The sequence below is a fragment of the Anabrus simplex genome, chromosome 1 (genome assembly GCF_040414725.1).
Source record: "Anabrus simplex isolate iqAnaSimp1 chromosome 1, ASM4041472v1, whole genome shotgun sequence".
In the NCBI taxonomy this organism is placed as follows: domain Eukaryota; kingdom Metazoa; phylum Arthropoda; class Insecta; order Orthoptera; family Tettigoniidae; genus Anabrus; species Anabrus simplex.
In genome coordinates, this window is record NC_090265.1 from 1,274,082,601 (window position 1) to 1,274,154,689 (window position 72,089).

The window sequence follows — 72,089 nt, forward strand, 5'->3', positions numbered from 1 at the left end:
TAACAATTTTCTTGAATATAAAAACTAATATAACGTGGGCAACATTAAATTGTGTACAGAAATTTCCGGTTATAACAGATGCTAGATGACTGTCAGTAAGTTCAGTTTATAAAATAATCTGGTATGATATTAAACAATTGAACATCAACCTTTTTAGAATTCCAGGGGGGGAAAGTGCCCCCTCCTTGCCCCCCCCCCCCTGCCACTCCCCTTGCGGATGCCCGTGTAAATGCGGCCGAGCGAGCGGCTGCGCGGATTGGGTCACATATCTGTTAGGGCACGTTTATGCTGCAGCTTCGCTGCTGGCACATCGCCAAACCTCGCTGCTCGATGCTAGGCGATGATGAAACAAACCAATGGATCTCAAAAAATACTTTAATATGACAATACCGGACAGCTTGCCGTTTTTAGCGAGAAAGTCGATAGTGCTGCTACCTACACAGTTTGGTCTGACCAACTTTTCAATAAAATACTGCCATCTGTATGATTCTTGGTGCACTGCCGTGTTGTTTATAATATATAAGTGTTTGTCACTAAATGATATTGCATTGCAGTTATATTCCAAGATAAGTGTTATGCGCTAAGCAAATTACCCAGCAAGATAATGGGGATGGGAACTGATAAAGACGCAAGTATTTAAAAAAAAAGTAATGACCTCGCATCTGTGTGAAGGTTACATTCTATCCCCTTTATATTAGGAAAATCAATCAAATACCCTGCTGAAATGTTAGTGGGACGTAAAACCAATAATATTAACAAATATGGGACACTAGTATACTCAAACTTGTGGGTCCACATTGTTAAACAGTACCACAAAATTCACAATCGAAAACTAGTGGATCTGTAGCGTAATGGTTATCGCGGTAGTCTTGAAATTGAAAATTGAAGGCCATGAGTTTCGAATCCAGTCATCGTTTTTACTGTCAGAAAATAATAATAATAATAATAATAATAATAATAATAATAATAATAATAATAATAATAATAATTTTCTTTACGCCCCACTAAGTACTTTTACGGTTTTCAGAGATGCCGGAATATAGTCCCGCAGGAACTCTTTTACATGCCAGTAAATCTACCTACACGAAGCTGACGTATTTGAGCACCTTCAAATACCACCGGACTGAGCCAGGATCGAACCTGCCAAATTTGGATCAGAGGGTCATCGCATCAACCGTCTGAGCCACTCAGTCCGGCGTAAGAAAATTATTTCAGTGTATTATTGGCATAGGCTTGAGCACCAGTCCAACTAATTTAATACTTGTGTATGGTAATTCTTCATGCATAACTTTGTGAAAGAGACTTTAGGAAATTCTGAACACTTCTTCCTTGTCAGGAACATCGTAGTTCACTCACGTAAACCCAATATGTGTTATCATATTATGTATTTCTGCCTTCAAATGTAAAACAGAAAATTCAAATTACAGCAAAAGCGAGATGGCAGCGTGAGGTGAGTTCCCCTGTAAAGTTCGGCAAGATCGGCCGTACCGAAGAAGAAGTCAAAATAATGGACCAAAACTCCTGTTCCTTAATTACAGCTTCTCTTTCCCAAAATCTTAATAAATCATGGATGTTGTTAAGTTATCTGCCCCCTCTGGCGCTTTGGCTGAATGGTTAGCGTGTCGTTGACCCCCCCCCCAACACACTTTTTATGATACCTTCATTCTTCGGAGTGTTGGACCTCTTCCATTTCCCTTCTGATTAGTGTTAATAGAGGATGGCTGGTCAGTTGTACTTCCTCTTAAAATAATCATCCGGGAGATAGTAGGTTCGAATCCCACTATCGGCAGCCCTGAAAATGGTTTTCCGTGGTTTCCCATTTTCACACCAGGCAAATGCTGGGGCTGTACCTTAATTAAGGCCACGGTCGCTTCCTTCCAACTCCTAGGCCTTTCCTATCCCATCGTCGCCATAAGACCTATCTGTGTCGGTGCGACGTAAAGCCCCTAGCAAAAAAAAAAATAAAAAAAAAATAATCATCATCACGGAATGGTCAGCGTACTGGCCTTCGTTTCAGGGGGTCCTGGTACAATTCCCGGCTGAGTCGGAGATTTTAATCGCGTCTATTAATTACTATAGGTCGAGGGCTAATGGTTTGTGTTCGTATTCATACGTATCTTCAAGTATATATAACACATTATACGAAGAACAACCACAGAAACATGCAATACTGAGCAACTTATATATCCCTCCACATATGATTACTGTTAGGAAAGGCATCCGGCCGGAAAACTAGGCTAAGTCCATACAAAATCCTGCGCTAGATAATCGAGAAAAGGCTAGAAAGAAGATGAGAGAGTAGTTGTAAAATATTTTCCTCAGAGGCTGGGTGGACCCTCAAACAAATTCTGCTTTATAACTTTTAAGACATAGGTTTATGAAGGAGCCATTTCATATTTTAAAATTTCATTCTTAATTATTATGATTATTCAATTATTTTAACAAAAATATTTCCAATGAGTGTAGTGCATTCCTCTCAACTGTAACATAGACAAGTATGCAGTTCACACCAACACGCTAGATGTCACCACCGTCGCTGTTCACACTCTACTCAATGCTGTTGAGATAGAGCTGTCCGTTATTAGTGTAATAAAGTATTTGATCTCAATCAGTGCTTTTACCCTGGAGCCCGGCTTATAGCTGCGCTGCTGGCTGCTATCCTCGCCACATCCATGGTCTCAAACACGTTGTAGGCTGAGTGAACCTCAGGGCCATATGCACTTCCGGAACTGGAAATCTCGTTTCTTAAATTTTACGACTTCCTGACGGGAATTCGAACTCGCGTCTTTCCGGGAAAACCGAGTACGCCTGATTTTTGAGCCTGTCACATCGCCGGCTATCCTGTAACTTGAACTGTGATTAGTTCTTTCAAGATCACCCGCTCTCCCACTCTTCCTCTCTTGGCACTCTATACACATGTTCAGTGATCACTTGCTCATTTGCTATCTGAACCTGTCTTCGAACGCAATGCGATTTGGAACCAGCGGCATACGGATCATCATGAGAGGATCATATGGGATAAAAGGCAGCCAGTAGACATCGTTCTCCGTTTTATGAAGGGTAGTGGCCAGTTTTATCGTGTTTAAAAGTGAAGTTTCCATTGTTTTTAATTTTTCTTTTATTCTGTTGACTATCTATCTTTGTATATTTTTAATTTGAATTAAACATATTATTTTACTTCTATCTCAGTGCCTTATTCAATTTGGTTACACTTCACTCTTTTTAATTTTAGAGGAAAATAAGTCATTGCGAATTAGATCCACTGCTTATTTTAAATTCGTAATAATTTTCCTCATCATTGTCATTTTTCTAATCATAGTCAGTGGGTTAATTATAACTTTTAATCCATTTCGTCTCATCTCGTATCATCAGGGGCCGATGACCTAGATGTTAGTCCACTTTAAACAACAAGCATCATCGTCATCATCAAACTATGGAATGAAGTAGCAAAAGAATGCGGAACGATTACGTCAACATTGTTCTTTTATTCTTGTTATTTAGGGGACCTCTATCATTACAAGCAGGTGATTTATGTGAAGTACCCCGTTTTTCATGGAAATTTCGACAGTTACTTTTTTCAAACTGTAAATACATTTACCGGGCGAATTAGTCGTGCGGTTAGGGCCGCAGCGTTGTGAGCTTGCATCCGGGAGATAGTGGGTTCGTATCCCATTGTCGGCAGCCCTGAAAATGGTTTTCCGTGGTTTCCCATTTTCACACCAGGCAAATGCTGAGCTGTGCCTTAATTAAGGCTACGGCCGATTCCTTCCGACTCCTAGCCCTTGCCTCTCCAATCGTCACCGTAAGACCTATCTGTGTCGGTGCAACGTAAAAGAAGTTTAAAAAATATGTAAATATATTTTGTTTAGGAGGCCTAACTAAAGTCAAAATGAGATACTCCATAAACCCTTATTTTACATTATTAAAAAGTACACTATTAAATTACGAAATGAAGCATTTGCAACTTCATTCTTCTATCAACTCCCGCAGTAGAAATGCACTAGAAATCCAGGCGAGGCATTTTACACTTTTTATTACACATTCAGTAAACCAAACTAATGTAAGATACACTCGGCAACAGAACTGCGACTCACTCGTTAAAAAAATCTTTGAATTTATTCCTCACTTCAAACGCTTCAGCTGAAGCTGCTTTGTTTCTCCTCGACGGGGTAGCTCTTGGAAGTACGTCTTCGTAGTATAAGTATTCAACTCCTCTATATCTATAATCAGATTATGCAAAATACAAACAACCTTAACTAGCAGTTCCGCTGCTTTGAATTTTCGACTAAACCTGAGAGCTGCCAGCAGCGTGCGCGCTGGACGGCTGCAGGGTAAAAGCTCCATGGCGAGCAGCCTGGTTATAGCCAGCAGCGAGGGGCTAGGGCGAGCATCCATGTGCCAGCAGCGAAGCTGCAGCATAAACGTACCCTTAGCTTACATTCGGGGGATAGTGGGTTCGAACCCCACTGCCGATAGCTCTGAGGATGGTTTTCTGTGGTTTCCCATTTTCACACCAGGAAATGCCGGGGCTGTACCTCAGCTAAGGGCACGATCGATTAATTTCCACTTTTAGCCCTTTCTTGTCCCATCGTCACCATAAGACCAATCTGTGCCAACGCGATGTATAAAAAAAAAAGAAATAATAAATTTTAAAGCAAATTGTATGAGACGTAAATTATCGGAAATTGTGGTTGCTGCAAAGTTTTTTGGTAGACCTAAGATTGACGTAAGAGTATTGAATATTGTGGCTTAACGGACAATTGTTTAAAGACCGCGCGTGAATTGCTAACAGCTTTTAAGCAGATCTTTAGGAAAATAACAAGAATGTCTTAAAATACAGTATGCTACCAAGCTCGACAGCTGCAGTCGCTTAAGTGCGGCCAGTATCCAGTAATCGGGAGATAATGGATTCGAACCCCACTGTCGGCAGCCCTGAAGATGGTTTTACATGGTTTCCCATTTTCACACCAGGGAAATTCTGGGGCTGTACCTTAATTAAGGCCACGGCCGCTTCCTTCCCATTCCTAGACCTTTCCAATCCCATCGTCTCCATAAGACATATCTGTGTCGGTGCGACGTAAAGCAAATAGCCAAAAAAGAAAAATATATTCATGCTTGCAATATATTTCAACACACAACATATGCGTTCCATCCCTGCTCGTAAATCCACGATATGTTGGCTTTCAATCAGGTCATTTTCCACGTTTTCTTCTTCCCTGAAATATTTATTGTAGCATGCGGTACTTCTGAGCATTTCGCATCGCATGGCCCAGATAAGCAAATTTCTTCATTTTGTACGTTCTTATGAGCTCAGATTGGATGTTCATTCTCGGAAGTACATCTAAGTTGTTCATACGGGCCATCCACAATGCAAGTCTCTTAATTATCTGTATTTTGGGGGACAATGACTTACTTTTCAGGCCTCTTTAAACAACAAACATCATCAACCTGTATTTTTACCTACAATCAGCACAGTATCATCGCGCATATCGCATGTTGTTAATAATTTCACAATTTCTCTTAACGACTAAAGTACAACTAAACAACGTAATGAAATGGAGGATATCACTGAGTTGTTAAAACCTTAGGAAGTAGTCAAGCATCCCCACAATTCAAGCCGCCACACTCAGGGTAATGCTGTCACAGACGAATGAAAATTTACATGAGTGGCCATACACATACCTCAACAATGTTTTGAAATTTACAGCATTGTCAATGAAAGCACATAAACTTGCTTTGAAGTTTCGTACTATCGATCCGGCCACTACCGGTACATTATAGTTAGAACAGAAAGAACAAATGATACTTTCTCGCTTGTGCAGCATTATACTGACGCCACTCATGTTATTATAAGATCAATAAAATACTGAAGAAACATCCAGACGTTAAAACACCGGCATAAAAGGAATAAAATGCACTCCATTACTCAGTATTACTATAATTGTACAACAATATCTATTTGTGCGAGATATTAATGTCCGAGGGGAAAATTCAAAACAAAGCTACAGTAGTTATACAGTCGTTCAGCAAATATTAGTCAGTCGGTGAGTACGTATGGAATAAAAATACAGTAGAGTAAAAAGAGCAAAAGCGAAGAGCAAAACAATATTATATTAAGGATAATATTCTTCATTAGTTATTCAAGGTTCATTTTTATTTCTTGCTAGTGGTGTAACGACGCACTAACACACTGAAGGTTTCCGCCGATGCAAGATTGGGAAATAACTAGGATTGGGAATGTAGCGACCGTGGCCTTAATAACTTGGTGTGACCGAGCTCGATAGCTGCAGTCGCTTATGTGCGGCCAGCATCCAGTATTCGGGAGATAGTAGCTTCGAACCCCACTGTCGGCAGCCCTGAAAATGGTTTTCCGTGGTTTCCCATTTTCACACCAGGGAAATGCTGGAGCTGTTCCTTAATTAAGGCCACGGCCGCTTCCTTTCCACTCCTAGGCCTTTCCTGTCCCATCGTCGCCATAAGACCTATCTGTGTCGTTGCAACCTAAAGCAACTAGCAAAAAAAAAAAAAAAAAAAAAAAAAAGAAAGAAAGAAATTACTTGGTGTGAAAACGAAAAACCATTTAAAACAATCTTCAGGGCTTCCGTTAATGGGTTCAAACCCACTATCACCCTAATGCAAGCTGTATCCAAGCGTTGACAGGAAATAAACTTAAAAGCAAGAACACTCGTGAATTAAATTTTAATGACGGTTTCATTTTATTTTCGAAAGATCTTGTTATTTATAGGCGTTCAAGACACGAAAAAGGATAAGCTAAGGATATCAAGTCAGAACTCAGTAGTGAATCTGCTGGAATTATGGGCATCAGTTTCTACTTCTTCTTCTTCTTCTTCTTCTTCTTCTTCTTCTTCTTCTTCTTCTTGTTTCACCACTTTTCCGACACCATGTTTGATTTGCAGGTGCGAACTGTGGACTTGGCCTTGTTTTAAACCCCGATGCCCTTCATGACACCAACCCTAGGTACAGGAAATTATTCGCTAATGCGTGTATCTGTGATGGCTGGTAGTGTAGTGTGTTGTGTGTGTATGAAGTGATGCGTAATGAGGCAAACACAAACACCCAGTGTCCGAGCCAGAGGAATTAACCAGGCGTGCAGTAAATCCCCAATGCTGCCGAAAATTAAACCCGGGAACTTACGAGATGAAATCGGAATTTTGTCCTGCAGGTGTTCCTTAACGAGCTAGTAAATCTAATAACATAAGGGTTACGAACTTGGGTGCCTTCAAATAGACCTACAACCGGAATGAGATGGGATCGAACCCGAATCCACCAATTTTTGCTTGATAGCGTTTTGCATAACGCTCGTTCGCCATGATGCAGAGCTTCTGAATTATTTTGGGATAGGTGTCTTCCTCATAAAGGATGATCCCAAGGCCACACGGTGGATGAATAATAGGAGAGGTCTTTCATCGTCAGAGAGCCTCTGTGGATCCGTGGTAGAGTGTCGGCCTCCGGATCCCAAGATAGCGGGTTCAAACCCGGCAGAGGTAGTCGGATTTTTGAAGGGCGGAAAAAAGTCCATTCGACACTCCATGTCGTACGATGTCGGCATGTAAAAGAACTCTGGTGATACATTTGGTATTTACCCGACAAAATTAATTCAATCTCAGCCATAGACGCCCAAGAGAGATCCGGTTTACTCTGTCTGCCATCTAGCGGACCTAGAGTAAACCGGAACGTCGAAATTGACGAGCAGACAGCCAGATGGCGTCAAATCGAAATGTCTGCAAACGGTAGCTGAGGCCATACGATTATTATTATTATTATCGTCAGAGTGTACTAACACAATAAAGATATCAGCAGTGAAAACTGTACCAGGACGTTCACAGTCTACCATTAAATGTCGCCACCCAGGATATAAATAACCTGAGACCCTGGGCCATGTGTTGGGCTACTGCTCCAAGAGATATTTACAGAGAAACATGCACCATCACACAGGTTCGTTCTTTCAATCCGACGACCCTGCGGAAGGCGAAGTGGAGGTTCATGAGGATGTACACTGCCTTTCAGAAGATGGATCGACTAGGCGACCGGATATTATCACCATCAACCATATGGAAAAGAAAATGCCTCCTATTGAACCCCACCATCCGCTTTGAAGTCAACTCTGAGAAGGCACTGGTGGTAAATGAGAAAAAGAAGACCATTTACTGCCCATGCGTCCGTCACTTAAGTAAGAGCTAGAATACAATTATTGGTTACGCATGGGAAGTAAGGGGGCTTCTCTTCGGAGCCGGAGGAACTTTGTTTATGGACACAAGTTCCTATCACAGTAATTTGGATCTTACGTTGACAGATGTACAACATCCTTCGTGAAATATTCTCAAGGATTTTTTGATAATACTAAACCATCATTTATATTCTCGCCATTAGATAACAATATTACATTTATATTACACACTTAACGTTGTATTGTAATAACGATTCTTGTAGTCACTCGCAATTGCGGCCGTATGTCTCTTTTGTTAGAAAAAAATCAAGAATATCAAAAAGAATTTATTCATGTTGGAAAAAATTACAAAAGATATACAGGGAAAATTTTGGTTTATAAAACAAGGACTAATATGTTGTTGAATGTTACCTGACTTTGACATTTCAATAAGAAGCGTGGCAAATATGGACGTCCAGCAGAGTAGTGATGGGACATTCAATTCATTTTACTGAATCAATTCATTTGATTCTGTTCATGTTACTGAATCGATACAGTGATCCGATTCGCGGCACATTAGTCACCGCTTTTACTGCATCTGCTGCGATCTGGTCTTCATACTCTGAACTCCTTTCTTAGAAAAAAAAATGCTAATCACTCTAATACATCGAAGGTTTCCGGCGACGCAGGATGGGAAAGGTTAGGATGAAGAAGGTAGCAGCTATGGCCTGAAATAAGGTACAGTCCCAGCATTTCCTGGAGTGAAAATGGGGAAACTACGGAAAACCATCTTAACGGCTGCTGACGGTGGGAAACCCACCATCCCCCGAATGCAAGCGCATAGCTACGCGATACTAACCGCACGTCCAACTTGCTTAGTAATTTTTGAAAATATGTATTTTTCTATCAGCTGAGGATTTTTTTTTAAATCGTCATATTTTGTATAGGATACTCCAGATGTACAGTAGCCCGCTGGTTTTCTGATTCAACATACTGTTGGTTAAGTTATTGCGTCAGTCGGCTCACTTACTGTCGACATATGATTGAAGTCTTGTGCAACGATATGAGATATAAACTGAGAGAACACTGAGCAGTTCTTCCCAATATAAAACAGGTACTATTGAGTGGTCATGAGCATGACTCATAGTAATAGGGTAGGCTAGAGTCGAGTTTAATTGTCAAATGACAACTAAGTTATAATACTAAGATTCATTAAACTAATAAATAGTATAACCTAATAGCCTACCTACTTACTAGCTACTTCAGAATTATGTTTTGACTACCTTTTTCACACTGCAAATACATCCATCTATTATTTAAACCTCCCTGTAAGAAGAGGACAATGAATGCAAGTGGGTATTATTTTCAAATGAGCTGAGCTCGAGAGTCCATTGTAGCATACGATTCTTTCAGTGTACTATGGTTCTGTATGTATTGCTTCAGAGGAAGTTCGGCTCCCCACCAATGTCCAGTGAGCCGATGATGAACCGTGTGTGTGTATCACTGATCCGCGACTGCGTACAATTCTTTCGATGTGCCATGGCTCATTTTATGTCTCGCTGCAGCGGAAGCTAGGCTCTCCGCCAGTGTCCAGTGTGCCGATAAGGAGCCGTGTGTATTTTGTGTCTCACTGAGCCGTGCTCGTTCACGATTCTTTCGGTATGCCATGGCTCACTGTATGTCTCGCTGCAGCGGAAGCTCGGCTCTCCGCCAGTGTCCAGTGTGCCGATAAGGAGCCGTGTGTATCTTCTTTCTCACTGAGCCGTGCTCGTTCACGATTCTTTCGATGTGCCATGATTCACTGTCGCTGCAGCGGAAGCTCGGCTCCCCGTCAACGTCCAGTGAGTGCGCCACTCAGCACTGTCCGCTGGGAGTAAGCTGAATCGTGTGCCGTGAGCTCGCCGTTCCTGTGAATCGATTCACTCGGACACTTGAATGAATCAATACACTACTTCGAATCATGCATTCAGTAGCCAACACTACAGCATAGCTCTTTCTTGCCGTAGCATATTACGGATCAAGTTGTCCAGATCAGCTTGAAGTATGTGATCCCGCTCTACGACGTTGGCCTCGATGGCCACTTGGTGGGTCATGGGAAGGTATGGACGCTGAGCAATAGCATGTTTCAGCATATCCCATGCATTTTAGATACAATTCATATCCGGCGACAGGCAATATCGGACTCTTGGAGGAGATTTTGTACCACCTCCGCTCGATGTGCTCTTGCGTTGTCGAAAATAATGATTTTTTCACCGTTTTGTTCTAGGAGTGAACGCACAATTGGCCGCAGCACCTCACGACTATAACGCTCGCTCGACATAGTACCATCAAGAACGGATGGGATTCGCCATTCCAGCATTTTTCCGTGAACAGAACGAAACGCCACTCTGCAAGTCCCCATTCACAGGATCATCTTTGACGAGTAGCTCTACGGCGGTGAAAGAGGAGGACAAGATGGAAGAGCCTCCTTGTGTGCAAAAGATTGCTGTTGGTGTAAGGTGAAAACTTTCATCCTTGAAGCCCGTCGCAGGTCAGCCTGGAGCTTTGCCGTGCTAGACATCAGACACCTCGTGACGCTTGCCATAAGAAGGCAGTCTTGAGCTGCAGCTGTGGAGTGAAGAAGACCTGACTGCGGTCGATCAGACATTAAATGTATCTGCCCCTACCTCCTTCATATCCGTGACCCGCCCCTTTGTTTGACTCCCAGATGGTTTGACGGAGTTGTCTGAGTAAGGTCTTTCTGGATCAGTGCAACGATACGTGCCCGGTTGAACTACGCGGTGGGTGGCCTATGTGACTGACAACATGCACCGAATGCGTGCAGATAGGTACAAGAAGTGCCTACACTTCCCCTACGGACCACAGAAAATGGGGGAGGTGACTGGTCGCACAATCTTGTGTGGTCACGCCGCTGTTTCATAACGATACACATTACAAGATCAGGAATGGCGTTGTAGGATCCTAAGAGGGCTATATTTTTTTCTCTGGTCCAATCATCATTATGCAAATCTTATTTTGATACTAGTTGGTGTACCCGTGCATTGCTACGGGATTCTCAGAAAGACTGATTTTGGGGTTTTCGTAACTGAAGTCAACATACTGTAGGTCATTACAAAAACGTCAGTAGGAATGTAGCCATTAAAAGCAATGTTATTATGAAATACCGCGCATTGTATCACTTTTAACGAGGGCCTCTCAGGGTGCATGCGCCTGGTGCATGCACTGTGCACGATGCAAAAGACGACTTCGCTTGGTTGACCAGACTGCAGACCCCCACTCCTCGATTTGGAGCAAAAGCGCTGTCTCTCTCTTTCCCCACGCCTGTCTCGCTCGCTCCCCCTGCCTCCCTCTTCCTCACTTGCTGCATAGCGCTCCAAATCCGTGCCGAATTGAGCCGAGTTGAGCCGAGCTTAGCCGAGTGGGCCAGAGACGGAGCGTTGGTCCGAGCCGCGCCGAGCGGGAGCGATGCACAGTGCACGGAGCTCTTGCGCCTCGATTTGCACGCGTGAGATTTTGGGCGTTTGAGAGGCCCTGCTTTTAACGAACAGTACTACGGTGTCAATCTAACAGTCCAAAGTTCCAGAACTGGCCGCAGACTGCCATGAACACTCCTCTGCCATTATTCCGTTAAATATGCACACTGCTCATGCCAATCAGTGCCTCAGAGTAGGGATTGAATAGATCGAATGCTATGATGCACCAGTGTGTTACATACCGGTAGTATAAGAAAATTTACGAACCGGAGGAATGGCATGCGAAAGAAGAAAGTTATCCAACTCCCCAGCTACTTTCCGTCAATATTCAGGCAGGCTGTTACACTCTGTACAATCGAGCGAGTTGGCCGTGTGGTTAGGGGTGCGCAGCTGTGAGCTTGCATCTGGGAGGTAATGGATTCGAACCCCACTATCGGCAGCGTGAAGATGGTATTCCGTGACTGCCCACTTTCACACCAAGCAAATGCTGGGAATGTACCTTAATTAAGGCCAAGGCCACTTCATTCACACTCCTAGCCCTTTCCTAACCCATCGTCGCCATAAGACCTATCTGTGTCAGTGCGACGTAAAGCAAAAAAAAAAAATACTCGTTCGCAGTAGTAATCCCATCTTCCGGAGATGAGTGGCAACAGAAGACACAAAGCACATTACAACAAACAATAGTCAATGTAATGTTATTGTTGATCTATGTTATGAGTTTTCTATATTGTAGGCCTTTACATTTAGTTTTCTTTCGACTCTGTGATTTGTAAAATTATTCATAGCGTAAACTGTAGTTCCTTATTCTCCGACTTTACATACCGATGTTCATTAAATTCTGTCAAACACTTTCTCGTGACTCGGCGCTGATATGGACTTAGTAACAAAAATCCAAATTCATGAATATCTTTGTGATCGTAGCCGGTACGGTAACAATGTATAAGACATAAATGATGGGAAATTTAATACTATATAACTTTAGTTATGTAGTATTTATCGATACGACCTCTAATAACAAATATTTGAGAATTAAAGTTTAGGTCTTCCCCTAAACTACCATTTCGCTCAGCGTGGATAAAATTATTTACAGCCTAGATTATAGAAACTTATTCTCCGACTTTGCAGACCGATTTTCATTAAGATAGGGTTACTAATAACATAAATATTTGAGAATTAAATTTTAGGCCTTCCCCTAAACTACCATGCTTCTCAACGTGAATACAATTATTTATATCCTAGATTATGGCAACATAATCCCCGACTTTGCATACCGATTTTCATTAATATGCGACCACTAATAACATAAATATTTGAGCATTAATTCTTTTCTTTGCTAGGGGCTTTACGTCGCACAGACACAGATAGGTCTTATGGCGACGATAGGATAGGAAAGGCCTAGGAGTTGGAAGGAAGCGGCCGTGGCCTTAATTAAGGTACAGCCCCAGCATTTGCCTGGTGTGAAAATGGGAAACACCGGGCGAGTTGGCTGTGCGCGTAGAGGCGCGCGGCTGTGAGCTTTCATCCGGGAAATAGTAGGTTCGAATCCCACTATCGGCAGCCCTGAAGATGGTTTTCCGTGGTTTCCCATTTTCACACCAGGCAAATGCTGGGGCTGTACCTTAATTAAGGCCACGGCCGCTTCCTTCCAACTCCTAAGCCTTTCCTATCCCATCGTCGCCATAAGATCTATCTGTGTCGGTGCGACGTAAAGCCCCTAGCAAAACAAAATGGGAAACCACGGAAAACCATCTTCAGGGCTGCCGATAGTGGGATTCGAACCTACTATCTCCCGGATGCAAGCTCACAGCCGCGTGCCTCTACGCGCACGGCCAACTCGCCCGGTGCATTAAATTTTAGGCCTTACCCTAAACTACCATTTTACTCAGCGTAAATACAATTATTTATGGCCTAGATTGTAGCGGCTTATTCCCCGACTTTGCATACCGATTTTCATTAAATTCTCTTGAGCCGTTTTCTCGTAATGCGTGGACAGACAGACAGACATTACGCAAAATTAAAAAGTGCATTTTATTGTTACTGTGGACATGACTGATACATAAATGCCATCCTTTTTAAATTCTGAGCAATGTACAGGCAAAACTATTATTTTATTTATATATATATGTTATGTTATACAGAATACCGTACCACATTATCTGAAGATACTATTCTAGTAGTCTTCATTTCCTTGTCAACGAATGTATTTCAAGCAAGGTGTGGCAGGGAAAAATACAAACTTGAGAACATGGAAGAGTTGTACTTAAACGTCGATGGCGATGAATGTCCGTGTCATCTTCTTTGCTCACTTTTAGTGCCCTGCTTTATTTGTTTGCTCGAGCCCTTCGCGCCAGGACTTTGGAGTCTAAATGTTCGATTAAAGGAGAGAGAGGCCATAGCGCTGACATATTAAACATTCTAAGGAAGAAAGAAAATAAGAAAAGGAAGTAGAATCACTCCAGCAAGCTTTTATTTTGCTCGTATCTCACCACTTGTAAGTCCTATCCCTGCCACCGCAGGGATGACACAGAGGGAGGAGGTGGAGTGGAAAAGACGTCGTGAGCAGGCTACCAGAGTGAAGCTGAAAGCGAGGTTCTCGTTTATTCGAGACGTGAATTAGTACGATTCAAGTAAATAAATTTCACCTATGTTTCTTGCATATAAATGCTATTTAAGAATTATTGGACGAAGTTGTAGAATTTCACTGTTGTTTCTTAAATCATTAGTGCATAAATCGGTTTAATACAGTACTCCATGCCACCCTACTTTGCGCTAACTTTCTTCGTAAATACTGTATCCTACATCTGTTTGACAAAATCATTCCTTGGTCTACCCCAAACGTTTTTATCCCCTACATTCTCTCACGTCATTCTCTCACGTCTCTTCCTTTTTGCGGCTGGGTGGCTCTCTTCTCCTCGTTGCCTCAGCCGGGCCAACTACTAATAACTAGGCTGACGCCTTGTTGGCTGTCGCCTTCCTTTTCTCCTCATGTCGACCCGGGAAGAGCGTATCCGGTTACACCGTCTCATCTTGGGGGTGGATCTCGATGTTGACCATGACCTCTTTTTAGAGACTCTCAACATTTATTGTGCTGTTCGTCTTCTGGACCGCACCACTCTTCACCCGACCACGCAAATCCTGGTCCAGTTTCGCAACCAATATGATGCGAACACCTCAGAACTCAGTGGAGCTTGGCTCAATGGACGACACTATACAGTGGTGGCCCTTCCTGAAGCTTGCCTTCAATTCCACATCGATCATCCGGGGACCGAATATTATGCTCTCGACTCTCCCTATCTCCCTTATCTACCCACCATGTTTCCCCCACTCCCTGTTGTAACCAAGGTTGAAGTTTACAAAACACAACTTTTATTGCTTCACTTTATGATATTTACACAAATAACTGAAATTTATTTTGAAGCAAAAAGGAATATTGAATCTTGAGAAAAGTCTGTCTTTATACAATATGTGCAGGTTTGCAGTCTTTATATACACTTCTATCTTGAAAAGATAGTCTTTGTGAATTGACACTTTGATAGTCGAGAACTATCTGGCACACTAACATAAATGTCTATGAGAGTCCTTGTTTGTTGAAGTGCCTGAATTCCTAAAAAGCAAGTTCAATTGATTGAAGAAATTCCACCTAGCGAAACTAAGGGAGCTTGCATAAGTTAGGGAATGAAAATGGCTTGTAAAAGAATTACGGAACATAGGCAGCGGAAACAGGTAAGGGAGCGGTGACCAGAGGTGAAACCTCGTACTGCCAGAAATTCAGTCCACCTGGTCGAAGCACATTTTCAAGAGGAGTAGCCTCCGTGCTCGACGTAGGGTGTATTCTGGAGCTGGACACCGGGGCAAGTGGGCCGGTAAGCAGGCAGGGAGCTCCTATTTATAGTACACTTGATGGTCAGGCACGCGCACTGAGGGCTGCGCGTCGAAGCTAGCAGAATGATACACAGGCGCGCGTGCAGCTGGCTGGCGGAGCGAGAAGGGAGCGCCGGACATACAACACCCTCCCCTCCTAAATGCGCCGGTACGGCGTGAAACGGCGGCGGCGCTGGCGGCGACTGCGATGCTGGGGCGGAGCTGCTGATGTGTCTGTTGTATTGTCCGGAGCTGGAACTGGGCGGAGTGGCGCTGTCTCGTCCTGAAAGGAACCCATTGTTATTAAATGATCTAAAGCGCGTTCAGCAATAGATTTATCTGGTTTAGGAATAGCATCAATAGCTGGACAGGGGCGGTAGCGCAGACGGATCTGATCTTGATGGCGGCAGATACGTTTCTCCGTAGTCTGTATCTCGTAGATACGATGACCCAAAGATCTGCAGATGACTCCAGGTATCCAGAGTGGGTTGGATTTGAATGTCCTGGTGTAGACCTTGTCGTTGAGGGAGAACTTCGTTGGTGAAGTCTTATGCTGGGCCGGAAGAGGCTGTAACAGAGAAAGTAAAGTTCTGTGAGGTCGTCCATGGAGCTTCTGTGCAGGAGTGATATTATCAGCGCCGGGTAGAGTTCTGTAGGTGTTTAAGAGTTGGAGCAAGGCTTGGTCTTTAGTTAAGCCTGAAGAGACAGCTTTCTTCATACTTCTTTTAAATGTTTGTACGAAGCGTTCAGCTTCACCATTAGATTGAGGGTGAAAAGGTGGTGCTAGGATATGACGAATGCCATTATGTATACAAAAGTTCTGAAAAGCAGTAGCTGTAAATTGAGGTCCGTTGTCCGAAATGAGTACTTGCGGTAAACCTTCTGTAGTAAAGATTTTCTGGAGAGCACGAATGGTAGCTTCGGTTGTAGTAGTCGAATGCATATCCACTACATATGGAAAGTTTGACAGTGAATCGATGACTATTAACCACATGGAATTGAGGAAAGGACCTGCGAAATCGATGTGAACTCGTTCCCATGGAGTAGTAGCAGGAGGCCATGAAGCAAGATCAGAAGACGGGGCGTTCTGATTCGTTTGACATTGCTCACAATGACGTATTAGCTTTTCGATGGCGGCATCAATACCGGGCCAGTAGCAGTGTTGACGAGCGAGTTGCTTTGTTCTGGAGATACCCCAATGGCTTTGGTGTAATAATTCGAGAACTTGTTTCTGTAGGCGAAGTGGGATAACCACTCGGAAGATGGTGCCTGCTTCTAGTAGTACAACTCCGGCACGAGTCGTGAGACGATGCTGCATACGATGATAAGGTGCCAGGTGGGCAGGAAGTGTGCTCTGAAGAGGCCAACCGTTGCGGATGTAAGTACGTACAGTAGCAAGTGTACTGTCCTTATCCGTAGCTTTAGCTATGCAGGTAGCATCAATAGGAAAACTCGATACAGTATCTTCAAGTTCTATGTCCAACTGAAGACATTCAGATTCTTGAGAATCGAAGGCAGTATCAGGACCAACGGGTAAGCGGGAGAGGGCATCAGCATTACAATGCTGGGATGTGGCTCGATATACAATCTGATAGGAATAATCAGAAAGGAACATGGACCATCTTTGAAGCTTTCTGAGGGAATTCTCTGGGATCTTATTACCAGGATGGAATAAGTGTACGAGAGGCTTATGATCGGTAATGATCAGGAAATGGTTGCCATAAAGATATTCATTGAAACGGCGAATACCAAAGATGATGGCTAAAGCTTCTTTCTCTATCTGTGAGTATCGACGTTGAAGGTCATTAAGTGTTTTCGAAGCGAAGGCGATGGGGCGTTCTTGTCCATGACGATCCTTCTGGGAGAGAACGGCACCGACACCGTAGTCTGAAGCGTCAGTAGCTAGCGTGATGATCTTGTCGGGCTGAAAATGAGTGAGTTGTAGAGCTTGAATTAAGGCGTTGTTGATTGTTTTCCATGCCTGTTGGCATTGCGGAGTCCACTGAAACTTAACACCTTTTTTACGTAGAGCGTTTAATGGTGCTGCCACTGTAGCGAAGCGTGGAATGAACTTATTATAATAGTTCGCTTTGCCTATGAAGGACTGAAGCTGCTTGAGGTTCTGAGGTGCTGGCATGTTTACTATCGCTGAGACATTCTGTAGACTAGGACGAATTCCATTCTTATCAAGTATATGTCCGAGGTAGTGAACTTGAGGCTGAAAGAAGGTACATTTAGCGAGATTCGCTCGTAGGCCATTGTCTTTCAATTTCTGGAGAAGAAGGCGGAGATTGGTTAGATGTTCCTGATGATCTTTTCCAGTAACAATAATATCATCCAGGTAGTTAGCACAACCGGGAATTGAGGCGGTGAGTTGAGCCAAATAGCGCTGAAAAATAGCCGCTGAGGATGAAACACCGAAGGGGAGCCGCTGGAGCTGGAGCAGTCCGAGAGGAGTGTTGAGTGTGAGAAATTTCTTAGATTCTTCGTCTAAAAGTAGCTGGAGATATGCTTCTTTAAGATCAACTCGAGAGAAGAATTGTCCACCAGAGAGACGACGGAATAAGTCTTCTGGACGTGGAATAGGAAAGATATCGGTGTCGAGTTGTGCGTTGACTGTAGATCGAAAATCGCCACAAAGTCGAACATTACCATCAGGTTTCTTGATTACTACGAGTGGAGTAGCCCATTGACTAGAAGTAACTGGTACGACAATTCCAGTTTGTATCCATCTTTCTAATTCTTTCGTGACCTGGTCTTGAAGTGCTAGGGGTACTGGACGTGCTTTGAGGAAGCGAGGCTTAGCTCCGGATTTCAGCTGTATGTGAGCTGTATAGTCTTTTGCTGTTCCGAGTTGAGAGTCGAAGACTTCAGGAAACTGCGCTAGGAGAGCGGTAACGTCAGAAGTAGGATGCAATGTAGATACGACGTTAATGTTGTCATGTATCTGGAAACCAAATAAGTTAAATAGATCCATGCCCATAATGTTTGATGCAGTGTAGTTGTTAACTACGAGAAGAGGAATGGCCTTCTGAATTCCTTTATAACTAGCCTGAAGCTTAATTTGACCTTTGATGTCAATTTTCTTCTTGTTAAATGTCACGAGCTGGATGTCAGCTGGAGAGCATGAAGGTGAACCTAAGTCGTGGTAGGTAGTCAGGTTAATAATAGAGACAGGTGATCCAGTGTCTAATTGAAAATCGACAGATCGATCAGAGAATGAGAGAGGAATGATGATTTTGTGAGAATCCTTTGTGGGAAGAATAAGATTGATCTGATCAACTTCCATGTCTTGGCGGGGCTGTATATGCTTCCGGCGCGCTGCAGTAGTCTTAGCAGGGCGGAGCGAACTTTGACAGACAGTCTGAATGTGTCCACGTTTATTACATCGTTCACAAGTAGCTTTGAAAAAACGACAGTCACGACGTTCATGATGCTTGAAACAACCTCGGCAGGAAGGCAGGAGTTTCGAGGTGCTTTTAGAATTGGGCTTCCGTGTAGCATTACGTGAGGGAACCTGGCGAGAATGCTTGGTGGAGAGCGCCTTATCCGTACGGTTCACTGTAGCAGAGGACTTGCGGGCCTGAGGCGAGACTTGTGCAACTTCGTGTGGAGAAGCTATGGCTGCGGCAGTCTTGGTAGTAAGCTCATAAACCGTAGCAATACGCTGGACGTCTTCTAAAGAAGGGTTACTCTGCTTGACAGCGTCAAAACGTATTTTGTCTTCAGGAGTATGTAAAATTATCATGTCCCGAATGAGAGAATCAGTGTAGGATGAACCACAACCGTCCTGGGAGCAGATGAACTGGCAGGGTTTAGCTAGACCACGCAATTCAGTTATCCATTCAGTATGTGTCTGATGGGGTTGCTTTCTGCTCTGAAAAAAGTTATAGCGAGCAGCCACTATGTGAGGAGCTTTGGCATAGTGTTCCGTGAGACGGGCCAAGAGCTGCGTGAAGGGGACCTCAGATAAGTGTTCTTCTGGACTTAATTTACGTAGTAATTCACACGTAGCATTGCCAACCGAACTAAGAAATAGTGCGCGGCGGCGTTGATCATCCGTGACAGAATGGCAGATGAAATGCTGTTGCAAGCGGGCTAAATAAACTGACCATTCTTCCTTAGCCGGATCAAAAGCAGAGAACGGAGGAATAGCTGATGGCGGTGTAGAGACAGAAATAGCTTGAATAGCCTGAATTAATGCTGCCTGTTGTTGTTGCATAAACTGTTGTTGTTGCTGCTGTAAGGCTTGGAAGACCGTAGCGAGTTGTTCCGCAGTAGCCATTGCGAAATGCGTGCAAGAAAGAGTAAGGTAAGCTGTGTGGCAGAACTGGTTGGAGTGTCGTTGTTGTTTAGCACGTCGCCGTAGAGTGGACAACTGGGCCCGTTGAATTGTAGTGTTGGTGTCGTGTGTACCTCGTCGCTATAGAGTTGGCAACTGGGACCGAAGAATCGTAGTTTGTAGCTTTTTACCACGTCACTATAGAGTTGGCGACTGGGGCCGATGAATTGTATTTTGGTGCTTTTTTACCTCGTCGCCATAGAGTTGTGTTGTAACCAAGGTTGAAGTTTACAAAACACAACTTTTATTGCTTCACTTTATGATATTTACACAAATAACTGAAATTTATTTTGAAGCAAAAAGGAATATTGAATCTTGAGAAAAGTCTGTCTTTATACAATATGTGCAGGTTTGCAGTCTTTATATACACTTCTATCTTGAAAAGATAGTCTTTGTGAATTGACACTTTGATAGTCGAGAACTATCTGGCACACTAACATAAATGTCTATGAGAGTCCTTGTTTGTTGAAGTGCCTGAATTCCTAAAAAGCAAGTTCAATTGATTGAAGAAATTCCACCTAGCGAAACTAAGGGAGCTTGCATAAGTTAGGGAATGAAAATGGCTTGTAAAAGAATTACGGAACATAGGCAGCGGAAACAGGTAAGGGAGCGGTGACCAGAGGTGAAACCTCGTACTGCCAGAAATTCAGTCCACCTGGTCGAAGCACATTTTCAAGAGGAGTAGCCTCCGTGCTCGACGTAGGGTGTATTCTGGAGCTGGACACCGGGGCAAGTGGGCCGGTAAGCAGGCAGGGAGCTCCTATTTATAGTACACTCGATGGTCAGGCACGCGCACTGAGGGCTGCGCGTCGAAGCTAGCAGAATGATACACAGGCGCGCGTGCAGCTGGCTGGCGGAGCGAGAAGGGAGCGCCGGACATACAACACTCCCTACATCTACTTCCATCCCTGCTTCTACCACTGCTACTCGTTCCTTCACTACTACTGCCTCCACTCCGTCCTCCACTTCTGTCCTCACTACTACTACTACCCATCCCTCCCCTATTATGACCTCGTCCATTGCGTCATTACCCGTCCCCCTTACTAGCTCCCAGCACTCTTCTGCCATCACTACCACAGCGCCGTTAGATTCTCACCGCCAAGAAGCTGTCGACACTTCCGGTCAGTTGCCTCTACAACGCCAGAGCTGTGTTGTTCGAGGCATTGATCCTGGCATCCCTGACCAGGAAGTCCTCCATGAACTACAAATGGCAGGGGTTCCAGCTCGTCGGGCCTTTCGTATTTTTAATGACGACGGCCCGACCTACATGGTCCGCCTTCAACTTTCCTCTGCTGCTGCAGTAGATCGTCTCCTCTCTACTGGTGTTCGCTTCCGTCGACGAGCTTATCGTGTTGAACCCTCTCGCTCCCCACCTCGTGCTGCCGCCTCCCCTACTCGTCCCCCTTCTTCCACTTCTTTACCTGCCCCGCCGCCCCCTCCACCGCCGCCAACTGTCACTTTTCCCGCTCAACAACCTTATTTCCCCTTACCGCCTCTACAAATCTCCTTCGTCTCTTCGCTACCCCTATTACCAATATGACCACTACCCTTTATTACCTTCTTCTCCAATACTATCCACCTCAGAACTCTCTTTACCTTCCGCACTCCACTTCTCCTCATTCTCACTCGATGTAACCTGTTTCTGCACAGTGCTTTTCACAATCAATGTTGTACCGTATATATCTGTACTGTGCGCCCGAGCTACCCCGTTCTAAATTGCCTCTGTTTTCTTTCAAATGTATTTGGGGGTCTGCCTGTGCGGGGTGCTTTGCGGGTCTCCCCCGGGGCCCCACTTGCTTTGTTGGTACCTTTGCGCCACTTTCACTCACTGCCTCTCCTTTCGGGCATGTACAATACATGCCTTTCTACCTTTTTTCTCTCTTGTATTGTTTTCGATGGCTGAAGAGCTCCATTGTTGAGCTGATGGCCCGCTTTCCCCCTTCGGGGGAAAGAATGAACATAACCTACTATAGGATATCCCCTACAAACGCGAGACACGCCAGTTCATTATTTTTTGCTAGTGGCTTTACGTCGCACCGACACAGATAGGTCTTATGGCGACAATGGGGCAGGAAAGGCCTACGAGTTGGAAGGAAGTGGTCGTGGCCTTAATTAAGGTACAGTCCCAGCATTTGTCTGGTGTGAAAATGCGAAACCACAGAAAACCATATTCAGGGCTGCCCACTATCTCTCGGATGAAAGGTCATAGCCGTGCGCCTCTAACCGCACGGCCAACTCGCCCGGTCACCAGTTCATTAACGGCTGCGACCTGCAAAGGCTAGTCATATGGCCTTAAGATACTGGAGTGTCACGTGAGTGGCGCGACGGTGTGCTCAGCCGTATTGTTTAGCTTTTGCGACCGAGTCCGCTGTCTCTCTTATTAGACAGTTCCTCAGTTAATTCTCACAAGGTTGAGTGAACCCCGATTCATCCTTCCGTTCAAAATTAGAATACCTGGACTGGGTAGGAATCTAACTCGGTACCTCAAAAATAATTTGAACAAGTCCTGGGTGTCTTAAAATGTGTGCTGTCAATCCATCTCTTTTCCTGGTCAAATTTCACCAATCATCCTCCTCTCGCCAACTTATCCAGTACTTCTTCATTTACGATCCGATCTACCCATCCCACTTTAGGGGTTCTTCCGTAATACAGTACTACATTTCAAATGCTTCTGTTCTCTTTCTTTCTGCGTTAGTTACTGTTCATGTGCCACTTCCATAAAATGCGGGACTCCAAGTAAAAGTTTTCAACAATATCTTTCTCATATGAATATCTATAATTGACTTCACGTTTTATTTTCACTCTTAAGAAAGTTCTTCTTTTCTTCTGGCAATATAACCTTTTCCTCCTTACTTCGGCCAGCTTTAGCTATTCAGCTTGTCGTGTAAAAATAATAATCTACTTCCCTCAACACTCCTCTTCCTAATCTAATATTCCCCAAATCACTTGCCTGTATTCGACTGAATCCAGAATTTCCTTTTGGACATTCGTTTTATAATATAGGATGAAATGAAGTCTAATATGTCCAAGGACGTCTTGAGAAATTATCTTTATCTACTGCCTCAACAAAAACTAGAATTTTTTAAAACAGGTTCACGTGCGGAAAAATCAGCCGTAAACATCCCAACTCATACGTAAAACCTAAGTTTTGGCCCTTATTACATACACAGCTCTTGCCCTCCCCTCGAATAGAGGTTCTCAAACTTCTGTAAAATTGTACTCCTCATTCGTGACTAAAATTTCAATGTACCATCCACGAAAAAGTCCTTAAATGAGAGGTTTAATGAATCTGAGTACGGTTTTGTCTAATTATTAAGGCAGTTTTTATTGATTGAAAACCGTTTTTTAAATGCACAGAATAAATAAGATCATGAAATGAAACACAATTTTCATAACAAACCAGAAGGAATAAAATAGTTGGTGTCAGCAATAAGCAATATGCAACGATACAGGCCAGAGTAAAGTGTAGCTTCCACCGAAGTCCCAGTCAACATCCTTGGCTGTGACAATATGGAAGCTGCTGGGGTATGGGTAGTTCTGAATAATGACATTCAGAGCACGACTAGTGCATCTGAGTGTTATGAAAGGTGCTGCTCACAGGGTCAGTTGTGCTGCAATAGTACTTTCTGACCCAGTGAGGAAAGCAATGGCAAACTACCTCACTCCTCATCTTGCCTAGTACGCCTCATTTTGGTGCTGCCATTGGTTTTTGGGGTTTCCTTATAACCGCATAACCTTTGGTGGTGCTCTTTGAGGATCCAACCAGCCTCTGGGCTGTTGACCTAACAGACAGCAAAATAACGCAGCAGTCCCTGTTTGCTTGAAAGTTTCACTGAACGTTAAATGATAGCCTCAATACCAAAAATGATAAGTAAGAAAGAACAACTTTAACTGTAATTCTGTCCGGCCCCGCGGTGTAGGGGGCAACGCGTCCGCCTGTCACCCGGCGGCCCCGAGTTTGATTCCCGGCCGGGTCAGGGGCTTTTCATTGTAAATGATTAATATCCCTGGCCTGGGGACTGGGTGTTTGTGTCGTCCTTAATGTTCCTTTCCTCACATTCAACACTTTACACTTCCGCCACTACCGTACTTAGACACACCACGGATGGAAACACACTCTTGCATTGAAGAATGGATTATAAACTTGATGGCACGATCAGCGATATGAGGACATTTTGTGAAGCGTGAACTCTTGGGCAGTCGTGTAATTTAAGCACTCGATTGACAATAAGTGTTAATTCTTACCACTCATGGAGGAAAGGTCCACTTTGTACACACGTTGCATAAATAACAATTATTTGAAAATCAAAAGTGCAGAGAAACAAGGAATTACAATTATATCAAATGAGAATTATGAACGTAGGCCTACAAGTGTTTTCTGTCACCCAGAGCTTGCTGACAGCCCATAAACAAGTAGCACAAGATCTTCCCAAGCAAGACCCATGTGTTTTTACAACTTGTTTGCCGGTGTGAGGCCAGGGACGTCCGAATCCACGTGCAAATTTTAGGGTCCTTCTTCTACTTCTTCTTCTTCTTCTTCTTCTTCTTCTGGTTACCACCCAGGGTTGGTTTTTCCCTCGGACTCAGCGGGGGATCCCATCCCTACTGCATCAAGGGCAGTGTCCTGGAGCTTCAGACTCTGGCGCCTCGCCCAGGCACCTGTTATGTTGAACAGGGCCCTTGCAGGGGATGGTAAGATTGGAAAGGATAGGCAAGGAAGAGGAAAGAAAGCGGCTGTGGCCTTAAGTTCAGTACCATCCCGGCATTTGCCTAGAGAAGAAGTACAAAAGCACGGAAAACCACTTCCAAGATGGCTGAGGTGGGAGTAGAACCCACCTCTACTCAGTTGACCTCCCGAGGCTGAGTTGACGCCGTTCCAGCCCTCGTACCACTTTTCAAAGTTCGTGGCAGAGCCAGGGAACGAACCCGGGCCTGCGGGGCTAGCAGCTAATCACGCTAACCACTACACCACAGAGTCGGACAGGGTTATTATTTTATTTAGATAATCATATTCCTTGGCTGAATGCCTTTAGTTCACAGGTTGCTGGGGTCAATTTCCTGCCGGGTTAAGAATTCTAGCCGCAACGAAGTAATTCCTCTGGATTGGGGAATGAATGCTTGCGTCCTACAGTAGTTAACATACCTCTTAGTATATACACATCACACTACCAACAACCAACTCTGTATTGAATACATCCCACCATGTAGAGTCGGCATCTGGAAAGGCATCTGATTGTAAAAAAGGCCACACTTATATAATGGTGATTCCCCAAAGATTGGTCAGAGAAGAAGAAGAAGAAGTTACTTTTGTGTATATAATGCTGATAAACATGTTATGATTACCATTGTTTCAGATGTGTTTGGAGTATTCTTGTTATCTCAACGAATTCACGGAGGAACTCGGTCACAATTTCGCGTGTTAATCTGTCCTTTAAGGGATGTACCCACCGAGCTCGATAGAGGCAGTCGCTTAAGTGCGGCCAGTATTCAGTATTCGGGAGATAGTGGGTTCGAACCCCACTGTCGGCAGCCCTGAAGATGGTTTTCCGTGGTTTCCCCATTTTCACACCAGGCAAATGCTGGGGCTGTACCTTAATTAAGGCCACGGCCGCTTCCTTCCCACTGCTAGCCCTTTCGTGTCGCCATAAGACCTATCTGCGTCGGTGCGACGTAAAGCAACTTGCAAAAAAAAAAAAAAAAAAAAAAAAAGAATGTATAGAAGGACGCGAGGGTCGATTACCCGCCAGGAAATTCAAAAATTTCAGAAACGAAATTTCTACTTCTGGTGGTGCAAATGACCCCGAGATTCACTCACCCTACACGAAAAAAATGAATGTCCTGGGGACAAAGGTGGCCGGTCATACAGCTAACCACTCTATCCCAGACAGTGCCCAGTTTCTGGGTAGTGACTAATATACAGCATATCCCATAAATAATACTGAACGTATCTTTAGTTAATGATTATATAAATTTAACATTTGAGATGCCTGAAGAATTAACCATCAAATTCGATAGCGGCAGTCTCTTAAGTTTCTGCCAGTATCCAGTATTCGGAAGATACTGGGTTCGAACTCCACTGTCGAGGATGGCTGATGTGGAAATCGAACCTCCTCTACTCAGCTAACCTGAGTGGACCGGTTCTAATCCTCGTAACACTTTTCAAATTTCGTGGCAGAGCCGGAAATCGAACCCGGGCATCAAGGGGAGGGCAGCTAACCACTACATCACAGAGACGGACTAGAAGGTATAAACACGAGTTTGAAATTGACTGGGCATGAAGGTAGTTCTGAAATGTCTTCTTCTTCTACTTCTCCTGCGTCCGACACTTTTTTTAAAATACACAGTGGAGCGGCCTGTGGTATGAACTGTCTTCCTGGGCTTACCCTGTTTTATGCCTGAACACCTTTCTCGGCGCTAAATGTATGTCGAGGTAAGTATTTTATTTGCTTCTTTGAGGTGTGTGTGTGTGGGTGAAAATGCGTACTGATTAAAACAACTTCAATCCCCGACGTGGAATGGTATCGAACGTGGGACCATCTGAACCAAGGTGTGTTGCTAACCATTAAGCTGAAGTGCCGGAAGAAGTAGTCTTGCAAACTGCTGTGGTTCCCTATGTTTACGATGGATTACGACGTAATTAAAATAAAACACCATGTGTCTCGAATATTTTTGTGTCAATAAAATAAGGAATAAAACACAGCCTATTGTTCAACCACAGATTCAGTTGTCTTAATCACCCACTGGTGGGAAATAAATGTGGATTTTGTATACTGTTCAGTACCTTAAATGAATCCACTGTGGCTCAGGTGCATCGGACTCTCACCGCTGGGTTCCGTTGTTCAAATCCCGGTCACTCCATGTGAGATTTGTACTGGACAAAGCAGAGACGCGACAGGTTTTTCTTCGGGTACTCCGGTTTTACCTGTCATATTTCATTCCAGCAATACTCTGCAATATCATTTCATTTCATCTGTCAATCCATCAATCATTGTGCCAAATGTGTGCGATAGTCTTCGGTAGCCGGCACAACTCCTACCCTCGTCGCTAAATGGGGCTTCATTCATCCCATTCCTGACCCAGCTGAAACTGGAAACAGGTTATAGATTTTCATTTTCAGAGTACCTTCAATGGTATACACGAATATTATACGATTTTGAATACAGTCAGACAACATTTTGCCATAGTTAAACCTTACCATATTTGACAAGAATAAATTATCTTTAATAAGGCTCCGTGGCTCAGACGGCAGCGCGTCGGCCTCTCACCGCTGGATACCGTGGTTCAAATCCCGGTGACTCCATGTGAGATTTGTGCTGGACAAAGCGGAGGCGGGACAGGTTTTTCTCCGGGTACTCCGGTTTTCCCTGTCATCTTTCATTCCAGCAACACTCTCCATTATCATTTCATAGCATTTATCACTCATTAATAAATCACCTTGGGAGTGGCGACCCCATTGTAATAATAGCCTATATATGTTTCATTCATTACACCCCTGACCCGGTCAATGACTGGAAAACAGGTTGTAGGTTTAAAAATTATCTTTACTAGAAAAATGCAACCACAAAATCCATTCTTATAAAATGAGCAGAAACAGCGTTTGAAGAAATGAAAGATTTAGGAGCAAAATTTGATAGTAAACTTTTGTTCAATATACACATAAATAACGCTGTAAATAATGCCTGAAGGAATCTAGGCTTTATAATGAGAAACACAAAAGTATAAAAGCCATTATACAGGTAAATTCACTAGTTATAACAGTAATAGAATATGCACCTACAGTCTGAAAATTATCATGTAATAGATATATAAAAGAAATACAAGATATTCAAGCTAAATTTCTAAGATGTCTGTATTTCTGTATCTCTAAAACTAGTGCAACATATGTTGCATATAATGGCTTAACAACAGATTTTGATAGAGATAAGCTGCATTCTAGGATAACATTAACGATTATAAATACTTACATCGAATTCTAAAAGGTAAAGCAGATAACCGAGAGTTACTTCACCAAATAAACGTGTATACACCGTTTGGAAATAACAGAAATAATTTAACTTTATGTATTAATGTCAAACACAAATCACTATATAAACTCACCTTTAAGCAGCATAGGTCAGTCAATTAATAAAATGCCAAACATGGACATATTTGACAAGGAGAGTGCATTCTACAAGGGCAGTCAGAAGGAAACTCACACCGAGGGAAGACATAAATTAAATAGAGCACCATACTTATGCGCCATGAATAGTTTTAGTCCTTAGATTAATTTATATTTAAAATGTATATTTTCGGAGACATTAAAATAATAATTTGAAACACACTCTTATCACTGCCCATAGTTCATAAATATAGTATTACTTTTAGTGTTTTCATGTTTTCATTGTGTATTATTTATAACATTAGATATAAGAAATGGAAATGTTCTGTAAGTGGGCAGAAATGCCCGTTAAACAATAAATCATATAAATAAAAAGAATAAAACTTTCAAAACTGTCCAAATGGCACGTTATGGGTGAAACGCTGCACATGCACACCGCCTAATAACCCGAAAACTCGCTTCTATTGCAATGGATACACATTTCTGTCGTGAAAGTTAGATGTTCAGTTTGAATGGTACACACTGGGCAACTAGCACACTCTGTATTTGTGCCAGCGGTAGTGCTAAATGTATAGCTCAGATCCCAGTAAAAAAAAAAAAAAAAATATTACTGCAGCTCAATAGGCTTAGCATCGGATGCGAAATACGAAGGTAGCGGGTTAAATTCCCACCGGTAATCGTTCTGTTAACTTATTTTTGCTCTGTATTACACGATTGTTTGTCATGGAATCTTTGTACTCAACGTGACCGGATAAGCTGAGAATCTATTTGAAAAATTCAGAAGTAAAGTCCAGATACTATCCATATCCCCAATTCGGGCTGGTTTACTGTTTTACTTCAGGCACAACTGCGTCCAGTAATGTAATTTCCCGTCCCATTAACAATAGATACTCGTATCACTGATTTGAGAACACACTGTACAGAACTGTTTGGACTGAAAGGTGAAACTCAGCTTTTGACTTAAATTGTAGAAAGAAAAGATTAAAATATTCAGTGATACCTCGTGAGGTGCAGAAAGTCGTTATACAGACACGTAACAAAACTCAACGGTAAAACTTAAGGAATGGATTCCTCATCTAGACAGAAGGGAAACCTTGTACAGCAACATGAGTCAGGTAATGCACAATTGCAGAGTTTCGCCGGGCTGAGTGGCTCAGACGGTTGAGGCGCTGGCCTTCTGACCCCAATTTGGCAGGTTCGATCCTGGCTCAGTCCAGTGGTATTTGAAGGTGCTCAAATACGACAGCCTCGTGTCGGTAGATTTACTGGCACGTAAAAGAACTCCTGTGGGACTAAATTCCTGCACCTCGGCGTCTCCGAAACCGTAAAAAAAGTAGTTAGTGGGACGTAAAGCAAATAACATTAATTAACTTCTTCTCTCGTTATGAGGAATCAATTAAGTTTTGATGCACTCTGTAGAGCCCCTATTAGGTGGAGTAGTTTACCCAAAGGTTATCGCTGCTATATGACTGGGCGAGTTGAACTCTTTAAGAACATGTTCGATCTGGACTAGAATAAATGCTAGACTTTATGTGTATTGATTTCTTTCTTTATTATAAGTCGATTTTTTAGGAAAAACAAATATAAATTAAGCTCTGCACAACGCAATTTGTCCTAGAAAAGAGGATAGCTGCGAGCAATAATAACATAGCTATTATAATCGATAATTCCGGGACACACAACACGTGGGTGACAGTTCTCTGTTAGCCATCGTTCGATAATATCCATACTGTCTGTTTCAACTCAAGGTGTTTTCCAAATATCCTAATACACCGTCATTCAGTCTTGTAGGTTTTCCTCTCCCCTCATGGTTCACAACATCAGATTGTGATCATGATGTCTCATGCCGAGTGTAGCACGGTGAGTGGCTCGTACGGTAGAGCGATAGCCTTATGAAGCCAAATTAGTGCGTTCAATTCCGGCTAGAGATGAGCAAAATCGTGCCCGTTACCTGCTTCCGTGGTCGAGAACAAACCTTGTTTATTTTGAAAAATTCACTCCGTCTCTCAGGCAACCCGGTCCTACCCGAGTTTGTTGCGCTTGGTAAACACACTTCACTGTCCGAGTTCACGGCCACGAATGAAGTGTGTTTACTTGTACGCGTTCGTTGTGCCCTGCTATTTTCTTTTACGTCGCACAGACGCATATAGGTTTTATGGTGACGGTGGAATAGGAAAGGACTAGGTGTAGGAAGGAACCAACCATGGCCTTAATTAAGGTTCAGTCCCAGCATTTGTCTGGTGTGAAAATGGGAAACCACGGAAAACAATTTTCAGAGCTGCCAGCAATGGGGTTCAAACCCATTATCTCCCGAATGCAAGCTGATAGGTACGTAATCCAAACCACGCAGCCATTTCTTCAGTCTTGATATTTCTATTCAATAATACGTAACTTATGTGTTTCTTTGCACCATAAATGTAATTTTAAGTAATAACGTATAATTAATTAACATTTAATATTGTCACCTAAAAACTAGCTTGCATTCGAGAGATAATGTAATGGAATTTTAACGAACCTAACGTCATATAAGGCCGTAGCCGTGTTGAAACACCGGATCCCGTGAGTTCTCCGAAGTTAAGCAACATTGGGCCTGGTCAAGATTTGGATCGTTTACCACGCGCTGTTGGAGGTTGGTAAGGGAATGGAGGAGCGGAAAGGAACTGCCAACCTACCGCACGTAAACTCCGGCTGAGGCACACCTCTGCGGAGGTTCGGACCTGTCTTCGGGCAAAACACACCATTAACTTACCTTTAACGTCATATGACTTCCCTTCCCCCTGCCACAAACCCTGACTTTGAACACTCAGCTAGGTACTGTTTCATACCCTTAGGGTTGTCGTCCAGGTGGCAGATTACCTATCAGTTGTTTACCTAGCCTTTTCCTAATTAACTACCTTTTATGTATGGACATGATTGTCTGGAAAAGTTGTAATGAAGTGGTAGTGTTTTTATGTTTAAAGGTTAGGGAGAACATTCCATTCTTTGGCTGATGTGTATTTCATGTTCATCTGAACTGAGGTACCTGAGAAATACAGATATACAGATAAATGATAAACTACCATTTTTACCCATCGTTTGGAACAGCAGCGATGATTTATATAGCAGCCTCCCCCACCCCAGCCCCACTTGTATATGATACACAAATTTCAGAACTTTTCTTATCAACTCATGGCATTCTGATTTGAAACACAGTTCATATACTGTACAAGCTTTCGTTGATTTCACCACTTGTTTAAAGTGTCATTCGCTTTATCTGAATACCTGTAGTTACTTATACGAGACTCATCTACACCTTGAAATGAAGCCATAGACTTAAAAGCATATAGCAAAGCAAAGTCACCTCCGGACAGGCCATGGAAGGCCCTTGGAGGAGTGGAAGGTAAAGGCTTCCACCATTTTTAACCTCGGCAGTTGATGGGGTAGAGTGGTTAGCTCTACGCCCGACCGCCTTTGCCCCCAGGAATTAACCTGGTACTCATTTTTGGTGTAGGCTGAGTGAACCTCAGGGCCATATGCACCTCCGGAAGTGGAAATCTCGTTTCTTAAATTTTCTTAAAAGCATATGCTTCAACATAACAAATGACTTCAACAGATAACCACTACTGTACAGCAGTAAGCAAAACACATGAGGAAGACCTCACAGTAAGTTCGAAAGGAAGACACATATCAGCTCAAATAAGAATAAGACACTTATCCTTAAGAGACACACGAGACACGCACTCTCTTCGTGTAATAAGCACTCATGTTCATCAAGGAAAGAGCTCAATGACCAAAGGAAGATAGATATACTTTCCTTTCAAGTCAGTCCTTAAGTAACTCTCTTACTCCTCTTCAACTCGTAATTGGCGGAGTAAAATCTCTACGGCTTGACTTAATGTTCTTCAATCCTGCGAGAGACATTTCCTGTCCTGGCAGACGATCCTTTCCGAATATTCTAGAAATAGTCCGACGAATTGCCACACCCTGAAAGGTCCCTGTGCTGATTTAAACAACTTGGTGAGTCACACATATCAGTGCCTCATTCACACTTTCATATGTTTTTGTTTACCGTCCCTAAATGGCAATAATTTCCGAAATATTGAACACAACTGACAGTATCCAATGTACTGTTAATTTTATATTTAATATTAACATGTAGTAAGAATACATGTTATGATATTATGCCTTTATTTATTTATTTTTCTGAGTCCAAAGGCACTACTATACAGCACGAACTATTACACGTAGTGAGTCCAATATTCAGCAGACGGAATGGCATGGTCATTCGCTTTGAGAAAGTCCTGGATTGCAAGCCGTCCACTCCATGACCGTATCGATGAGTACAATCAACAAATTAATTTAAAAACCACCTAATCGATACTTTATTTTTTTTTTTGCTTTGGGCAAAATTAAAAACTAGGTCGTGTACAAAGACAGTTCCCCATGGCGGCGCGGAATAAACATCTTTCCAGTTAAGATCGTGAGGCAAGCTGCCCTAATTAGAAGACCGCCATTTTATATAAAGGAGAAGCTACCAAAGGACCTTTGCAATTCAAACAATCAACACATCCTTTCACCACAATCTAAAGAGTAATATTCGCAAATCAAACAGTCAACACGGCCTTTTACCATAACATAATGAGTAACATTTAAGGAGATATCATCACAAAATACAAACAACAAATACCCGAAGACTGGAATATACTCTGCATAGACTTTTATTCAAGACCAAATGTTTTTAAAACGTGCCTCATCATAGACGCTTGAAGGTAGTTTTTCAAATATGTTTATTAGTAAATAAGTTTTTTAACATCATGTAGACGCGAATTTTAATTTAAGTAACCCTCTCAACAAATGCCCGAAGACTGTTACAATCATCGACTTTTTTATTCATGCCACCTAGTGATATCACGAAGAGTGTAACACCACAGACGCTTTAAATATTTTAAATATGTATATTAGTTAATAAGTTTTCAACACAATTGTAGACGCGAATTGTAATTTAAGTACCATCCACACATATTACCTTACCGCCAACACCCCCGCTCCCCCGCCCCTCCCTTCTTTTAGAGCATCTAGAGCAATAGTTTTCAAGATCCCATGGGATATAGTTTTAAAGTTTATTGTGCTTGCTGTCCAAATGTTTTTCATCTCAACTATCTTTATACAGCTGAAGATGACCAATAAGTGGTCGAAACATGTTCTGTGTGTGCTAATGTATTTTTAATTTTGCCCAAGGCAAAAAAATAAAGTATCGATTAGCTGGTTTTCAAATTAATTTGTTGAAAGTCCTGGATATCACACGGATCATTCAACTGACTACAAACCAACAGGTGTTCGGTGTCCTGCGTTTCTCCACACTCACACAGTTCATCATCATTGTAGCCCAACTGCTTCAAATTCATTTTTCATCGTGACATTCCAGTTCTCAGTCTATTGAGGGTCTTCCAATTCCGATATTGAAGATGGTAGCCTGCTTTTATATTCTCTTTTGTCCACAGCCTTCCAGGGGCATTTGTTCTCCACCGTTCAATTCGACGAGTTTCGGCTGAAGATGAAATTGGTGCTGTTGTAAGGAGGAAGATTTTCCTCCACTTTAATCTGGACATGTGACTGTGAAGTCAAATCATCGGATGTCTTGGGTTTTTTTCTTGCTTCTTATTTTCAACCTTTGCTGCCACTTCTCTTCTTACATCTGAAGGTGCTACTCCAGTGAGTGGAAAGATCTTATTGACAGGAGTTGGTCTTAGGCACCCGGTGAAGAACCGTATCAACTTGTTTAGCGTTAGCAGAATTCCTCCAGACTGGAAAGGCGTACTCTGCAGCAGAGAAGCACAGGGCAAGGCAGATGTTCGGAGGACAGGTTGTGCTCCCCATGTGGTTTTCGTGAGTTTGCGGATGAGATTGTTCCTGGTGCATACCTTGTGTTTTGTGTCTATAGAATGATGTTTGTAGGTTAAGGTACGATCCAATTTTAACTACAGATAACTGGGGTGATAGCAGTGTTTTAATGTGTATCCTTTCCAAGTGATGCTCGGCTTCTTTCTTGCCTCCCGGCTGCGCAGTTGGAATGCAGATACTTGGGTTTTTGTGAATTGAGTTTTAGGAGATTGTCGTCATAGTACGGAAGTGTACAGCAATTTCTTGGAGAGCAGATGTCAGCTCGTAGTCTACTTCCTCGTACGCCGTTCCCTGAGCAACTAACGCTGTGTCTTCTCATCTGCATAGATGAAGGAAGTGGTTTCAGTGTTTAGCGGCTGATCATTTGGTATGTGTATATGGTTTATATTATATAACATTGGATCCAACTCACTACCTTGTGGAAGTTTATATTTCTGAGTTCTCTATTGCCTCATTTCATACCTTAGGGTGAAAATAAAATAACTCATCTCTTACGCAACAGACACTGAACAAACTGTGCCAATCGGTAGTCCTTAGGTATTGTCTACAGCGTCCTTGCTTTCGAAAGGACCTATGTAGGATCGCACTTTTTCAACCGTTGGGCTTTGATGTTAGTCCAGTATTCTCGCACCTTCCTTATATAATACACTGAGGGTTTGTGATATATGTGCTATGAATCTTGAGTTATGAGGACATTCATTTCTTAAACTAATTCTTCATATCCCAGAGGAAGAATATTTCTTGAGTTTATAATGTTATTGATTTTAAGTCACATTAACTACTTTTGCAGTTTTCAGAGACACGAGTTGTCGGAAGTTTGTCCCGCAGGTTTTCTTTAACGTGCCAGTATATCTACGGACATTTTCACACCAGGCAAATGCCGGGATTGTACCTTAATTAAGGCCACGGCGCTTCCTTCCAATTCCTAGGCCTTTCCAATCCCATCGTCGCCATAAGATATATCTGTGTCGGTGCGACGTAAAGCAAATAGCAAAAAAAAAAAAAAAAAAAAAAAAAAAAAAAAAAAAAAAAGAAATTCTACGGACACGAAGCTGACGTATTTGAGCATCCTCAAATACCACCACCGGACTGAGACATGATCGAACTTATCAAGTTGGGTTCAGACGGCCAGCGCTCTACCGTCGGAGCTACTCAGCCCGACGTTCTTGAGTTATGAGGACATTCATTTCTTAAACTAATTCTTCATATCCCAGAGGAAGCACTGACTTACTCAATTTAACACACAGATACCGGGCGAGTTGGACGTGCGGTTAGGGGCTCACAGCTGTGAGCTTGCATCCGGGAGATAGTGGGTTCGAGCCCCACTGTCGGCAGCCCTGAAGATGGTTGTTCGTGGTTTCCCATTTTCACACCAGGCAAATGCTGGGCTGTACGTTAATTATGGCCACGGTCGCTTCCTTCTCATTCCTAGGCCTTTCCTATCCTATCGTCGCCATAAGGCTTGTCTGTGTCGGTGCGACGTAAAACAAATTGTAAAAAAAAAGAAAAAAAGTTTAACACACTAACCTACATTGTATATCTACGAGGGTGAGGAATTTAATCACTTATTATATCACTATATTGTAATATTCTACGTCACCGTAGCCTTCATTATTAGAACAGAACTATCTTTGTTGCCACATTTGATTGGAAAGCATCGTTCTTATTTCTCGGAGAATGCTGCATATTGTCATTGATAGGGTCAATACAATCACTGAATTCTTTTAATCTAAGAATAAATCCCATCGTACGGATAGTAATTGCTGCTCAAAGTATAATTTACTCCCAAGATGAATCCATTTATTAGTCCTACTCCTTGGCCAAGTCGCCTCCGGCTAAGAGGATCCCGGATTCGATTCTCGACTTGCTCGTGCACTTTAGTCGCATGCTGTCAAATATTCTGACTCGGGGACTTATTGTTCATGATCATCTTACAAAATTTGTTAAATAATACAACACATCAACCACAGAAACACGCAATAATGAATAGGTTTTGGCGTCAGGGAAAAGTGGTGAAGGGACGAGGAAATTAGTTCCCGTAGTACTAACTATGCACAAGAAAACACCCTAACTTTCAATTTTCACTCTAATCAAAGAATATGACATGCTGTTGCTTGTTACTAGCTTCATAATTTAATTTCAACATGTTAGATTTACAATAAGCTGATACTTCAACGACAGTTTTATGTAGCAATTTACGAGCGCAAGGTTTCATTGCGTGAGATCACTGAGAATTGTCCGTTTCTTTATCAGAATGATGACAGCAATTTGTGCAAATTGAGACGATGAGAATTTCATTCATACAGAGATGAATTTCAGCATTATTTTCTTATTTATCTGCTTCCGACAGGACCTACCTAGGATCGTACTTGTTCAACTTTTGGGCTTTGAAATTAGTTCAGTATTGTCGCACCTTCTCCCGTTGCACCTCATTTCTTTCGTCTAAGCAGGGTTGCGTTCGTTCTTCAGAGCTCTTTAAAAGGGTCTCTAAGTCCTTGTTATATTACCTCCTTTTTTAATCTCCTTGAGCAAGGTAGTACGGAGTTTCTTGTTCCGCCAGAACTGGTGGCTGGTTATTCTGTTGGGAGATAATGTTGCTGACTTACAGTTTTTCAATGAAGCCTTTGCTGTGTAGTGACACACTTGACACCGTACAGGTCTCTTGGATGGATCACTTTTGTGTAGTCGCTGTAGTGTTTCAGCTTCATATTGCGTGATAAGAATCGCTCGTTGTAGGGGTAGTTCATCAGTCGATACACCAGTTCCAGCTTTCTCGTAGAGGGGGCTGCTTTATCTGAGATGTTGGGCTCAGCCCATACGTCGAGGTAGTTAAATTCGCTTGATTTGACCTCTTATAGTAACATCTTTTTGTTTGCCTCTTTGATGTTGGTATACTACGTTATAGTTTTAATTTAGTGTTGTCTACTTCACCTACTAGAGCAATGTGTTATTATTATGTGTTGAAGAAATGATTTATGTGTGACAGACAAGTGATAAGCAGAAATGATAAATGGTAACACATTTCTTGCAGATGGGGAATCTATGAATTAATCACTTCAATATTTGGTCTGTAGTACATTACAGCTCGACCGTTTTTCTCGTTCCACTGGAAATGTCACTTGGGAGACTAATGAACGTGTTTCCATTGAACCGTTCCTTCAGGAGAAATTAATTTCTTAATTACAAAGGTGCTTCGTGTTTGCTCTTTATGGGCTTCGGTAATATTTTGAATAATTAAAGCGAAGCTCGTGCCCAAACGTCAAGCAAAGTTGAGGTGGGAGAATATTTAACGATTTTTCAAAATAGTACAAAAAAGAACGTCGCCCACACGAATCACAAGAGATATGGCATGTAACTGAGGAAAAAACTTATATAATAACATTTTAATGTGGTAAATATACTCCTTGTCGATGTATGAAGACCTGATGAATGATTACACTACAACAGGGTGGTTGATTGCCAGTAAAGGCCATACGCGTCCCGCAGGGACAGCGGGTAGTTCAAGAGCTGCGAGTGCTGCTCATTCCATTCTACAAGAAGAGCAGTTCGCAGGTATTGAAATGTCCTTGGTTTTGGGTGACGGGCACCAACACACCTTCCTAATGCATTGCAGGTTCTGAAGATCTCAGTGTTTGGTTCATATGATGGGTATTTCCAGTTTTACCTCCAGTAAGAGCCTACATAGGTATATTATCACCGAGCGGGTTGACAGCGCGGTTTGGACCGTGAAGCTATAAGCTTGCATATGAGAGATGGTGAATTTGAATACCACTCTCAACAGTCCTGAATAAATTCTCAGTGGTTTCCTATTTTCACGCTGTGCCTTAATTTAGACCACGACCTTCTTCATCTTCTTTTCTGACCACTTTTTCCCACACTTGTGGAGTCGCAGGTGTGAACTACGTCGCACATGTGGATTTGGCCCTGTTTTACGGCCGGATGCCCATCCTGACTTCAACCCTATATGGAGGGATTTAATCACTATTGCGTGTTTCTGTGGTGATTGGTAGTGTGGTATGTTGTCTCAGTATGAAGAGGGGAGTGTTGGGACTGTCACAAACACTCAGTTCCCCAGCCAGAAGCGATTAAAATCCCCGACCCGGCCGGGAATCGAACCCAGGACCCTCTGAACCGAAGGTCAGTACGCTGACCATTTAGCCAACGACTCGGACAATTTAGACCACGACCTTATCCTTCTTAATCCTAGCCCTGCCCTATCCTATCGTCACCATGAAACCTATCTTGAGTTCCTGCAACGTTACACCACTATAAATAAAATTAATGCATTATCGTCCCTGAAGATGAAATATTGCCCGACTGTACTTCGGAAACATCGTTCATACTGTTCCTGTACAACATCTTCGTATCTTTGGACATCAAGGTGTCATCGCGAAGGTGTGCAGCCCCCTAAGCCCAATGAGTACGATACATCCTCAGACCAGGTAACCGCCACCATCACACATGCCCTATCCAAGGTGTTTGTGGCGACGTTCCAGCTAACAAGCTCATGCAGATCGCTATGTAAGAGGAATCGTTTTAGAAACTGAACAGGGACTTGCCGTAAAGAAACTGATCCTTCAGTCTCTTAGGACTTATCGCGATATTACTAACACCAACAAACTCACACGCATACTGGACTGAATTGGATGCTAGATGTTTTGAAACAGAAACAGATTACAGTTTGTCAGAAAATGCAGTTCAGGCTGGATATGACACTGTTTGAGGGTTGTTACTCATGGATGACCTTTTACTGACCTATGCTTAAATATCTTATTTCTCAAAATCCTCACTTAAGCTTGGAAGTAGCGTTGAATGACAAGGCGTTGATCTATATCTGACCTGCTTTAAAGCCTTACAAGTTTTTACCCTGCAAAATGGGTATATGGTGCTGGTTCTGTCATTACAGTCACCACTTTACATCAAGACCAACGAGAATTCCCACTTAGAACGTTGATGGATGAAAATATCTGAGTATGATGTATCGTTGTTACTTTTCTTGTGTGGGGCTTGGTAGCCAAGTGGCATAGTCGCAGACAGTCACGGTTAAAAACCTGGCAAATGCGTGTGCTATTTTTGAATTGGAAAGTAACGCCCTTGTGGTTCGAATTTCACGTAAAACTGGATATACCCTGACTGTAATAAACTGGCAGCCGAAGATTCCGTACCCACTTCAATCAACAACAGTGAGTTAATCTAGAGTCGTTGCTGAACGTGTGCTTTAATACGTAATACGTAATTGCTTTAAGTGTAATTTCCTGGGAAACCATTAGAGTTACGAAGAAATTTGGTATGACATTTTGGTAGATGACGAGGAGCAAGATCGGGTACTCGTACTAGTCATGGCGTGACTCGTGACTTAGTCCAGGGCACGCCTGATTTTCGAGAAGTCACACAATTCGATGCCACTTTCCCGATCACATAATTGACCCATTTCCTTTTAGTTTCTCTTCACAGCTGAGAATTATATTATAATGTTGAATTTAAGAGTGTTAAATTTAAGGACATATGCTTAACTTAATTTTGTGACAGACTTACCATTTTCCCATTATTTTGTTTTTTAGCTGATAAAACGTGCCGAAGTTCAGTAAATACCTACATATAGATAACCGCCATTTAGAAACAGTTAATTATTGAAAAATCAGAATGAAAATCAGATATACCCTTAACAAATTTCAGCGCTATTGCTCCTTTAACTTTGGTATGTTTTAGCGAGAAATATAGAGACACCGTCTCATTTTAGTCAATCAGGCGATTTGTTTGCAAATTATTTCACAAAGAATGAATTTTCAAGTCCATAGGTTGAAACAGAACTTCTCTGTGAGAATGTGTGTACATAATTCATGAAATGCCGCCCACTGGTTTAGACGAGATGCCCTGTTGGGAGACAGACAGACAGACAGACAGACAGACAGACAGACAGACAGACAGACAGACAGACAGACAGACAGACAGACAGACAGACAGACAGACAGACAGACAGACAGACAGACAGACAGACAGACAGACAGACAGACAGACAGACAGACAAAATGAATTTCATTTACTCTGACATTTTTTCATAACGGACACTTCTAAATAATGGAATTTTTAAATTTCCCGGCAAAAGTACAGGGTTATAAATGATACAGTTACTTCTAAATAACGAACATTTTCAACAACAGACACAGACACCAAAAGTTGTACCCCAACCTTAACGTTATACTCCTAAATAAAGGAACAGCATGAAGGGGAACACAATTGCTGGTCGGAGGCGACAATGATGCTATAATGGGCACAACCTGTATTTTTGCGGAGTTGTTGGTATGATTTGGTGGTAATCAAACGTTTATATTATGTTCCAAGAGTGATTAAGTGACAGTCTCCCTGGCTCAGGCGGCAACGCGTTGGCCTCTCACCGCTGGGTTTCGTGGTTTAAATCCCGGTCACTCCATGTGAGATTTGTGCTGGACAGAACGGAGCTGGGACAGGTTTTTCTGCGGGTACTCCGGTTTTCCCTGCCGTCTTTCATTTCATCAACACTGTCCAAAATCATTTTATTTCATCTGTCAGTCATTAATCACTGCCCAAGAGAGTGTGACAGGTTTCGACAGCCGCCACATTTCCTATTCTTGACACTAGATGGGGCTTCATTCATTCATTCCATTCCTGAACCGTCTGAATGACTGGAAAGAGGCTGTGGATTTTCATTTTAATTTTCAGTACCTATATGTTGCGGCTTCTTGTTTAACTAAGTGCTTGCTGTACTGTATCTTGAGAAGTGTGTTAAATGAAACAGAAACGCGAACTATTAATATTAAATGAAACATTTGAAATCTGCATTGTGTACTTCAAATCATCTGGATTTATCCAAGAATAAAAAGGGGGGGATGTTCTATACAATTTTACGGTATATTGGGAAGGAAGTGAGGAAATTTAAAGATTATTGGTAAAAGGATGTTCGCCAAAATTAAGAAAAAACATAAGTGTTTATTTTCATACAAGTAAAGTGCTTACACAGGGGTTTTATAAATATTGTGTAATGTACAATGCATAGATGCCAATATTACTGTGATACATTGTGTTAGGACATTTTATTGTGTTAAGCTAATTATAACTTTCTAATCCTTTTCCGAACAGCGGTCACTTCTTAATAGCAGATATTTTTACGTCGCAGAGAAGTTCCAGTATATATACGTACAGATATTCCATTTCCTACCTTACTTTATTCGTTCATTTCCTTAAGCTTTAAGTGATCCTTTGAACTGAATCTCGAGCCTTCAGAATGCATATGGGTTCGATGGGCCAACTTCCAGCCATACCTGCCCTATCGCGAATGCAGTATATCTTGGTTATTTGGATGTTGAAATAATCACTATACAGACCTAGAAACGAAGCAACTGCTTGTTCGATACACCTCTTCTGCAGAAGATATACACACGATAAATAAATATGAGAGAATGGGGAGCATCTGTTTGAACATGTTGCTTATAACTTGGCTTTATATTTTAATGGACTTTTGTATTAGGTTATTTTAAAAGATTCACACTCCTCTACACACACACACACACACACACACACACACACACACACACACACACACACACACACACACACACACACCATACGAAATTAATTCTGTATTTTTCCTTGTCATACAGGAATTTCGTGAAGCCGATGAGAGTACTCTAATTACTTTTGTATGATGTTTGAGAATTGCTACACGGAACTCTTTGAGGGCTTTCCACATAGGCATGAATTTTAAACGTGAAAAACCGCTACACTGATAAGCTTATACAGGGAATGATATTTCCTTTGACATGCTAGGTTACTACACATATACTATAGTTGGTTTTATTTCGAGCTCTGTCAAACTGTCGTATGTTTACGCTTTTTTAAAACAATGTCCGTCCTGCTTTCTTAATGTTCGGCCTGTCCATTCATAATTCCTTGTCCTGATTTAATATCGATGGGTTTCTGGTTGGTTTCTTTCCACAGGTTTTCTTTTGTGATCACCTCAGGTCAGGTGGCCATGATCGTTAAGTCTAAACGGACTGATACCGAGGTTAGCCGGTTCGAGTCCCGTTGGTTGAAACAATTTTCACCATTAGAATGTTGGCCGGCAGGGTAGGGGAGGTGGTGGTATACAATTTCTAAGCACTAAATTGCGTGCCAAAAGCCTGGATTACATTCCAGACCTCTCCGCAGTGCTCGTACGGAGTGAGGGCATATGGCGTTGTTGATGGTGATTCGTCCGTCGGATGGGGACGCAAAGCCTTGAGCAGACCCCTTGGTGCTATTCGACAGGATTAGGCTAAATGCCGGCACCGGGTTTCACACTCTTCCTTCCTACTACCATGTATCACGTCATTCATTTCATGTGATTAACTCCTCTGATGTGGTTGACATCAGGAAGGGCATCCAGTCATAAAAACCCGCCACGACAGATTCATCCCACCTCATATCCGACCCCGTAGACAAACGGGACAACTGTTGTTATTTACCGCTCTCAGTTTTTACCACCAGGAAACTTCTTCAGTACATGTAAATCAGTTATTTAGATAGTTATCAGATGGCTACACTGCGTCACGTGGGTGGGTCATCCCTGAACTGAGCGCCCCTAATGAAATGAAATATGGCCTATGGCTTTTAGTGCCGGGAGTGTCCGAGGACATGTTCGGCTCTCCAGGTACAGGTCTTTATATTTGACACCCGTAGGCGACCTGCGCGTCGTGATGAGGGTGAAATGATGATGAATACAACACATACACCCAGCCCCCGTGCCATAGAAATTAACCAACGATGGTTAAAATTCACGACCCTGCCGGGAATCGAACGCGGGACCCCTACGGCCAAAGACCAGCACGCTAACCATTTAGCCATGGAGCAGGACAGCGCCCCCAATAATCTTGATTGAAACCGAATATTTCGTGAATCGCAGTGCAGGACCGGGAGTAGTAATGTAAATGGTGGGTCCCGTATGAACTGAGTATTGCATGTTCATCTAATCTAGTCTAAAGTAATGTAAATGGTGGGTCCCGTATGAACTGAGTATTATATGTTCATCTAATCTAATCTAAAGTAATATAATTTCTATATCTCCCAGCGGACCAAATATCATCCAGAAAAGCTCTCCACTCTGTATATTCCGCACCCAGGTCTCATTTCATCTCACGTTTTCCCAATTTCAGTCAGTTCCTCTCCAGCTGTTTGTCCCCAGGTATTTCTGCATATTCAATTGCGTTCCATTCTTAGACTTAATGTTCAATTGCTCCGTCCTGCTTTCTTAATGTTCAGCCTGTCCATCCATAATTCCTTTAGCTGATTTCAATATCGATGGTTTTTTCTGGTTTGTTTCATTCCACAGGTTTTCGTTTGTGATCACCTCAGGCCATCTTAATTCATCCCTTGCGGGCCGTAATTCATGCACACTTGGAGTTGTTGTGTTGTTTGTTCAGTGAACTTCCATGATTCAGATCCATTCAAATTTGTATTGGTGTTCCGTGAGGATATAGCAGAAAGAACGTTCCATTCACTTTCCAGATTCGAGCCTTCACGTCCTCTTCTGTACCTTCATGTTTAACCGTTGTGCTCTCAAGTTAGACAAAGGAACTGATTCCCTCTATTTACTTGCCAGACAAGATGAGATGATTGCTTGCAGTTCCATTGACTCTCATCTCGTTCGTTTTAGTTTATTTTAAGCTCGGTATCGGATGCTTCTTGTTCTAACTCCAACAATTTCCCATTCATATCTCCCAAGTTCCTGGAGCGTAGGCAGATGACATCAGCAACTTCCAGGTCTGAAAGGAAGCTGTCTTTTTCGCACAGTGGGACGTCAGAGACATGATAGTAGTGGGGTCGAGATGCATGTATTCTCACAGAGAGGAGCTCAACTTAACATCAATCTCAGCGAACACCAAAGTGGAAATTATATGCTCCATAGTACTGTCTCCTTCTTCTTCTTCTTCCTGGCGTTGTTCCCATCAAGATTTTCAAAAACACTTACTTTTTAGTACTTTCTTCGTAGCTTACGACGGTAAGTTCTAGAAAATGATATTTTTATTCAACAGTTTATCTATTAAAACCAGAGGACTGCATACTAGGGATTTCTAAACTCTGTGCTGTTCATTTAGATTAGTTTCCTCGGAGATTTAATGTTAGCCCAGCAGTCGAGTAAGTGTAATAAAATGTATATGTCTTCACCGAACAAGGTACATAGGCAACTTAAACACATGGTGGTATAGCGGATATATACAGCGTGATTCAGCCGCCCCTTCTAATGTAGTTTCATGCAACCAACAATAATCACTCCGTCCTGAAAATATCGGCCCTGCCGTTATGTTCAGACAACACAACCGGATAACTTGGTATTTACCACCTCACCATGATAGGACACCGTAATGTTATAAACAACTGAAGACATGCGTGTGCCTTCTAGATCATATGAACCTGACACGCTGGCAAAACATTAAATTGATATAGTGACCGCAGTAAACCTGATACTTGCTACAAGCTGCTTATTGAGCTGTACGGAACCGTAGTGTAGTTGGTAAAGGCGTGGCGAAGCAAGATTGCATGACAGGTAGGAGATACGAGTCCAGGCGAAGATTATGACTTTTTGAAATATTTGTTTAATACGTACCGCACGCAATGTACAGTTATTATTATTATTATTATTATTATTATTATTATTATTATTATTTCGTATGGCAAAACAAGGATACAATATAAGTACATATAAATACCATTTCTTAAATAAGTATGTGATTTACAGGTCAGCATTCAAAACTTAAACTCCAGACTTTTCGGCCAGTCCACTGCTTCTGTGGAAGCACTATGTAATTCGTTAATGGATCCGTTGAATCTTCTTTTTGGGCAGTCCATAACAACGTGCTGGATGGTCTGAGGCATATTATCACAGTCGCAGAATGGGTCTTCAGATTTTCCCCACTTGTGAAGCCAGAATTTACACCTTCCATGGTTTGTTCTGATTCTGTTTAGAGATGTCCATTCCCTTCCCGGTAAGTTGAAACCAGGAGGAGCTCTACAAGGATGGTGGATTAAACCCAGGTGGTCAGGATTTGAAGAGGTCCATTCTTCCTGCCAGATCTCATCAGCATCAAAATGTGTTTCCAGGAGCTTCTCGCCTAACTTCCATGATGGGTTTCTGGACTTTAATCTCTTCGGTTTCTGAGGGTTACAGTCCTGATTTAGGGGCAGTTGAGGGTTACTGCGACATTTCTGCTATTCTCTTACTAGAGCCAGTTCTCTTCGTATGTGAGGGGGATGGATGTTGGATAAAACGGGTAACCATTTTAGGGGTGTCGATTTGATGGTGCCTGATATTGTCCTCATGGTATCATGTGTTGTGTATCAACTTCTGAAGTATATACACTGTTAAGCCACACAGGGAAGCAGTATTCTGCAACTGGATAGATCAAGGCAAGAGCTGACGTTCGTAGTATTGTCGCGTTTGCTCCCCACCCTGTTCCACTGAGCTTGTGTAATATGTTGTTCCTTGATTTTATCTTGGCTGCAGTGTTAGAGAGATGTTGCTTATATGAAAGTGTCCGATCCATTGTGACGCCCAGATACTTTGAATATGGGTTATACTTAAGTTTTTGGCCTTTGAATTCGATTTGAGGTACATAGTTGGCTTTTTGGTTGTCTAGGTGGAAGCAGCTTCAGTTTTGTTCAAGTTAGGTTTGAGTCGCCAAGTACTGAAATATTTGTTCAGGTTATGGAGATCCTTTGTGAGTGTAATTTCTGCTATTTTGAAGTCACTCGATTGGGCAGCCAGAGCTATGTCATCTGCATATATGAATTTCCTGGAAGTAGTTTCTGGAAGATCTGCAGTATAGATGCTGAATAGTAGAGGAGCAAGAACTGATCCCTGGGGTAAACCATCGTTTAGTATATAGGGCTTACTCTTATTGCCGTTTAAATGTATTTCGAACGTTCTATTGCATAGCATGTTGTTCAACAGTGTTGCAAGGTTCTTACAGGGAATGGAATTGGCTGCTGAACCTTAAGCTCTGCTTAACGGATACCCCAGCAAATAGAGGACACATTTAGCTTCGACTATAATGACGGAAAATTATTCCAATCAAAACGGCTCTTTTCAGAGCCAAACAAAGGACATAGGGCCCACTTTGAAGGTCCTACAACTGAATGTTGAGGGTATAAGCCGATCCAATGTACAGTAAGTTCAACACACGATTTCATGCAAATTGTGTGCGAATGAATGTGTTTATGGCCCTAAGAATGGCCGATTATTTAGCAGGCCGGACACATACAGACCGGAAATAATAGGAACACAACTGCCCTGACAATGTTTTATTGCAGAAAATGCTCGATGTGTTGATCGTTTTGGTTTATGCACATTCGGGCTCGGTGTCCAATAGATCGTCTTGCGCGCTGAAGCATTGCAGGTGTAATTGCTCGGCAGGCGTCCGTGATGAGTTGCCGGAGCTCACAAGAAGAAGTCTAACGGCGTTAAATCCAGTGATCTGCCGGGGCAAGAAACAGGGCCTCCTCGACCTATCCATTTTCCTGGCTGTTCCTCGCCCAGATGGTTACGAACGCGCAAAGTGGAATGTGGTGGACCTCCATTCTGTTGCAACCACATCGTCAAACGATCGTGCAAGGGCACATCCTCCAGCAACAATGGGAGTTACGGTCGCAGTAAGTGCAGGTAGTGTGGGTCCGTCCAATGGCCCTCAGAAAAGGTCCAATCAGGCGACACCCCAAAATTCACTCCGAACCGCCCCTGGCACATTCCGTCGATTGATAAGCGAATGCCTAACTACATGCTCTACGCTACATTGCTGGAAACGTGCTGATAATACGACGGGAGCAGAGTATATATGCCATCCGGTTCGGCGTTTAAGACATTAATTACTGCACTGTTACCCAGTTTTATGCACTAATTCCCCTCTTTGTTACACTCGGTCACGAGGCACGACACATTAACATAGTTACATAGTGAAAGGACATGATTTCGAGGCGTCATGTTTTGCGAACGGATGATATAACATTACGCAAGGGTTCAGAATCGTTTGCAAAATGTTCTCGCTGAACATTAGTACAACATAGTACGCCTGCTCAGGGGAACAGCACCCCTATAATCATGTGCGCGTTAGTTGGGCTGCAGCAAACGATATTGGAGGGGGGCTGCTGAATCACACTCTATAAGGACTCGAGAGACGTGTAAGGTTTATTTAGGTATTCAGGTGGGGGGAGTGTATATATGTATGTACAGTATAGTACTATGCAATATACCCATACAATATTCAGCGATCCAACGCCCTACAAGCCATGTGCTGCTTTCACAAACTGTCTCCACTCCCTTTTGCTCAGAGCTTGGTTTCTCCAGGTGTCGTCGAAGCCTAAGGCTGTCATGTATTTCGCCAGATCATTCATTCGGTGTAGTCTTGGCCATTTTATAGGACACTTGTTTATCGGCTCTTCCTCGAATGCCTCTTCGGGCAGGCGTGCCAGATGGCAATCTCACAGGATATTCTTATTCTGCTTCTGCAGGAGAGTTGGTTGCTGTATCAGGAGAGAGATTACTTCGTTTCCCCTCCTTACCATGTTCCATTATCCAGTGCAGGTTTTCATATCTTTCTCCTAACTTTTATCTCAAAATAAGTAGTTTTCCTTTATTTCTCTCCCTCAGTCCCCAGGTTTCTGAGCAGTACAGTACTATACGCTGTCAGTGTCTGCCTCTCTGATGCTGCAGATAGGATAAAGTGGGGAGCGAGTTGCAGAAAGGCGGATCCATTACGTTGATGGGAGCAACGCCAGAAAGAATAAAACAGTACTGTAGAGCATATCATGGTGTTGTAGATTCTCATCATGGTGTTCGCTGAAACTGATTTTAAACTGAACGTCTCTCTGAGTAAATACATGCATCTCGACCCCGCTGATATCCTCTCTTTGTTGTCCACTGAGAGTTTGTTTTCACTGCTAATCCAGAATCCCAAGTACTTAAAATATTTACCCTCCTTGAAACTGAGGACATTTATCTCGAGAAATCGCTCTCGCTCTTACTTTCGTCCCAGTTCTACGAACTCCGACATGCCCTGTGTGCATGCGTAGCATCGGTAAGTTCGGGGACTATGCGCACCATGCAATCCACGGGTATCAGAAATGCATCATACTGTACGTTCTCTCCATAATCAGAAGGCGGTGCGTGCAGATGCATTCTTCTATTCTTAGTCGTGCTTACGCTGTAAAGTAAGAAACAGTCATCTGAGACAAGAACAGCGTGCAAACAAAATTCAGTCGGCGTTCGTGAAAAATATTATCGGAGATTTTCATAATGCTAATGGCGAGATTAAATGTGCTGGAGTTATTATTATTATTATTATTATTATTATTATTATTATTATTATTGTACCGGGAGGTAGACATCAACGCCGCGCATTCAAAACTAGCGTTTAAATGAACTCCTCTATTGGTAAAACAGTGAAACTGAAACTACAACAAGTTAGAACTTTAATCAGAAGATGTCACCACCGAAATATTATGTAATTTTGTTATTGTGCAGTTGCCAAACCTGAGTGAGTTTCTCCTTGTTTTGTTTGCCATTCATCAAAAAGTTTGGAAATTTTTCCACAGATGACACCACTAAAAACTATGATCATGCACCCTGGTGCGAAGTGAAAAAACTTATAATTTAAAGAAGTTTTGTATTTCTAGGTTTTTGTAACTGATTGATGTTCATTTATGTTTGGGTTGGCAATTCTTCATTTTCTTTCCACCAGTTTTGAATCTAGCCAATCACCTGTTTTTGTGATTAATTTCCAACCAATACCGTATTTCTTCTTCACTTTGAATTTAACCAATAAAATTGAGAGGGTGTGGCTGGTTTAATCTTGAATGATATAGAACCTTTCCTGAGGGTTTACAAAGTGCGGCTTTTCACGTTTGTTGGCCAATTGATCGTCATATTACTGAGTGTGTGTGTCAAAGCAGGAGGTGGGCGCCCTGTTTCATCGGTCAGCAGAACATCTACAAGGTAATGGCCACATAACTTTATTCTTTCTTGCTACCTCCGCAGTTTAACCCGAGAGAAAGGTCCGACTCTTTAGTTATGTAACAAGCTATTCTAAAATGTAACTTTCTTCCGGCTAATGTAAAAACCTTCACAAAATCTTTAACTGTAAACCGGGGATAGAGAGTGAATTACCCTCTCGAGCTCCCCTTCACCTTGGTTTGAGCTGACTACGTTTATAACTGTTTTTCATTCTGTAATGTGGTAAATTAATTTCTATACGAGTCACCTCAGTAGTTTGGGAAGAGCCCCTGTTTCATCGGCCTAGAGCCCCTTAGGTTTTGTAGTTTTCACTATCTTGGAGCACTGTACGACTCCATTCAGTGTGTGTTTCGGGCCATTTACTTAACCTGTTCTTTCCGCAAAGGCCCTATAGTTTGAGTACGATATACCCCTGTTTCAAATTGTAAGTTGGGCCTTGGAAGACCAAAGAGTGTAAGATTTTTTGAGGTTGCCTTGAGTAGGCTTGAGAAACTGAGAGCCTGTTAGCTCTTTTTCAAGTTTTGTAATTGTAAAGAGTGACTCTGGGAGGCTTGATATTGTATTTAGGGAGCAAGTCCTCTTGAATTAAGGGGATTTCTGCCCTTGAATAATTAGTGCACTTTTTGTAAATTTGAGCTAGGAGCTCAAGAAATGTAAAGCGAGGGGGCTTGAAGCCCAGGATTTGTTAAGACCACTAATCTTGTCTGTTCCTAGACTTGTTTTATGATTATCGCTGTGCCTGATGTTTCATTGAAAAAATGGTTAAGTTTGAAGTTCTAAAAGAAATATAACCTTTGTTAAAGTTTTAAATCAATCCTTGATATTTTAGTTAGACCCATTCAAGCCCGGACCTTCTTTAACCTCTTTCTGCGTTCCACAGATACCCCGGAACAATTATTATTATTATTATTATTATTATTATTATTATTATTATTATTATTAACAAATACATCGCAATTGGGAAATATCCGGTGGTCATCATCATCATCATCATCATCATCATCATCATCATCATCATCATCATCATGATCATCAACCACCACAACAACAACAACCAAAAAGCCAACTACAACCACAAGAGTACAACAAGCAATTCCCTGGAATTAAAATATTACACGAAATATTACTAGTTTAACATTCTACATCCAGCATTAGTAGACGAAAAAGCTTAAGAGTTTTTTTAAAAAGAAGGAAACACCATAATGAAGATAAAATTGGAATTCAAGAGGACAACACTGGGGGAAATACTCCTTTATAAGATGAATTAGGGATTGGAATGATTTACCAAGGGTGATGTTTGATACATTTCCAACTTTTATCTCATTTAGGAAAAGAGTAGCTAAACGAGAGGTACGGAATCTGCTACGTGGGCCACAGTCCCAAATGCAGAACAGTCGTGATTGATTGACTTATTGATTAGTTGGTTGATTGAATGGATTGGATTGATCTTTCTCCTCATGCTTACTGTGGAAATTGGGAAATGAGGACAAAATAATAGTGATACCTGTAATACTACTGCTACTACTTAGAATAATTAATAATATTTGGGCCTAATATTTTGATAGGATTGGTAACTCCGCTCATTCATAACTTTGTGTGAGGGAGAATCAATGAAAACCATAAATAATTTGTTAATGGTTTTTATATACCGATGGTAATACACAATTTTATCCATTTTTGATAGCGTCTGTTACGTCTGTCCAAGTCCTCCGCACTGACAAAGTGCGCGTATTGCTCTAGAATAATATATCCTTTGGCTGTCTGCACAGATACTCGTGTACGGCCTTCATCTTTGGTCTTGCCGTCTCCTTGGCTGAATGGTAGGCGTAGTGGTCTTCGGTTCAGAGGGCCCCCGGGTTAAATTCCCGGCTCGGTCATGGATTTTATTCTTATGTGATTATTTCCCTTGCCTCGGGGACTGAGTATTTCTAATGTTCCCAACACATCTACAACTCACACATCACATACAACGCTATCCTCTATCACAATAATATACAGTTCCCTATACACAACAGATATCGCCCAATCTCGTTAAAAGATTGGAAGGGCTGCACGAAGTTATCAATAGGCAAAACAATATTATTCTTATATGCTTTATATTTTTCCAACTGGAACAACTTTCCGGCCAGTGCCTTCTAGAGGGGCCTAAACAGGTGGTAATCATGAGGGGTGAGGTTTGGTTAATATGATGGATGTAGTACTCAAATATAGTTTGGGATAGTCACAACCGTTACACGGGCAATATGGTGCCAGTTATTGAATTGTCATGTTACTGCTGTAACAAACGTTCACCATAGTAACTCGTCATTCATCTATGTATTTCAACAGGCTTCACGATCCTTCACTACTGAAAGACCGAATAACCGATCACTGCTTTTACGTGCCTGTCTGAAGTGCTTGTGATAAGGAAGCTTGTTGTTTAAAGGGGCCTAACATCGAACGTCATCGGTTCCCTGTCTGAAGTAGAACGGCCATTGTTACGTGGATACTATGATGGTGTCCGATTATCAGCATTGTTCTGCCGCCTGTAAGGATATTCGTTAACGCCTTTGTAACAGAACCATCGCCATCTGCTATGCTTATAACATTTCCCAAATTTCCCCCACTTCCATGTTAAACAGCTAACAGCACGTAGTTTATTCACTGAGAATCAGAAAAAGCGACCGAATTACACTGATCGTAATAAATCTCTTGTGTGCAATTGTTACGACAATTAATCTAAAATGAGAAATATATTAACATTCACAAAGGATGCAAATACACACGAAATAAACTGTATAAGCCTAATGCAACTAAAACTCTATATTTTACGTATTTACGTAAGCAACGACATAAATAAAGGGAAATTCACGTAAATGCAATAGAAGAGGCAGAGAATAGAAGATCAGGGAGGAACCGAAAGGAAATTAAACGAAGCCAAGTTGTGTATGAAATGTCATGGCAGAATGAAGGAGTTGATAAGATATATATAGGTTCCATTTGAGATGTGTGGAATACAGATGGACCTTTAGGTTGGGGTAGGGAATATGGAAGAGAAGCTCCATTCTGGTACTACGCCAAGGAGCGCAAAGGGGAAAAAAGGGTACTAATTCAAGTTTATTAAATACACAATTAACTGCCGTGTTTAGTATCTATTAGTCGGCTATCTTCCTTCGAACTGAAAGAGTTCTGAGGTTTCTTTTTCCAAGCAATTGTTCAACTGAACCAACATGAAAGTGGAGCCAAATTGGAAGGTGTTATAAGCATAGAAGACGATGATGGTTCTGTTGCAAAGGCTTTAATTTCTAGTGCTCAAGTTGCGACAGGCAGGGACAGAAGGTTAAAATAATTGAAATTTGAAGAAATAATCTTGACTAGGGAGGGGTATTCGTCAACCGGTGAAACACAGGAAACGTAGAATGCGCTGACGAAGTTCGTGCCGTTATCTGTTGAGAGAACCTCAGGATACCCGTATCTTGCAAAAATACCATCTAGAGCCTTTATTATGCTTTCAGAGTCAGTACTACTTAGTTTCGTTACTTCCATGAAACGGTTAAAATAATCTATCACGATCAATAGTTGTACCCAATTAAGGAAATGACCCAGAATATCAACAGCTATTCGTTCCCAAGGCTTTTTAGGAATTACTGTCGGAGATATTTTTTCGGGCTTCTCGGGTTTACTGGTAATCTGACAACCCAGACATGTTCTCACTGTCCGTTCCGCTGCTTTGTCCATTCCAGGCCACCATACTTTAGAATTGAGTCTGTTTTTCTTTCCAAAATTCCCGGATGACCCTCGTGTGCCAAACTAAGGACCCTAGTTTGTAAACTTTTCGGAATTACCAACTTAGTTTCTTTCAGTAATATATTGTTCATGACGCATAATTGCGAAATCATCGCCCGAAATGGAAGGAGTTCAACGTCATTACGATCCCAACACCCTGTTTGTAAATGTGACCGGGCCTTTTTTAGAGTGGGATCAATTTTTGAAGCTTCATCTATTTCTTCCAAAGATAATGCAACTGGTGGCAAATACGTAGCCAAGTGCATCAGATAATTGTCCTTCTTGGCTTCACCGATTGAATTCTCATTTAACCGTGATAAAGTATCTGCTATGTTATTTTTCCCCTTTACATGCTTAACTTGGAAGTGAAAAGATTGGAGTCTCAGAAGCCAACGTTCAGTTCTCGCGCAGGGTTTTGATCTAGGCCCAAAAATTACCTCTAGTGGTTTATGGTCCGTATACAGGCAAAACTGCTTACCCGTCAGGAAATTCCTTAGACGCTCACACGCCCAGGCAATCCCAAGTGCTTCTTTCTCCGTCTGAGAGTACCTTTGTTCGACATCCGACAGGCTGCGACTAACGTAGCAAATTATGCGTGGGATCCCTTCATTGTTCCGTAGTATCAGCACCGCACCAAGTCCTTTTGGGCCAGCGTCTGCCATCACTATCGTTTCGTCCTTGGGGTTGAAATATCCTAAAACTGAACTAGATGTAAGTACTTCTTTTATTTTATTAAAAGCCTCTTGGTGTACTTTTTCCATACAAACTGTGCAGATTTATGTGTAAGCTGTCGCAGTGGTTTTGTCATGGTTGATATGTTTGGAATAAATCTACTTACATAGTTCAGTAGGCCTAGAAAACCTCTCAGCTCAGACACATTGTGTGGTCTTCTGCAATTCTTCAGAGCCGCCACTCTGTCTTCGGTAGGCCTAATGCTATTAGCTGATATTATGTGACCCAAGAACTTAATTGAAGTTTTGCCATATTCGCGAAAAACTTCAAGAACCGTTTTTAATCTTGAATCATGTATTTCTTTAGTTTCCCCATACACCAGAATGTCATCAATAAATAAGTAAACTACTTTTGGAATCTTGTTCCTTATCAGATGCTCCATTATCTTTTGGAACTCAGGAGATGCCCGATTCATACCAAACATTAGCCGCTTGAACCTATATAAGCCCAATAAATGTGTGCTAAATGTAGTAATCTCCCGTGAGTCTGGATGCAACTCCACATGGTGAAAAGCTGACCTAACATCCAACTTTGAAAAGTATTTGTTTTCACTAATTTCAGGGTGTAGGTCTTCCATGGCTGGTAAGGGATGACTAGCCTTTTTTTTTTTTTGCTAGTTGTTTTACGTCGCACCGACACAGATAGGTCTTACAGCGACGATGGGACAGGAAAGGGCTAGGAGTGGGAAGGAAGCGGCCGTGGCCTTAATTAAGGTACAGCCCCAGCATTTGCCTGGTGTGAAAATGGGAAACCACGGAAAACCATTTTCAGGGCTGCCGACAGTGGGGTTCGAACCTACTATCTCCCGAATACTGGATACTGACCGCACTTAAGCGACTGTAGCTATCGAGCTCGGTGACTAGCCTTTAGTACAGCTTTACTTGCCATTCGCATATCGACACACAATCTAACGCTCTCACCTTTTGGAATTGGTACGTGAAGGGAACCTATCTTGACTGTCCTTCAACCTTTTCAATCATGTCATTTTTCTCCAGCTTAAGGATAGTTTCTGGAATTTTTTTTGTTTCAACGCTAATGGTATCCTCCGCAGAGATTGAATAACTGGTGGGACTTTCGGATCGATTGGTAATTTAAGCTGAAAATTCTTTATTTTGCCCACCCTCGATGTGTCAGAAACCACCGTCGGGTTAACGCGCTCAGAAATTTGTAATATTCCTAGTTTTGTAGCCGAGGAACGTCCCAAAATACGTGGTCCCCTACCTTTAATAACTACAACAGTGGTACTAATTTTTCTACTGGAATGCGTTATGTCCGCCTCGAACTGTCCTAAAATATACAACGGATCGGTTATACCATAAGTGAAAAGTCTTTTCGAACTATTTAGTAATTTTACTTTATCGGTTACCTGCTTCCTTTTAAATTCCTTTCAAGTTTCTTGGTCAGTAACATCGCAAGTAGATCCTGAGTCAATAATAAAAACGAAGGGTACCCCTGACAATAGACAAGTGGCCTTCCCCGTTGTCTCCCTTTTTTTTTTTTCGTCATTTGTAAGAAAGGTGTAGTCTAAATCAATACTACATCCAGGGCCGACTTAATATTTGACGTTGCCCACGTAAGAAACTTCGTCATCAACAGTTGACTCCCCCGATTCTAACGTATATGTCCTTTTTGTTCTACAACACTTCCGATAGTGCCCCGTTAAAATACAAGCCTGGCAAACTTCGTTTCTTGCGGGGCACTGGGGGTCACTTGCTAAGTGATTTGTTTCCACGTAGCGATAACATTTCCTTTCTCCTCTATTTTGATAACTATTATAACTAGTTTTCGGCTGAGCACCAGTGTTTTTGCCACTATTGGAAATAGTTCTTTGTGAAATCCCATATTTCTTCCTATTCGACATACTATACACCTCTTGCTCAGAAGCGTCGTCCTTACTAAAATGTGATGTCTGTATGTTTATCATTTCGTGAGCCCGTCCAATGCCAACCAAATCGTCTAATGTGACAGAGGATTTTTCCTATATTCTCTTTCTGACTTCAGCTGATTGCAACCCTCTACGAACTGGTCACAAATAAACATGTCCTCCAATTCTGTTTTTGTTGTGGTATCTTTAAAATCACATTTGACAACCTGTAGACGCAACCTAGATACAAAGGCGTTAGATGTTTCACTAACATCCTGTTTCATAGACTTCATAATATGCCGCTGAAATACCAGATTGCTTTTCGGTAAAAAATGTTTATCTAACAATTCTAAAGTATATTCATGCACAGCTTTACTGTAGGAATAGTGTTGTGTTCAGGGATATAATAAAATATGTCTTGCAAGCCTTCTCCACCCGAATGTAGGTAAATTGCCTGTTTTCTAGCAGAATCTGTTATTCCTTTTGCGGCAATATACAATTCGACCGAACTTTTCCATTTTTTCTATCTAGAAGCAAGGCTTGTGACATCTCCATTTACATCGAAAATCTGTATATGCCTAGTGCTGTTTCTTTCCATTTTAATATCTTCTGAAGGTTTAGTTTACGGATTTAATCAACGGATTTGACCGAATGCGCCAATGTACTGAATAATTAGCGATTTAAACAAAATAAACAACCTCTTTATTGACAGTCGCCGTTACATCCAAAGCATAAACAACAATTCTCTTCTCCCCGATCTAACAACACACACATCGACCTCCTATATATCGATAGTACAGTACAGTAGCGCTGACGCTGATTCCGAATAATTTGATAAGGTAATCAGCTATGTGGGAAATGACATGGAAAGGAATGTGATTGTAGCGGGAGATGTGAATTTACCAGATGTGAATTGGGAAGGAAATGCGAACGACAGGAAGCACGACCAACAATGGCAAATAAGGTAATATGGGAAGGACAGCTGATTCAGAAAATGATGGAACCAACTAGAGGGAAGAATTTTATGGATGTCGTGCTGGTAAAACCAGATGAGCTCTATAGAGAAACCGAAGTGATAGATGGTATTAGTGATCATGAAGCTGTTTTTGTTGTACTTAAAAAATAAATTTGATAGAAAGGAAGGTCTTGAAAGTAGGACTATTAGGCAGTACCATATGTTTGATAAAGCAGGCATGAGGCAGTTTCGAAAAAGTAACTATAATCGGTGGAAAATGGTGAATAAAATGTAAACAGACACTGGGATGGGATTAAATCACCGGGAGAGTTGGCCATGCGGTTAGGAGCGCACAGCTGTGAGCTCGCATCCGGGAGATAGTGGGTTCGAACCCCACTGTCGGCAGCCCTGAAGATAGCCTTCCGTGGTTTCCCATTTTCACACCAGGCTGTACCTTAATTAAGTCTACGGCCGCTTCCGTCCCATTCCTAGGCCTTTCCTGTCCCATCGTCGCCATGAGACCTATCTGTTTCGGTGCGACGTATAGCAACTAGCAAAAAAAAGAGAAGAAGAAGAAGAAGAAGGAAAAAATGGGTTTAAATCAATTGTTGAGGTATGTGAAAACAGGATTGTACCTTTAAATGTGGTAAGGAATGGTAAAGACCCACCTTATTATAATAGAGAAGTAAAGAGACTAAGAAGGAGGTGCAGATTGGAAAGAAATAGAGTTTAGAAATGGCTGTGGAAGTAAGGTGAAATTGAAGGAACTTACTAGGAAATTGAATCTAGCAATAATGCGTCATAAAATGTGGTGTAGTGGTTAGTGTATTTAACTACCACACCCAAGGGCCCGGGTTCCATTCCAGGCTCTGCCACGAAATTTGATAAGGTACGAGGGCTGGAACAGGTTCCACTCAGCCTCGCTAGGTTAACTGAATAGAGGTGGGTTCGATTGCCATCTCAGCCATCCTCGAAGTGGTTTTCCCTGGTTTCCCACTTCTCCTCCAGGCACATGCCGGGATGGTACCTAACTTAAGGCCACGATCGTTTCCTCCGCTTTTCCTTGTTTATCCCTTCTGATCTTCCCATACCCCACCAAAGCCCTTGTTCAGCATAGCAGGAGAGGCCGCCTGGGCGAGGTACTGGTCATTCTTCCCAGTTGTATCCCCGACCCAATGCCTCACGCTCCAGGACACAGCCCTTGAGGCGGTAGAGGTGGGATCCCCCGCTGAGTCCGAGGGAAAAAGCGACCCTGGAGGGTAAAAGGATTAAGAAAGAAAGGAAGAAAGAAAGGAAGAAAGAAAGATGTGACATTTTAATTTTAAATAAACGAGACATTTAAAATATAAAGTTACTTTTGAGCGGGTTTAAAATGTATTCACAAAACATGCCACACACACGCCCGTATTTCTTTTTGTCCTGCATTGCTTTAATTTGTTCCATACCTCTGCTGGCAGATACAAAAATGTAAAGCATTAAATGAGTATTTTCACTCTGTTTTTCTGTTTTGATAACATATAGAAAAGGGGTGATTCATCCCTCCCCCCTTTTTTTGCGTATGTCAACTGAACAAACTATAGAGTTTTGGAATCATTCGTACTCTATTGTTCGTTCAACAGATCGTAAGGGACACATGACAGTTAATTGCAGACCGCTTCGGTAGAAAGGACCCATTTTGTTCATTATCACACAGTACTGAGTGAAATGCATATTCTTAGTTAAAAAACGGGAAATAAAGTATTTTAGAATCGTTTAAGTAGTGAGTAATACCGGGCGAGTTGGCCGTGCGGTTAGGAGCGCACAGATGTTAGCTTGCATCCGGGAGATACTGGGTTCGAATCCCACTGTCGGCAGCGCTGAAGATGGTTTTACGTGGTTTACCATTTTCACACCAGACAAATGCTGGCGCTGTACCTTAATTAAGGCCAGGGTCGCTTTCTTTCCATTCCTAGGCCTCTCCTATCACATCGTCGCCATAAGATCTATCTGTGTCGGTGCGACGTAAAGCAAAATAGCAAAAAGAAGCAGTGACTAATTGAATAATTTTCGTAAGTCTCATTGAAAATAATATCACACTTGTATCTCAGCAAGACTTTTACGAGTAACACAATGACAAATCAAAACAGACAGGTGCTGCAGCGGACTAGATGTATTACCAGTTGTTCCTTACGAAAGGAGCTATTCCTACAAACTAAATAGGTTGAATTTTATTGGTTTATAAAACCCCAAACTCCTAAAACTGTAAACCAGAACGCTAATATTTCAAAGGGAATGAGGTCTTCTTCTTAATCCATTTACCCTCCAGAGTTAGCTTTCCCTCGGACTCAGCGAGGACTCCTACCTCTACCACCTAAACGCTAGTGTCCCAGAGCGAGAGACTTTGGGTTGGGGGTATACAACTAAGTTGGAGGGCCAATACATCGCCCAGGTGGCCTCACCTGCTAAGCTGAACAAGGGAATTGTGAGGTGATGGGACGATTTAAAGGGATATTCAAGGTAGAGGGAAGTTAATGGCCGTGGCTTTAAGTTAGGTACCATCCCGGCATTTGCCTCGTGGAGAAGTGGGAAACCATGGAAAACCACTTCGAGGATGGATGAGATGGGAATCGAAACCACCTCTACTCAGTTGACCTCACGAGGCCGAATGGACCCCATTCCAGCCCTCGTACCACTTTTCAAATTTCGTAGCAGAGCCTGGAATGGAACCCGGGCTCTTGGGGGTGGCAGTTAAGAACACTAACCACTACACCACACTTTATGGCGCATTGTAGTAATGAACTGTAAAGTTATTCCATCATAAACGGTATGTAGACTTTAGGTAAAGACTGTGTATAACTTATTGAATTGTGTTAGTCATCAGGTATATATTTCATGTAAACGTTTTCTATGCAGTGGGAAATGTTATCCCAGTTATATATTATGCAAAGATGCGTGTTAATGTATTTCCTAATTTTTAATGTTCTGTGCGGGTGTCAGTCATTTTTAAAGAGATACATTTGTAATAGGTTTTGTACCGGGTGGTACACCCCCACGCCGCTAATTCGAACTTTGCGCCAGTTGAAACTCCTCTACTGGCGGAAGCCTGAACTTTATCTACTGCGTAAATTTTCAAGTTTCTCAGAAGATGTCACTACTTGTAAATTTTGAAGTTTCTGAACTGGGTCGTTTTCGATGTATTTTTGTTTTGTCTGTAGTAAGAAGTGTGGACATTCTCTTCCAGATGGCACTACTGAAGAAATACAATTATGCACCCTCGTGCGAAGTGAAAGAACTATGTTTTTGAAGAAATTTTGTGTTTATAAGTTTGTTCTTTGTTAAATTTCTTTCATTTATTGTTTATGTTGGCAATATTAACCCCTTCCTTCCGCCAGGTTTGAATTTAGCCAATCCCGAATTTCTTTAATTAATTTATGACCAATCAGGTGTATCTTCTTCAACTTGGATATGTTGCTTAACCCTAACCAATAAAATTCTTGTGGGAGGGTGTTCTCATTCTTAAAACGCCTTGAACTTTCCGCGAGAGTATATAAACTGCTGATTTTCGGGTCTCCGCGCCACTTCAGTAACATCTTTCAGTGTGTAAAGTACGTAGCAGGGGGCGGGAAGCGCCTCTTTCTTCGGGCATCAGTTCAACCACAAGGTAATGGCCTTTTAATAACTTCTTTTCTTGCTAGCTCAGCAGTTTAACTCTCGGGGCAGGTCCGAAGCCTTTTCCATGTAACTTTCCTTTAAAATGTAAAGACACTCGGTATCAATTCTTTCTGTTTTAACTACCAATTGGGATAGAGAGTGCTTAACCCTCTCGAGCGCGCACTCATTTCGTTTCGAGGTGAACTTATTTGCTCAACCGTTTCTTCCTGTCTAGCGTAATGTAAATTGTCCTCTCATATAAGTCACCTCCTTAGCATTGGATTAGCCCTTGCATTAACGGCCTAGTGCCAAGTAGGTTTTAAACAAAATGTATTAGGAGTGCAGCTTCGCCTCCTCTCAAATTGGTATTGTCGAGGCCATGTAATATTTCTGTTTCTTCACTTAATAGGCCTCAGTAGGTTGGGTATCTTTTACCCCTGTGTCTATGTCCTTGGAGGACAGCTTGAAAGTTGAGTTTGGTGTGGCCTTTGTTAGGCTTAAATTTTGAGCGGATCGCTCTTTTGAAATTGATTTTGGGTGCCTCGAGGAGGCTTTACCTTGTCATTGGGAGCAAGTGCTTCTGAACGTGATTGGGGTCTTCTGCCCATTTGTCGAATCTTGTTTTTTGGGTAAAGTTGGGCTAATTGCTCAAGATTTGTGAGTCCGGGGCTCGAAGCCCAAATCCTGTGAATACTGTAATTGTACATTTGTTACCTTGCTACTCTGTACCTGCCATTCTTGTTATTTCTTGATTTTGCTAAGAAAATATAACCTTGTTAAATTTTATCTTAACTTTAATTTCGTATTCTGAGACCTGTTCACCCCCGCACCTTCTTTCACCTCTGCTGTTCCACAGATACCTCGGAACAAGTGGTAGCAGAGCGTGGTTGAATGGGTCTCAATTTAGCCCCTTTTGACGGCTGAACATTGCTTTGATCCGAACTCTAACAATTTTCTCAGTTGCTGGAATTTTTTGATGTTTTTTCAAAATTGTTCTGTCATCATGCCCGGCCCTCGCGATGTTCTCCATCTTAACTATTTGCGCAAGGAGGAGTTGATCTATGAATTAACTATTAGAAATGTGCAATCTGGAGGCACGGTTGCGGTAGACACAAATAAGCTTAGAGAGTCCCTTGATTTGCCCATTTCCATCCCCACTTTGGGAGAGAAAGAAATTGACGACTCTCTTTCCACGATCACCGGCAATACTACTGAGCTAGCATCTGTAGTTAGTTTTTTTGAAGAAAATGATCCTTCTCCTAATCAAATTAAACGTGTGAAAGCCAGGTTATTTCATTTTTCTAATAGAGTTAACGATCTGTTGTCTCTGAAGTTGAATGACGTTCAGAGGAAGGAAGCTAGTGTGGTTCTTGAAAATCTTTCTGAATTGTCCAGTAAGGTTACCCAATTGTTAACTGGGGAAGTTACTCCCAAAACTGATCAACCCACTACGGTGAATGTAGGTAGCGAGGAAGAGCCTCCTAAGGGAGAAGTCAATAGGAAAACCGTTGGAGCTCAAACAACCTCTGCCTCATTGGACAACGAGTTTGAACGCCGTGCCTCGTTGAATAATGTACGTTCTGAATTAACTTCTTTGCCACTTAAACCTTTACCTACTATGTCACCTGGGTTCAGCAGCTTGCCTGATCCATTAGCAATGTTGCTCAGAGGTATCTCTAAGTTTTCTGTTAATACCACCATTGAAGTAATTTCCTTCTTAAGGTTTTTAGTTGAGTTTCAGGACCATGCCCTTGTTTTTTCTCTTTCTCCATGTCAAATTTTGCAGATAATTTATCCTTATGCAATTGGTGTTCTCTCAGACAAAATAGTAAGAGCCATTGCCGAACAATCATCTATTGAAGACTTCCACGCCCACTTGTTGCTAACTACATTCCGGCTAGGGCAAGGTCCTCACTTATTCAGAAGTACTATTATCGTGTACAACGGTTGGATGAAAACTTGGCAGATTTCATCCAAGATATTAAGTTCTATACTAGGGTGTTTGCTCTTCACTTCCCTGAGGATCAGATTGTACAAGCTATTGTGGAAGGTATCTCACCATCCTATAGGTCATATTTGTGTTTCGTGGCGTGCCCGCAAACCTTCTCTGAACTTGAAGCATTGGCCGTCTCAGCGGAAGGAGTTAGATACGCCGATTCCTTGCGTGTCGCGAAAGAACCCTCTCCTTCTTTTAGTAATCCTCGCCCTCCACCTCACCGACCAGTCACACCTCGTAAATGTTATGCTTGCGGGTCACCTGACCATCTTCGGAACAAGTGCCCATTGATCAAATCTAGTAGGGCAAATAATGGAACTGGCTCATCACAAGGCTGTTTTAAATGTGGGGTTTTCTCACATATCGCCAAGAATTGCCGAAATTCAAATAGCACCCCCTCCTGCTCAACTTCTGGTGCAACTTCCACCAATGTCACTAATAATAAGTGACTAGCGGCTTCGGCTGAGTCGACTAATTCAGCTTCCCAAGGCTCAGCCCCCGGTAAACAGGTCGAAAATTCAGGGAAAATTCAGTCTTCAAATTCATCTTTTGAATGCCCCAAAGAATGTCTTAGGATTGCGGCGGACTCCCCCGCACCCGTACCTTTTCTCAAAATTGAGTTAAATAATGAACCTGTAACAGCTCTATTAGATTCAGGGAGTGTTTGTTCTATTATTTCGGCTGAATGGTATTCAAAATATTGAAATCTGTTTGTAAGCTTCCTGACTATTGTTCGTCTTCGGTCCAATATGTTTCGGCTAATTCATCTCCATTAGAAATTCTAGGTTCTTTAAATGTCAAAATTCGTATTTTTAAATTTACATGGAAAATTAAATTGTTTGTGGCCAAGCACTTGTCTTGCCCCATAATATTGGGAGCTGACTTCATTTCTCACTCCGGTCTAGTGCTCGACCTTCAGAGTAAGTCGTGCACATTCAAATTTGCTTCCAATTGTAAAATCCCCTTGTTAAAGTGTAATTCTGTATCATGTTCCTCTATTTCGCCTACCCAGGATGAGATGTTGTTAGACCTTAGACATCTACCTGAGGAGCAGGCTGATAGTATTCGCAAGTTGTGTCAGTCGTTTCCAGAGGGGTTCTCTGATACTCTTGGTGTTATTGACCTTATTGAATACAAAATTGAGGTCACGGATTAGATTCCGGTCCGTTTTCCACCATATAGGCTGTCTCCACCTAAAATGAAGGCTCTGAAGGAAATCATTGATCAAATGTTGAAGGATGGTATTATTAGGCCCTCTAAGTCGGCGTATTCTTCACCTACTTTTCTAGTCCCGAAACCCCAAGGGGGCTTCAGGCCTGTCATTGATTATAGGGCTCTCAATCGGAAGGTGGTGTTACAATCTGTGCTCCTTCCTGACCTTCATTCTTGTTTTTCATGGTTTCGTAAAGCCAAGTTCTTTACCATCTTGGACCTGAATCAGGCCTACAATCAAATTCCCCTAGCTGAAGAGTCTAAACACCTTACAGCGTTTGCCACGGATTGGAATTTGTATGAATACAACCGCGTGCCTTTCGGGCTCCCCACGGGAGCAGCTGTACTCACTAGACTGCTAGATAGGGTCTTCTTCGACATCAAATTTGAGTACTTGTATCACTATCTTGATGATGTCGTCGTATTTTCGGAGACTTTCGAAGAACATCTAGATCATCTGCGAGAAGTTCTCAATCGCCTTCGTAAGGCTGGGTTAACTGTGAAGTTGTGCAAAGTTGCCTTCGCTAAGCCCTCCATGTCATTCCTAGGGCATATTGTGTCACCTGATGGTGTTGCAGTCGATCATTCCAGAACACAGGCCATCCGTGATTTTAAACCTCCCAAGGACATCAAAGGTATCGCCAGGTTCATTGGTATGGTGAATTTCTTCAGGAAGTTTATTCCAAATTGTGCTAACAGAGCGGCGCCCTTGAACTTATTCCGTAGGAAAGGCGTCAAATTCGAGTGGGGGCCTTCTCAACAAGCCGCTTTTGAAGACCTGAAATTAGCTCTCTGTAATGCCCCTGTCCTTGCGATGCCAGATTTCTCGAAGAAATTCATCGTCCAAACCGACGCGTCGTCGTCGGCGGTAGCTGCAGTCCTTCTTCAAGAGACTGAACTAGGGAGGCGACCCATCGCCTATGCATCTAGGACTCTATCGGCTCAAGAAGCCAAGTATTCCATCTATGAGCTCGAGGGTTTGGCAGTCTTTTTTGCCTTAGAAAAGTTCCGTCTCTATCTGGAACATGTCAAATTCGACCTGGAGACGGATAATCAAGCCTTAAGCTGGGTCTTAGGTAGGCCGCGTCGTACTGGTCGTATAGCCCGTTGGGCCATCCGAATTTCTGCCTTCCAATTCGATGTCAGGCATATCAGAGGTACCGAAAATGTTGTCGCAGACGGACTCAGCCGTATGTTTTCCAACGACGTCGAGACCCATGAACTGGTCGATAGTTCCTCACCTCCCGAGTCCATACTATCTGAGGTTAATGCCATCTTAACAGAGGCTCCCATGCTCTTTAGGGACATTGAGAAATACCAACGTGAAGATCCGACGCTGGCTCCAATAATGGAAACCCTTTTTTCTGGGGAACATGTTGTCCCTTATGTACTGAGGAATGGTGTTTTATGTTGCCCTTCGTGGCATGATAAGATGATGAAGGTTGTAGTTCCAGCTGTTCTTGTACCTATGATCTTTAAGTACTATTATGAGACCCCATTAGGGGGGCATCTAGGCACCTTTAAAACTCGTGAAAAGATTCGTGAAAGGTTCATCTGGAAGGGTATGGACGGTGAAACCCGTGAACTAGTAAAGACTTGTAAATCTTGTTTGCTTAGTAAACCCACCATGTCCACCAAGGTAGGCCTTTTGTCTTCTCATCAGGCTTCGCACCCAATGGAACGCCTGTATATTGATTATGTAGGACCCTTCCCCCAGTCAAAGGGAAATGCCAACAAGTTCATCTTTGTACGTGTAGATGGTTTTACAAGATTTTCCTGGTTATTTCCGTCTAAGCTGGCTACCGCTCAGTCCACCATTACTTGTCTAAATTCAATCTTTGCTTCTTTTGGCCCGTGTCAATATATTGTGTCTGATAATGCTAGGGCTTTTACATCTAATCTATTTCGTAAATTCTGCTTTGACCTGTCCATCTCTCATGTGACAACTTCTGCTTATTACCCTCAATCATCTCTGGCTGAACGGGTTAATCGTAATCTCAGGTCTGCGCTTATTGCCTATCATCACGAAGATCATTCTAGGTGGGACACGTCCCTGCATTGGTTAGCTTTTGCTTTGAACTCGGCTGTTCATGAATCACATAAATTTACTCCAGCTTCGTTGATGTTCCAGTTTGTTCCCAACACGCCGCTCTCTAACCTCTGGTCTCTGAGTGACATTCTACCTGAGACAATAGACCCAGATAACATTAAAGATCGTTGGAAGAAGGCTAAAGCCAATCTTAATGTGTCTCATGAAAAGGTTAGGGAAAGATATGATCGTGGACGGAGACCCACCAATTTGAAGGTAGGCGACCAGGTGATGGTCAAGAATTTTGTTCCCGCAGGCAAGCTTGCCCCCAGATTTCATGGGCCGTGTATCATTCTCGATTTCCTTACTCCCGTTACCTTATTGTTAAGTAATCCAGCCACCGAGAGGATATTTAGGGTTCACCTGTCGCAGGTGAAACCTGTATAATTTCTGTGCTAACTTGCTTCATATAATCTTGAAAGAAATAGGAAGGTTATATTTTTTTTGAGGGGTTTCACTTTTAAGGCCTTCTGCCCTTGGAATCTGTTTCCTTTGTGTGTAATTATTTTTTGTAAACCTCCCCCGATCAGTTAAACTGCCATCCTGTCCTTACCATGGCCATTACCACGCTCCCGTCTCCTGCTAACATAACACACAGTGGCTTATATATAAAATGTATATCTTCACGCCCCTGGCCCCTCAACCTCTCCACAAAGCCTGTGCCCTCAAAAAATGATGATGGTCCAACAAAATTCTGCTGCCGAGCTTTAATGTTTCAGTGCCCCCACAGCAGTGCGGCGCCGTACCGCTACTGAGGCAGGGTAAGGGCCCGCCCTTTTCCAGTGAGGCCAACCTGTGTACGGCGAGCCGGAGTCCTCCTCCCGGCCAAGGCTGATGTGCGGCGCACAACCTGTAACGGGCCCGCGACCTGCTTGTTCGCCGCGGGCGCGGCGTGTCCTCTCATAGTGCGGGCGAGTGGTATCTCAGGGTACTTGAGGGGTCCGAGCGGCCTCCTCTGGACACAAGCAGCAGCGGCCGGTCTGGCCGTCTAAATTAATCAACCTTGGATATATGTAATCAGCTACATGGACATTTAACATCAGCAATTACTACAGTTTTGAATCCAACTGCAATATCTGGTGGACTTAGAAAATTTTTCCTCAACTTTAAAAACTAAAAGTTTCCTTCTGAATTCAACTTCTACAAGCATAAATACATTACATCAATAGTAATCAAAGAATTATGAAACTGGATCCAATCATTTTAAGAAAATTTGTTGGTAAATACTTCTGCAATTAACTCCCATATCAACATCATTACTTGGACCTTATGTTGAAACAAAAGTTTACGTTCTTCTGTGTTACCCCTTAGAGGGACTTCTGGGGGGGGGGGAAGTCTGTACCGGGTGGTACACCCCCACGCCGCTAATTCGAACTTTGCGCCAGTTGAAACTCCTCTACTGGCGGAAGCCTGAACTTTATCTACTGCGTAAATTTTCAAGTTTCTCAGAAGATGTCACTACTTGTAAATTTTGAAGTTTCTGAACTGGGTCGTTTTCGATGTATTTTTGTTTTGCCTGTAGTAAGAAGTGTGGACATTCTCTTCCAGATGGCACTACTGAAGAAATACAATTATGCACCCTAGTGCGAAGTGAAAGAACTATGTTTTTGAAGAAATTTTGTGTTTATAAGTTTGTTCTTTGTTAAATTTCTTTCATTTATTGTTTATGTTGGCAATATTAACCCCTTCCTTCCGCCAGGTTTGAATTTAGCCAGTCCCGAATTTCTTTAATTAATTTATGACCAATCAGGTGTATCTTCTTCAACTTGGATATGTTGCTTAACCCTAACCAATAAAATTCTTGTGGGAGGGAGTTCTCATTCTTGAAACGCCTCGAACTTTCCGCGAGAGTATATAAACTGCTGATTTTCGGGTCTCCACGCCACTTCAGTAACATCTTTCAGTGTGTAAAGTACGTAGCAGGGGGCGGGAAGCGCCTCTTTCTTCGGGCATCAGTTCAACCACAAGGTAATGGCCTTTTAATAACTTCTTTTCTTGCTAGCTCAGCAGTTTAACTCTCGGGGCAGGTCCGAAGCCTTTTCCATGTAACTTTCCTTTAAAATGTAAAGACACTCGGTATCAATTCTTTCTGTTTTAACTACCAATTGGGATAGAGAGTGCTTAACCCTCTCGAGCTCCCACTCATTTCGTTTCGAGGTGAACTTATTTTCTCAACCGTTTCTTCCTGTCTAGCGTAATGTAAATTGTCCTCTCATATAAGTCACCTCCTTAGCATTGGATTAGCCCTTGCATTAACGGCCTAGTGCCAAGTAGGTATTAAACAAAATGTATTAGGAGTGCAGCTTCGCCTCCTCTCAAATTGGTATTGTCGAGGCCATGTAATATTTCTGTTTCTTCACTTAATAGGCCTCAGTAGGTTGGGTATCTTTTACCCCTGTGTCTATGTCCTTGGAGGACAGCTTGAAAGTTGAGTTTGGTGTGGCCTTTGTTAGGCTTAAACTTTGAGAGCGGATCGCTCTTTTGAAATTGATTTTGGGTGCCTCGAGGAGGCTTTACCTTGTAATTTGAGCAAGTGCTTCTGAACATGATTGGGGTCTTCTGCCCCTTTGTCGAATCTTGTTTTTTGGGTAAAGTTGGGCTAATTGCTCAAGAATTGTGAGTCCGGGGCTCGAATCCCAAATCCTGTGAATACTGTAATTGTACATTTGTTACCTTGCTACTCTGTACCTGCCATTCTTGTTATTTCTTGATTTTGCTAAGAAAATATAACCTTGTTAAATTTTATCTTAACTTTAATTTCGTATTCTGAGACCTGTTCACCCCCGCACCTTCTTTCACCTCTGCTGTTCCACAGATACCTCGGAACAGGTTTAATTACTTTTATACCTACGGTAGTTCTAAATTCTCACATTGAACTAAGTTATGAAATAGTTGAGTCAAATAAGAGCACAGGACTGATAAACACATATATTCAATTCCCCCAAAAGAGAATTCAACGTTAGAAACGACAATAACCATTTACAATCAATTCATTTCACGTTGACGTATAGAAATGGTCAAGAACATTCATGTTATCTGCTCCTACCAGATATCACACTCTGTAAAGACGTACCAGGGAGTTTATTCTTATGTGCAATTCGACTCTCACGATCCCAGTCTCTTTGATATCTTTCTTTCTTTTACTTTGCCAAGGCATCATTTAGTCTTATATTGGCTTCTGTTCATTAGTTCGTTTTGTTTTGAGACGGAAGCCGGTCTACTATTGATTCAGTCTCCTCCTAACTGGACTGTAATTCCCTTACTGAATTCTCTCAATTGGATTCTGATACTTTCGTAATGCAGCACAATTCCAATATTCATAAACAGTTTTCTTATATTCTTACTTCAGAATCATACGCACATCACGCAGGCGTACACAGAAATATTCCATGTGTTTATATGTAGGCTCCTTCAGTATTTGTAGACTTTCCGATATCTTAAAAGACCTCAAGCACTACGCCACAATATGTACCATACGAGATTACTTTTACGGAAATATTGCTTTAAAATTAAATGATCGTCGCTGAAGAATATTCATATGAATGTTTAGTTTTTACGCTGATTTCTACATAATGAAATAATTCTTTTTATTTTGTGCATTTCCCTTTTTCAGCCCTGCCCTTCAAATCATTCTAACTTGTTTCTTTCCTAGCCCATGAGATAAAATGTTGAGGTGGTTCTAGTATTTCGCATTCTAACCCAATCTCTAGAACTACATAACCACCTTAGTGATTGATAAAATTACTAGCATTACCCGCCGTCGCCTCGCCCCGATTTTTTTCGTTATATTTGGTGTAAAATGAAGATTTGGTCACAAATAGCGTCCATTAGCCTAGAGTAATTTGAAACCGAGTAGTGAATATTTAATAAATATATCATATTTAAGTGTTCCGTCTATTCGATACACATATCATTCACTATATCTAGTACAGTATGTGTTTCTTCCCCAACAGGACATAACCAGCTAGAATAAATTAAAACAATATATCAGAATACAAAAATTAGATTAACAGATTGGAAAGACAAATTGAAAACACTTTTATATGTAAAGTCATTTAAAATAAATTATTAGCAGAAGCATTGATTACGCTGACCACTTAAACTTATTCTTAAATATTCCCACCCAAACAGCCCCCCCCCCCGGAATTTAACGCCCTTGAAAGGGCTTTGGCCTGCCCAGCGATCGCTCCTCAGCCCGAAGGCCTGCAGATTACGAGGGGCCGTGTGGTCAGCACGACGCATCCTCTCGGTCGTTATTCTGGGCTTTCGAGACCGAGGCCGCCATCTCACCGTCAGGTAGCTCCTCAATTCTAATCACGTAGGCTGAGTGGACCTCGAACCAGCCCTCAGTTCGAGAGAAAAATCCTTGTCCTGGCCGGGAATCGAACCCGGGGCCTCCGGGCGGTAGGCAGGCACGCTACCCCTACACCACGGGGGCGGCTCTTAAATATTCGCTACTTGATTTTACAGTCAATACGGGTTTTTTTTTATCTAAAATAAAGTTGTTAAAGCTTGTTACATGCAGTGTAATATGATTAGATACTCCACTTTGTAGAGGGGACGTGGGTGAGCGTCCCCCTCTTCTAATCCTTTTTGGAGTGGGGGTGGGGTAAGTAACATGTCAATCATGTTGCTAGGTAGAAACATGCAAGAGGGGATAGGAGACTGACACTGGAGAAGGCGGGGTTGTGAGAAATTGCATTACCAACGTAAATAATCGTATATTCTGCTCACAAGTGCACTTTAATATATTTAAAGTTTCGAACATACTCTCAAATTCAAATGTATATGTAGTCACTTGGAGAGATAGCTCCCACATCATAGCTAAGATATTTTTAGTTTTTCTATTCTTATTCTTTATCTATTTACCCTCCAGGGTTGGTTTTCTCCCCGGACTCAGCGAGGAATCCCACCTCTACCGCCTCAAAGGTAGTGTCCTGGAGCTTCAGACTCTGGGTCGGGATACAACTGGGGAGCATGACCAATACATCGCCCAATCGGCCTCACCTGCTATGCTGAACAGGGGCCTTTCAGGATGATGGGGAAATTGGAAGGGATATACTACAAGGAAAAGGGGAGTAAGCGGCCGTAGCCTGATGTTATGTACCATCCCGGCATTTGCCCGGAGGAGAAGTGGGAAACCACGAAAAACCACTTCCAGGATGGCTGAGGTAGGAATCGAACCCATCTCTACTCAGTTGACCTCCCAAGCCTGAGTGGACCCCGTTCCAGCCCTCGTTACCACTTTTCAAATTTCATGCCAGAGCCTTGAATTGAAGCCGGGTCTCACACTAACCATTACACCACAGATGCGGACCATTTTAGTGTTCAATAACTAAATATAAATTTAATTCATGGAGTCAAATCTGGAATAGTAAAATGATCATGCCAACATTTGGATGGCCTCTGATGATATTGACAGGATCTCATTTTTAGTGAAAATAAATCGCTTGTGTTGCTTTGGTTTATACATCACAAACATAATAAAATTTAATCAATATTAGTTTCGACAATATTTTTGTCAATGAGTAGGGTGTTGAACGAGTACGTGAACATGTAGTAGAAATAATTATATGGCAGGAAAGATCTTGAAAATAATGTTATAAATGTGTATAATACAAAAAATAGTGAAATGAACCAACTACAACACTAGGAGCATCCCCGCCTTTATCTCCAAGACTAATTATTGAAATTTTTAAAGGTTCAAATGAAATGCAATCCACTAATTTGTTCAAATTATTGGTAAATGAATTCTGTGACATCGTGATTTAGCAGTGAGATCTATCTTAATGTAATGTAATATCTTTATGTAAACCAGGGACAGAGAATTTTAATGGAAGTAGAATCAAGAGATTGCGGAGGTTAAGAGGGAACACTTAATATGCCATTAAAATATTCTGAAATCTTTTGAATTTCTACAATTTATGCCTCTGTCTCTTTCCAACACATTCTCAACAGAAGACTATAGAACATTGGATACGCTATAGCAGGAGACAACGTGCACTCTCCTTTGCTGTTCTTCAGTTTTCATCCGCTTTAGTGAGCTGTTGAAAGCTTTTATTGACGGTATGACAGTTTCCTCCATTTTACTGACTTTCTAAAATATTCAAAAGGTGCTCTAGACAGTTTGCTTTTCATAAAGCGCAAGTGAAATTCTTATATCATAATTGCATCTTACCGAAGATGAAGAATTCCACGTGAGGTGCGTAAAGAAAATTAATACGACGTTCTTCTCCTGGACCTGTATGCTCTATAACAATATTTCGCTCCAATACGGCTCAATAAACTACTTGTGAAGAAAATAGACACACAAATAATTCACTACAATGGGCTTCTTAATTTAAATCACATTGTATCAATTAAATTGCACCGACTGGACGCTCTTCAGAGGGAATACGGTAAGATAATCCTCAATCCCTTGTTTTTGATCCACTCTGACATGACTGCATTCCGGCGATAACCCAACTTATTAATAAAGACACTCAAATCGAAGAATGCCAACATCAGTCACCACCAAAAGTGATTTGAAGTCATACTCTATTACTCCCCACTCCAAGATACGTACAGGAATCCCGACTTGTTTGTTCACAATATTGGCAGGATACGTCGTTTCATACTCCCACACGAGAGGCAGAACCGCGATTCATCGCTGAACATGTGACGCACTGTCCTTATATGTCCTGCCGACGGCACAGTTCTAGACATAGCCGACTATAGTCTGGTGTCCAGCTCGGTGGCTAACTGGCTAACTGGCTAGCATGCAGGCCTCTGCTCTGTGGGTTCTGGAGTTCGATTCGTTGCCTGGTCCGAGATTTTAACCTTCATTATTATTTCCTCTGGCTCGGGTATTGGGTGTTTGTGCCGTCACAAAATAGATTTCATCCCACGTAGCCTAGGACCTCATCCTCACAAACATGCTGGTTTTCTGTGGGTACCAAACTGAAAGATTTGCTTTAGGTTTCCGGATTTTCTTCTTCCAGTCTAGCACTAACAGAGGTCTGTAGACGGA